We start from the raw sequence: 72089 nt of genomic DNA on the forward strand, positions 1-72089 counted from the left end.
TCTTGATTTAATTTTGATAAGTGGTACTTATTGAGAAAAAATATTTCTTTTAGATTTTCTAATTTGGTGGAATATAGGTTTTTAAAGTATATACATAGTATTTCTGGATTTCTTCAGTGTCTCCTGTTATGTTCCTCCTCCTTTTGTTTCTGATTTTATTAATTTGGATATTCTCTCCATCATTTAGTTAATGTGGATAAGAGTTTCTATCTTGTTAATTTTTCTCAAAAAACAACTCTTTGTTTCATTGATTCTTTGTATTGTTCTCTTTGTTTCTAATTTATTGATTTCAGTCCTCAGTTTGATTATTTCCTGTCATATACTCTTCTTGAATGTATTTACTTCTTTTTGTTCTAGACATTGCAGGTGTACTGTTAAGTTGCTAGTGTGGCATCTAATTTCTTTATAAAGGCATTTAGTGCTATGAAATTTCCTCTTAGCAATGCTTTCATTGTGCCCTGTAAGTTTGGGTATGTTGTCCCCTCATTTCATTGAATTCTAGAAAGTCTTTAATTTCTTTATTTCTGTTGTGAACCATTTTTCATTGAATAGGGAGTTGCCCTTGTGTTTGGGGATAGCTGGCATCTATGGTCTTTTGGAGTCTGAAGCACATCTGTTGTAGAGGTAACTCTGACCTTTAGAGTCTCCATTGAGAAGCCAGGTGTAATTCTAATAGGTCTGCCTTTCTATGTTACTTCTTGCAGCTTTAAATATGTTTTTGTTCTGTTCATTTACTGTTTTAATTATTATGTGGAAGGGGGGACTTTCTCTTCTGGTGTAATCTATTTGGTGTTCTATATACTTTCTCTGCCTTTATAGGTATCTCCTTCTTTAAGATAGGAAAATTTTTTTTCTATGATTTTGTTGAAAACATTTTCTGGGCAAATTTCTGGCTTTCTTCTCTTTTCTTTATTCCTAATTTTTAGGTTGGGTCTCTTCATAGTGTCCAAGATTTTCTGGATGATTTGTGTAAGGAAATTTTTTAGACTTAACATATTCTTTGACCAATGTATCCATTTCTTCTATAGTATCTTCAATGCATGAAATTCTTCCTTCTCTTGTATTCTATTGCTGATGCTTGCATCTGTAGTTTTTGTTCACATTCCTAAATGTTTCCTTTCTATAATTCCTTCAGTTTGCATTTCTTTATTGCTCCTATTCCCTTTTTAAATAAATGAGCAAAAAACAAGAAAACTGTCTTGAACAGCTTTGTTTACATCCTTCACCGGTTTGTGTTTTCCTACCTTTCTTTGAGGGATTTATTTATTTCCTCCTATTGATGGTTTGTGTTTTACTGGATTTCTTTAGAGGATTTATACGTTTCCTCTTTATGGACCTCTATCATCTTTATACAGATAGTTTTAAGGTCTTTTTTGTGCTTCAGCTATATTGGAATATTCAGGGCCTGCTATGGTAGGATAGGTGGGTTCTGGCAATGACATGTTGCCCTGGCTATTATGGACTGTTAGACCCTGTGGAGAGGACTGAGATGCATGAGAAAATAAGGAGGCACAGCAAGTCAAAAAGTCTGATCAAGCTGGCAAATTTTTTATTGTTCACACAGATTATATACTCTAAAAACAGGATATGGGGAGGGATAGGAAAGGAAAGAGGGCTTTGCAGGTGGAAGAAGCTAGCTGCAACTATGGGGTCTAACTAAGTTATTCTCACAAAGCCTTTCTGTTACCAGGGGTTCTAAAAACATCTATCTAGCAGGATGTTGTATGAATTTAGAGATCAGAAGGAAGGGTTACTAAGGAGGGTTGCTATGAGGCCCTGTTTGACATTCTGAGAACTGACAAGTGAATCATGGAAGGTAAGCAGAAAGAAGAATAGTAGATAGGAGAGCCAAGGGTGAGTGTTTGCCAAGAGTAAGGCCTTGCCATGGCTTCCCACACCTATCCAGTCACTTCTTTTTCTCCCAACTTCCCATTATGATGACCAAATAAAGAAAAATTATCCAAAAAATAATTGTCATCCATGGGAAATGTGGAGGGTGACATGTTGGATAGATTACAAAATGGCAAATAACAAGTGAGAGCACACATAATATCTTAAGATCAGAACACTTCTAGATAAAACTGGGTAGGGTACAGCAAGAAGAAAGCTAAAACATTTCAGGATGTATGTCAGTATTCATATATGAGACAGAGTGATACAAGCACAAGCCTTAGCTGGGTAACATAAACAAGCTGAGCAGAGATAAGGTTTTTTGTTTTAGCATAATGTTAACAAGGACAGTCTTATGGGTAAGGCAAAAGTCACCATTTGCTTCAATAAACATGGAAGAAAAATACTTGGTCAGGCAGTTTCTTTCTTTGTCCCTGTCTACCTTATTTATAAAACACTCCTATTCCTTCCATGCAAGTAAAACATCTAATAATCAAAATAAAACAATAAATTTTTTTCTCTAGAATATCAGTTCCAGAAATGGTTAAACATAGATACCAGAAATAACAGAGAATTTACTGGTTAGAATAAAAACATAAAGAGAAAAAGAGTGAGAACCAACAGGTTAAAGAATGGAGATGTGCTGAAGATTCAGAACAAAAATACATTAAGACACCTCTTTTAAAAAGTAAAGAACAAGAAACTGGAGAAATGGCTCAACAATTAAGAGTATATGTACTTCTTCCAAAGGATTTGAGTTCAGTTCCCAGAACCTATATTGGGCAGCTCAAAACAGCCTATAAGCCAAGATCCAGGTGACCCAGCATCCTCTTTTGGCCTCCACAGGCATATGAACGCATATGGCATATATTCACACAGATACACACATACATATTACATACATACATACATACATACATATACCAAATTAATAATAATAATTTAAATCATAAAAATGAGAAACAATATAAAGTATAAAATTTAAATTTTTTTACATGTGAAATACTTTTTTTTTCCTAAGACAAAGGTACCTAAAGTCAGAAAAGACTGAGTTCAGATGAGAACTGTACTAGACTTAGATGTGCTCCTGCAGCAAACTACACATTTACAGGCTGGAGAATATTTTTTTCTATTACTCAGAGGAGAAAAATGTAGGAAACACTGAGTATGAATATTACCCAAATGTCACCATGCTCCTTGCATTGAGGTATAATTGGTGGCTTACATTATGCTACTTTTATGACCTGTGCAAGTTCAATGCACTCTGTTCTTCCCACTAGGTATTTATGCTTTCAGAACATCTTCACTCTAATTTCAACATTTTGTCTTTACACAGAACTCAATTCCTTCCCCAGCTCCCATTTGAAAGTTGACTTATTAGCAGGTTAGTATAGTTGAGGTTAGTTAACTTTTACCTTTTCAATGCATTCCTCTATTTTTTCCTACCTGTACTCCCAAGAAGTGTAAGGAAATGAACTGATGTTTAAGCCACTCAGTCTGTGGTATTTGCTATAAAAGCCTTGGAAAACTAATGCCCATCTCAATATACTTTAGGAGGGCCATAATTCAACCCACAATAGTGATTTAGTGACAAAAAAAGCCCTTAAAACAAAGCAGAAGGATAGTAAGAAAGATGGGCAAAAGAATCAAAGGTTCTCTATCTCTAATAACAAAAATTTCTTACACAAAATTATCAAAGGTATGCCATAGAACCTATGGGTGAAGGTGGATTTGCTTTTTTGATGATCAGAAAAGATAATAAGCAAATATTTTCTTTTTCTTCATATATATATATATATATATATATATATATATATATAATATTTTCATTATCCATTTGTCAGTTGGATATTTAGATTGTTTTCACTTCCCAACTATTGCACCAAAGACATGGCTAAGTGCATATCCGTGTAATAGAATGTTTTGTTAAATTGCATGAAGAAGCCAAGTGTGGTAGTGTCTACCTGTAATACCAGTACTAGAGAGGCTAAAGCAGGAGGGCCATAAGTTTGAAGGCCATATGGGCCTCAAGATATCCCATCTCAGAACAACAACAAGAAATAGTCATATGAACAATTAGTAAGCACTCACTGCCAGACATTGACCCAAACTTTAATTATATGACATCTCTTGATCCCTAAAACAACTATGTAACTAATATTTTATTCATTTTACATACAATAGACTTATGAGGACAAAATGCCTAACCTAAATTTAAATAGATAGAGCCTATACCCTCCAGATCCTAAATACATTGCTCATCCACTGTGATACATCACGCTCCACTTTGGTATAGGTTATAAATGAAGACTTGCTGTGTTGAAATGTTCTTGGGGGGTGGGTCAAAATGTCTTTAAATATAAGAGTTTTATATAACTGAAGATCAGATAAATGTATGTATATATGTATGTATATGTGACATGCATATCATACATTTACATAGCTACATATGTAATACATATATTATTTGTCATGGATTTCCTTGTTTTCAAATATAAAGAGGGTCAATGGAAACACCAAGTATGTAATATTTTGAATCTATTTGTTTTATTTATGGAGAATAACCTAATAATCCTTGATTTTTCAATGTATAACCTTCTCCAAAGCTAGTTTCTTTTCAGATGCTTTGTTCTTCTATAAAACAAGTGATCCAAAGACTAGTTTGGATCTAAGTTCTCTTCATGCTCTGAACCATACGGAAAAGACAGACTATCTTAAAAGAAAGCATTTAAATAATCAAATCTATGCCCCTAAAAAATGAGTTTATTAAATAGCATAGACTAAACTAGAAACCCTGAAAATGTAGAGCCCCTGGGAGAAGCAAGGCTGGTTATTAGGGCACTAGTGTGGTGGCCTGGGACAGTTAGGAAACCCAGAAGACCCTGACTTAGCAGGTGTTCCTCAGGAAGCCAAAATGGGATCATACCAGAGTAAACTAGTCACTCCTGAAACCAAACCAAACAACACCATACCTATGACCTGAAAAGTGGTCCAGCTACTGGGAAACGTGAGTCTTAATTAAAGCACAGGAAAAGGAAAACACAGCTGGGGTCCCTCCTGCTGTGAAGTGACAGACCACCAGTCCCAGTCTCAAGCTAAAGACACAAGAGGAGAACCCACCATTCCTAAGCCTTCCCGCTGAGTAACATTTATAGCTGATTCCTTTCTTGCTGTTTGTAGAAAGCCTTTATAGATATCTTGAGAATACACTTGATATAGAAAGAGGCCTGCTGTTTGCCTTTCTTACTGCTAAGCTATTGATATTTTAGGAGAGTAATTGAACTTCTCAGTACTAACTTGTTTTCTCCATGAGCTAAAATTCCCCAAAGATTAGTGAGTTTTCAGGGCATACGCAAAAGTAACTGTAAATCCAGTGCCTAACCAGCATTTGTAGTTTATTAGCCTCTGAGAAAGAAGGAGGCAGCCTAACTGTAAAGTACTCTTCCAGTTTAAATCTCCCCTTCCCTCATCTTACACACAGGTACACCTGTACATCTTGACTTGTTTTTAAAGAATAAGGACCAAAATAATAGGGATTTATTTTTTAATTAACAATTGATATTTCTCCAAGAGAACTACCATGATCTGCTTGCCTACATTGAAAAGTCACTTTCATGCCACACAATCCAGCTGTTTTTCCCAGGTTACTGAAATAATGAGCATTATTAAATAACAGCGTTGAAATGAACCACTGCAGCTCATGACCACATTTGATTCAGTGCAAATTAAGGCCTCATTCAGAAGGTTGGTGTCCCTTTCTACGGCTATCTCCACCCCCCCTGTACCCACAGTGCGCTCCCCTTTAAGCAACAGTAGGTTATTAAAGCAGCTGGGAAAAACATAGGTCAGTGCTCCCTCCTAGCAAGCCCTAACAGTAGAAATGAATCAGAGTCCCAGCTCCCTCATTTCTTCCCTTAATAATACCCCTACACAGTGGCCAATGTTTTGAATTGCATAGGGCTTCTTAGAGACTATATGTTTCATTTAGATAATCACTATTGGGAGTTTTATCATCTCTTTAAGCATTTTACCAGTGATCTTAAAACAGGGAGTTAACTGAATCCTATCATCAACTGTACCTTAAGCACCTATTACGTAGTGGGCCCTGTAGTATAGGTTACATCCCTATTGATTTGCTCCCTCACCTCTTTTTTGTTTTTGTTTTTGGTTTTGGTTTTTCAAGACAGGGTTTCTCTGTGTAATCCTGGCTGTCCTGGAACTCACTCTGTAGACCAGGCTGGCCTTGAACTCAGAAATCCACCTGCCTCTACCTCCCAAGTGCTGGGATTAAAGGCATGTGCCACCACTGCCAGGCACTCCCTCACCTCTTACATCTTACCTTTAGTGGGTGATTGGTGACAAACAATCACAACAACATGGGCTATTCAATGACTATTCAAAAGGTAAGGGTGGCAACAGAAATACATACAGTGTTTTTCCAAACATAGAAAAGGGCTTTTTAGAGGATATAACATCTAAAGTAAGACCTGAAACATGAATGGAAATCATCAGAGTATACTATAGGTGGAAATAATGTCTTAGGTCACAGTTTGGGGATGTGGGACAAACAATAGGTTTCTGTAATGTGCAGTATGTCTGAAGCATGGGGTTAAAAGGAGCAGTGTGTTTAGACTTCCTTAAGCAGCTCATCCCACTTTCTAGAGCATTCACATCCTCAAATTTCAGTGTGTCCTTATCTAAATTCATTTTGTATCCTTATCTTTCTGAAAACAACCTTGGCTAATATTTATAGACAAAATAGACGCTTCCAGTCAAAACTTCTCACCTCTACACTATCAAATGTAGAAACCACCATCCAGTCCTGACCAGCCTGAGTGCTTTTTCTAGCCCACCATTTCACAGCAGACTTATATTTTTTATATATATTCAGTCTCCCCTCACCAAATAAACCAGTCCCATAAACTTCAAACATGTTCAAATTTCTCGCATTTAAAAAAAAAATACCATCCCATATCCTTCAAGTAAACGATGATTACACTAAAATCACCAATGGCAGCCATGTTCCTTCACCAAAAAAGGCAGTTTTCCCTCTTCATCTTCTTTAATGACTCAAAACAATGAACATGGTGAGCCAACCAGTTTCTAACATTCTTTCCTTGGCTTTATACTCACCTCTAGCTTTCTTCTAACCTTTACCTTTGTTCTTTCTAACTCGGATTTTCATAGTAAGTCATTCAATGTCTAAGTTCTTCAGTGGTTGGTTTGGGGTTTTTTCTCAGTGTAAAATCATTACTTCCTATCTAAAACCACATCACTAACTTTGATTACTATTTTAGGTAAATAATGTATGCATTTATACCTTCAATCCAAAGATGTCTCCTATGGCTCTCATTGCAATGTACATACAAATTTTCCAACTTAGCATTTCCTATTTTGTCAGATGGGATTATCAGTCATCCATTTTCTCAAGCCAGCATCTTTTATATTTCCCCTACATTCTTGATTCTAACTTAATCCAGGCTCCCATGAATTCTACCTTGAGCATGCCTCTTACACTCCTGCCGTCTATCTTGTCAAAGCTATCACAACCTCCTACCTAAATTAGTACAGTGATCTAAACATCTTCAGTGTCTCTCCTCTAAGATGTTTGGCACAATAGACTGATCCTTTCAAAACACAAATCAGGACTTCCAGTGCAAGCCAAAATGGAATGAGCCTACTAAAATGTATCCTACCAATTACAACCAAAATAATACTCTAGATACAAAAGACAACTTCACCGGGACTCTGCAAAGACTATAATAGAAGGACAATTTGGAAAAGAAGTTAAAGCTGAAGGAAGCAACCAATATGATAGTAGATTTTTGCATTATTCTCTTCTCACTTCCATCTCTGATATTAGTTATAGAACTGCAGCAAAAGCAGGTTGCAAAACCTTCCAAAGCAGTGTTATAGTTCTAGTTATTATTTGATAACAATATTTCTTACCTCCCATCATCTATAATATTAACCTTAATCCATACACTTAATCCCTTACCCATACCCCTTTCCCTACTCCTACTGATACCCCAAACTTAACCCTAACCCTTACCCTACCCTAACACTAACCCTAACCCTAACTCTGACACTAATCCTAATCTTAACCCTAAGTCTTGCACTAACCCTAACACTAAACTTAATTTAGGGGAAATGTAAAATAGTAATGAGCTCTTCCAAGTGTAAAAATATAGAAAACAGAAAAAAAACTGAAGAAAATATTTTCAGATAGGTGAGATGGGTCAATAGGTAAAGGCACCTGCTACCAAGCCTGAGAATCTGCGATCAATCACCAGAATCCATGTGGTATAAGAGAACAGACTACTATAAGTTGTACATACATAAACATACATACATTAAACGGAAAAAATCTAAAATAAATTTTATTAATCTGTGGGTCATGTACAGTTTTCTGTAGTTTGTGTTTCTACTCTCTTCCATTAAAATCAACAATAAAGAGTTGTCTGAATGTTCCATTACATCAGATAGTGATCATCCCTTGGAAAGACCACACCAGGGAAATCACAACCATCTCTAAGGTCTCTCATGGTCTTTCTGAACAGTAAAAATAAAAAATAAACTTTGACTCTAATGTGAAAAATAATGAGAAGACGATCTATCAGAATTAAAAATTCTAGTGAGCCTATCAGTCCCTAGCAAGATGAGCCCCGTTTACTGTTTTGTCCTGGTTACCACTAAAGACTAGTGAAAGGCATTTAGGAACAGTCAGGTTTAATAGGAAGGTGTGGCAAGACAAGACTACATTTATCTCAGATACAGTCAGACATCTGTTGTTGTCAATTTCTTTCCCAATCTACCAGTTTCATCAATGTTCAAATAAACTTAAAAGCAAGATGCCTAAAATTTTGGCTTCTACCTTAAAAAGCTAGACCACCAGAAATTAATACATATTATCATCACATGAAAATTGTTCTCCTAAGGCATTTTAGAGAAATGGCAATTTTTTACATCCTTATAATATTTCTGCCAACACTGTTACTTACAAAAAACTTCATGGAAGCTTGAATCTATCACATGCCTTTCTTTATAGAAAATGCAAATCTTTCTAACCATTCTGGTTTTTAACATTGTGAAAACATAACATACTGTCTACCATTCTCTAATGCTCTAAGTCACACTGTATGATTGGAATTTTAAAAAGAAATGCCGCCACTTTGCTGATCATTATCATTTTTCTCTCCTGATGGTCCTGGGCAGCCCATCAGATCACACCTGGGATAAACCAAGGCTACTTGCCATTCTTCTAAGAAGATTTCATGATTAGGAGCCGAGGTAACAGACAGCACTGTGACATTGTGGACAATTGAGTTGCTGGATTTGGAGGCAGAATTGAATGTTGATTAGTATCTGTTTCCTTTTGGGGAGAAGAAAGAGGATGTTAAGGTATTCTTTTTCTTGCTTTTCCCAGATAAATGAGAGGAAAGGCAGCGTGTCGTAGCTAACAACTCTCTCTGCTCCATTACTCCTGGCCTAGCATCTGAGAGCAGTAAATGATTTCACTGATTAGAAAATGAATCTTGAAAATTCAAGAGCGTCACAGAATACTGGCCCAGAATTGTACAGGTATTTGAACGAATACTGGAAAATAAATTTATTTAAAATTACCAATATACTATTATAGATATATATTTTGGTGCAATGATTACCATTAGTAATATGGTTGAAGCACTCTCATACTGAATCATTTTGATATTCATGTATGTTTTGAAGATTTTAAATCTATCTATTCATGTTGATTAATAGGAATATAGGGCTTTATTATTGAACTATAGATCCCTCTGAGATTGAGAAAATTTGTATCTCAGGTGGATAAGAAAGTTTAGGAGAAGTCATAGTGATAGTGATGACCATACTTTCATTTTTATGATACATTGGTAATAGTAATATGGAAAATTAGTTGCTCCCTGAGTATAAGGTAGACATTTTGAGAGGTCATTAACTTCCTCAGCCTCCTAGTGCAGCATTTAACAAATTGTATCCCCAGTCAGTTAATAGCACTATAATGGTCAGGAACAAAGCTGGAAAATGAAAAATGCATTATCTACTATATCTACATTATCTACATTATCAAAGTAGTTACATTGCCCCATGAAATCTGGCCAATGATTACATAATACAAAATACTGAGGATTATTAATTTGGAACATAAGTGTGATACACACAGGTGTGTGTGTGTGTGTGTGTGTGTGTGTGTGTGTGTGTGTGTGTGTGCGTGTGTGTGTGAGAGAGAGAGAGAGAGAGAGAGAGAGAGAGAGAGATGAGGCAAATGATTAGACCAAAAATATTCAACAAGAAATGGTCAAAAGTAATAGGTTTTGTTTCTATCTTATCTTTATTAATTGTATCTTTTGGGAAGAAAGATACCTGATCCATTCGTTCATCAAGATCTCTTCATTTACTAGGACTCCCTCCAAAAGAACAAACAATATATAAACATCTCTTGACAAACACAGCCCATGATGAAATTAAAGCACATGCCAAATTATATTTATTTTTTGGTTTACCAATGAGCATTAAATAATATAAAATAAAGGTAAAATAGAGATAAACTGAATTGGAAAGATATAAGGAAATATCAGTAAAAGTGGTAGTTTTGATGGCAAGGTGATATGGTGGTTTAAGAAAAGCCATCCAAATAAGAAGACCAAAGTTAGCAATAGAGCTGTGCAGATCAAACTCTAATGGAAGAGAAGGTTTTAAGAGCTGAGTTTTGAATTCCTATTACTTATCAAATGAGAATACTGAGATCCAGAGGATCAGAAAAACTTGTAAAAAAAAAAATAAAACAGTCACACTTTTGATCAGTTTCAATGAATAAACTATAAGTTCACTGAAACTTTTTTTCTTTAGTATTAAATAATGACAAGTGAAGATACTGTCCTTACCCATGAAGAAGCTAAGCTATTTTCTGATAGTTTGAAATGCTTTGACTCTTTCAAATGTTCCATGTTATACCAGGCAAAGACAAAACTCTGTTACTATAACACATCTCTATTTACTTGTAATTTTACAGTGCAATTCTAATATATTAGTAAATTTCTTAAAATGAACTCAACCCGCTATGCAAAAATTCATTCCAATCCTTCATTGCTGCACTATGTATTTAGCCCAGGAAACAAAGCAATGGTCTTTAAAGAACATAGCTAGCAGATTGTATTATTTAATACTCCTGATAGATGATAGTCATTTTTTACAAGTGGCATCTGGCCTAGATTGCAGGTCTCAAAGAGTATCTCAACTGTGTTCAATCATTGCATCTCCCTCGATTAAAAAGCCATATTGAGATTTCTAGAACCCACAGCAATCAATCTGCTTGATTAATGAGATTTTTTTTAAGCTTTTTGTTTTCCTGGCACTGGCTCTCAAAAAAATGAGATGCTCATTTCCTCCTCCATTTGTGGTTGCTAGGAAAGTGAAAGATTTGACGATAAATATTTATTATCTTCCAATTCCTGTCTCCCTTATGGTGGGGTTATTGCTTTATTCAGTTCCAGAGCTAAGGAAAATGTATGCCATGTCATTAATAATAAACAAAGCTGTAGTGTGTGTGCAATAATGAATTAAGCGCATCCCAGCCCATCTGTGCATCACCATTCACAGGCGTCTTGTCAAGTGAAGATTCTGCAGAATCCACAGGTCCTCCATGCCCTCATTATGTAAGTAATTTGTGGGAGGAGGCGAGGTAAACCATAAAACATTATTATACAAAGTGAGTAACCTCTTTTCCCAAAGAAATGGCTGGCAGTAAAATAAAATTCTAGCTTTTGTTGCTTCAGGTTTAAGGGGGAGAAAGAATAGAAAAATCCACAAGGCTCAATTGATCTTGGGGAATCAACAGAGGAGTCTCCCATATAAATTAAGCAGCTGGGGAAGAGTGTAAATCATTCTGAATTTGTTCACTTTTCCATTTCTTCACTAATTTGGAATGACTTCCTCAGCGTGCTAGCAAGCCTTTTCCAAATACCCCTCTGTAAAAGATTTCAGTCACAGCATTTCTCTTTTGTTATTATTTTTTTCACTTTACATTTCCATCACAGCCACCCTCCCTTCTTTCTTCCCACTCCCAACCCCATAAATCTCTCCCCCATCGCCCCCACCCTCTCTCCTCAGAGAAGGGGAGGCCCTGGGGTACCACACCACACTGGGGCATCCAGTCTCAGCAGGTCTAGGCACATCCTCTCCCACTGAGGACCATCCAGGCAGTCCTAGTATAGGAGAAAGGGGATTCAATGGCAGGAAACAGAGACGGAGGTAGTCCCAGCTCCACTGGTCAGGGGAACCACATGAACACCAAGCTGTACATTTGCTACAGGTGTGTAGGGGGTCTATGTCTAGCTCCTGCATGCTCCCTGGTTGGCAGTCCAGGCTCCCATGGTCCCAGGCCAGTTGCTTCTGTGGGGCCTCTGATGGTGTCCCTGACCCCTCCTTGCTCACCTCTATCCCCAACTCTTCCACAAGATTCCCCTGACTTCTCCAGATGCCTGACCATGAGTCTCCCAACCTGTTTCCATCTGCTGCTGGATAAAGCCTCACAGGAGACAGCCATGCTAGGCTCCTGTCTACAAGCACAGCAGAGTGTCATTAATAGTGTCAGAGGTTGGCTCTCTCAAGTTGGGGTAGTCATTGATTGGGGGTTTCCCCCAGTCTCTATTCGATCTTCATCCCTGCACATATTACAGGCAAGGCAAATTCTGGGTTGAAGGTCTTTTGTGAGTGAATTGGTGTAGTCTTCCCTTCCCTGGAAGTCCTGCCTAGTTATAGCATCTCTATCTCCCTCCATTAATCATTCCCAGGTAAACAGCACTGTAAGGTTCACTGTTATCTTTTACTTAAAGGTCTCCACACTTCCTTGACCTATCCTTATTGTAACACATGCCCAGATCAGTACTTCTGATTCTGATTCAGTTGATCTGAGGTGAGGCCTGCAATTTGCCATTTCTAGCAAGCCCCAAACAATGCCATTGCTAGTTAGCATCTACAGGCTTCCTCCTGAGAAGGAACTTCTTCAGGAAGCCATCTCCCTGACCTGGCAAATTCAATGCATCATGCAAAAAATAATAAATGAAGACATATAAACAAGATAACTATATAAACAGGATAACTTTTTAAAGTATTTTACATAGATGAACTGGATCTTGCCTCTCAGTATTTCATTTTTCCTTATATTACAACAGCCTGTGATCCCCATGGTCAAGGAAGTAGCACAAACTAATGAGTACTGAAGTGCTCTCATTGGTGATAATGTCAAAAGAGGGTTCTTCTAATGTTCATTTTCAGAATGCAATATTTTCACCTAGTTGACAAGATCCCAAAGCAACAAGAATCATGTACTAGTCCCTCACAAGCTGTCAAAAACCAATCCTATCAACATTTCTGAATACCTACTATATGACTGATGCCCTGTTGAGTCTCAGAGATGCTTTAAAAAGTAAGAAAAACTAACATATTCTCAAGGAGTTGAACAGAGAGGGTAATGTTCTCCCTGAATCACTTAAACATAGCATGTTTTAAAAAGCTAAATAAATCCAACACTGGGAAGGCATGATCATTTTGTGATTTAAAGACTAATTTTCAATTCTAGTCCTTTAAGTTCAAATTATTTCCTATGTTCAGACAAGTTTTTAAATTCCTTTGAAACTGAAAAAAATCTTCAAGGACCACAGATCTTTTGTGAATTTAATGCTTCAGTCTGTCTATTCTAGAGAAATAAATGACAGCAAATCAAATGACCACATATAAACAAAGTAGGAAAGTGAAAAGGACAAAAACTGTATTCTTAATTCTTGAGAAGATTTGACGGATGCAATATAGATGAATTCTATACTACTGGAGTGGAAAACTTCATAAACAATCTATCTAGAAATATGTTTTCTTTTACTTGTTACTTAGCAGTCCAGTCAAACAAGGTTAAAAAATATAATTTCCATATTCCTTATCTAAGAGAACACAATCAAGCAAGACTCCTTTCAACCTTTATTTGGACAAGAAGGAACAGATGTTAAAAACATCTGTCCTACTTCAAATTAATAATAATAATAATAATAATAATAATAATAATAATAATAATAAATATCACTGTGGTAGCAAAGGCAGCTCTATAAACTCACTCTATGGGGCTTTAGTCTCAACAGAAAAGTGTTTTAAAGGTAATTGCTGTGGTGAAAATATCAAGAACAATAGAGCCCAACATTTTAATTATCAACCTGAAAAACCTAGCTATTGGTCTTTTATACCCCATCACACTGATATTCCAACTGAAACTTTCTTGATGCCTTTTGGGGAACAGAAAAAAAAAGACTGAATACTTGACATTTTTGGTGCAGCAACAGTGACATCCAGTGGGTACCAAGATTACCCCAAAATTCTTTGTAAACTCAGTAGAGAGTTAGGATATATTCACAACTGTTGCTGGCTACCATGGCCATGCCATAAGAGAATCATACATTTTTAATTTGCTTGAGATAACCATCCATTTTGTTATTACACGAGTTAATAGACAAAAAAAGTTGCATCTTATTGGATTGGCCAAAATGTTGCTATAGTTTCTTCCAGAGTCAATGTCACTTATTCCAACAAATAAATAATAAACTCAGAAAGTTTTTATGTTATAGGCAATATTCTTTAAATATTTGCTTTGTTTCTCAGTGAATTATTAAATTTGTACCATTTGATCACCTGAAATATTTCCAATTACCAAAAGCTTCCTAAAGTTTAAGAAAAGAACCTCCAATGTTCAATGTTAGGTCTTTTAATGTATATTTTTATTATGTATATATGTACAAATATACTGTATGTATAAGCATATATTTGCATGTATATTGCATATTTCTTAAATATATAAAGAGAATGAGAATAAATACATATAGAATAAGTTTTCTCCCCCATCAAAATTCCAACTCAATTCTTTACAGAGTTAGAAAGAGCAATTTGCAAATTCATTTGAAATAACAAAAAACCCGGGATAGCAAAAACTATTCTCAACAATAAAAGAACTTCTGGGGGAACCACCATCCCAGATCTCAAGCTGTACTACAAAGCAATAGTGATAAAAACTTCATTGTATTGGTACAAAGACAGGTAGGAAGGTAAATGGAACCGAATTGAAGACCCAGAAATGAACCCACACACCTATGGTCACTTGATCTTTGACAAAGGTGCTAAAACCATCCAGTCAAAAAAACAGCATTTTAAACAAATGGTCTGAAACTGAATGCTGAACTGGAGGTCAGCATGTAGAAGAATGCAAATTGATTCATTCTTATCTCCTTGTACAAAGCACAAGGCCAAGTGGATCAAGGACCTCCACATAAAACCAGATACGCTGAAACTAATAGAAGAGAAGGTGGGGAAGACCCTTGAATACTTAGGCACAGGGGAAACGTTCCTGAACATAACACCAATGGGTTATGCTGTAAGATTAAGAATTGACAAATGGGACCTCATAAAATTGCAAAGCTTCTGTAAGGCAAAGGACACTGTCAATAAAACAAAACAGCAACCAACAGATTGGGAAAAGATCTCTACCAATCCTACAACCAATAGAGGGCTAGTATCCAATGTATACAAAGAACTCGAGAAATTAAGACACTAGACAATCAAATAACCCTATTAAAAATGGGGTACGCAGCTAAATGAAAAATTCCCAACTGAGGAATCTCCAATGGCCAAGAGGCACCTAAAGAAATGTTCAACAACCTTAGTCATCAGGGAAATGCAAATCAAAACAACTGTGATATTCCACCTCACACCAGTCAGAATGGCTAAGATCAAAAACTCAGGTGATGGCAGATGCTGGCAAGGATATGGAGAAAGGAACATGCTTCCATTGGTGGTGGGATTGTAAGCTAGTACAACCACTCTGGAAATCACTCTGGTGGTTCCTCAGTACTACCTGAGGACCCAGCTATACCACTCCTGGGCATATACCCAAAAGATGTTCCAACATATAACAAGGACACATGCTCCACTATGTTCATAGCAGCCTTATTTATAATTGCCAGAAGCTGGGAAGAACCCAGATGTCCTTCAACAGAGGAATTGATGCAGAAAATGTATATTTATACAGTAGAGTATTACTCAGCTATTAAAACAAAGACTTCATGAAATTCTTAGGCAAATGAATGGAACTAGAAAATATCTTATTGAGTGAGGTAACCCAATCACAAAAGAACACACATGGTATGCACTCACTGACAGTGGATATTAGCCCAAAAGTTTACAATACTTAAGATACAACTCAAAGACCACATAAAGCTCAAAAAGGAAGACCAAAATATGGTGCTTCAGTTTTTCTTAGGAGTAACAAAATACTTATGGGAGCAAGTATGGAGACAAAGTGAGGAGCAGAGACTGGAGGAGGGACCATCTGGAGACTGCTTCACCTGGGGATCCATCCCATGTGCAGTCACCAAAAGTAGACACTGCTGTGGATGCCAGGAAGTACATGCTGACAGGAGCCTGATATAGCTGTCTCCCAAGAGGCTCTGCCAGAGCCTAACATATACAGAGGTAGATGATCACAGCTAACCAGTGAACTGATCATGGGGTTCCCAATGGAGGAGTTAGAGGGAAGACTGAGGGGGTTGTGGCCCCATGGGGAGAGCAACAATACCAAACAACCAGAGCTCCCAGGGTCTAAATGACCAGCCTGGAGGCACATAGGGAGGGACCCATGGCTCCAGTTGTATATGTAGGGGAGGATGGTCTTGTTGGGCATTGATGGGAAGGAAGGCCTTAGTCCTTGGAAGGCTGGATGCCCCAGTTTGGGGTAAATTGAGGGCAGGGAGGCAGGAATAGGTAGATGGGTGGGAGCACACTCTCATGGAAGTAGGAAGAGGGGTAATGGAATAAGAGGTTTAGGGGGAATGGGGGAAGGTGACAACATCTGAAAGGTAAACAAATAAAATATCCAGTAACAATAAACAGATCTGGCTATTGCAGTCAAGCATTTGAGACTTTTTGTCAACAATTTAATATTACTCATATTACTGGGATTCTTTATAATCCTCAAGGACAAGGTATTGTGGAATGGGTCCATGAAACTTTAAAACAATATCTTCATAAAATTAAAAAGGGAGAGGTGTATCCCTATACACTACAAATTTATTTAAATCATGCTCTTTTTATTTCAAATTTTTAAAAATTTGGATGTCAAGAAACTTTTTTCTCTCTTTTTATTGGATATTTTATTTATTTACAATACAGATGTCATCCCCTTCCCCCATTTCTCCTCCCTAGAACCCCCATCCCATCCCTCCTCCTCCTTTATGCTTTTATACCATTTTAATTACATGCAAGTATTAAGGTCAGTTTGAGGTTGAGGAACTTGAAATACAATAGATGCAAATAGTCAAGGAATAAGCAAAACAATAAACACAAATAGTCAAACAAAAAGCAAGGCATTAAACACAATTACGTGAACACTCCCATGATCACTGTTTCTAAGGGCTTATCAGGATGACCAAAGTATCTGAGCCTACTTTCCTGTCCTAGTCCAGGGCATTTTCATGTCTGAAGCCTATTTCTTTGCTCTAACCTAATATTTAGGTTCCTGCCTGAGATTACTTCTTTGTTCTAGCCCAAGATTTAGACTCCTACCTGAAATTACTTCTTTGCTCTAGCCTAAGATTTAGATGCCTACCTGAAATTATTTCTTTGTTCTAGCCTAATGTCAGATTCCTGACTGAAGCCTACTTCCTTGTCCTTGGCCAATGTCAAATTCTTGAAGAGCTGCCCATTTTATGCTCCACTATATTCATAGCAGCCTTATTTATAATAGCCAGAAGCTGGAAAGAAGCCAGTTGTTCTTCAACAGAGGAATGGATACAGAAAATATGATACATTTACACAATGGAGTACTACTCAGCTATTAAAAATAATGAATTCATGAAATTCTTAGGCAAATGGATGGAACTAGAAAATATCATCCTGAGTAAGGTAACCCAATCACAAAAGAACACACATGGTATGCACTCATTGATAAGTGGATATTAGCCCAAAATCTCACAATATCCAAGACATAACTCACAGACCACATGAAGCCCATGAAAAAGAAAGACCAAAGTATGGGTGCTTCGGTCATTTTTAGAAGAGTAACAAAATACACACAGGAGCAAATATTCAACAATGTGTGGGGCAGAAACTGGTGGAGAGACCATCCAAAGACTGCCTCATCTGGAGATCTCTCCCAGATACAACCACTGTATGCAGACACAGTTGTGGATGTCCTGAAGTACATGCTGACAGGAGCCTGATATACCTGTCTCCTGAGAGGCACTACCAGAGCCTGACATACAGAGGTGGATGCTCACAGCTAATCATCAAACTGACCACAGGATTCCCAGTGGAGGAGTTAGAGAGAACACTGGCCAAGGAACTTTTTGCTGAGTGTCTATGGCACATACTTATGCCTAGGTGAAACGGAAATATCCACTTTCTGGCATATGGCATGATCTCTATCAAGTATTTAATATGGGGAAGAGGGCATGTTTGTGTTTTTCTGAAGGATGCTGAAGGAGCTTGGTGGCTGCCAGAGCGACAGGTGAGACATGCTGATGCCAGGAAAAAGAATGATGCTGACCTGTGAGCTTGCTGAGTGCCCTGACAATAGTGAATGGGAAGCTGTATTGGATATATGTTTCTGACCTACCATTGCTTACCTATACCCCTGATGGGACAAGCTGCCTTGCCTCAAGTTTTCAGACCTTGTGAGACAGAGAATCAAAAAGATAAGTTATAATGACTCTTGTATTTTTCTTAAATGTGATCAGTTATTCGGACTCAATCATGGACTGGTCTAGAAAGCAATCCAATATTGGAAATAACAGTCTTCATTTGGAAGGCTAGTTCTGGACATATTCAGAGACTTATTTGGAAGTTAGCTGAAGTTCTCTGTGACGTTATTTTAGCAAGAGATAAAGTTGGGACCGGATCTGGATTTCAAGTGAGTGGTAGTGCATGTGTTAAGGCTCTTTTAATTGTCAAGATAAAATTACTTTTGTTTCTTCTACAGTATTTATTGTAAGTTGCATTGATTGTATACTTTCTAATTGTGTTGGTGTGTTGAAACCTGGCATGTCTGTTATGAGGATCTATCAACAGCTTTTGTCTTATTGCCCTGCGTATTACTTAACCTTGGTTTTCTGGAAAAAGCTTGCAAGTACTGGAAGGAGTGAGTTAGGCTTTAAGCAGAAGCAAGAGGGTAGTGGGCTTGATTATTGCTGGTATAACAGCTTTAATTATATTAATTGCTAGCACCACTGCTTCTGCAGTTGCTTTGACACAAGAAGTTAAGATAGATACTTTTGTTAATCATTTAGCAAAAACTGTTACTAATGTGTTGAATATACAATAAGATTTAGATAGGCATTTGGAACATCAGATTGATGCTCTTTATCCTATTTAAATTATTGGAAAGAAGTTCAGAGTTTAACAGTAAGGAGCCATCTCGAGTGTCATGCCAAATACCAATGGAGTTGTGTTACTTCTAAAATTTACAATGAGAGTGATTATAATTAGAAAAAGTTTAAAGACACTTGCAGGATATTTGGCATAATTCTAACACATCTCTGGGTGTTTAACTTTGCATAGTGAGATTATGAATTTAAAGAATGCTTCTCTGCTGAGCTTTGATGCTGCAGATAATGCTGATAAAATTATCCGTGGCTTGAGGTCAGTATTTCCATTTTGGTCTAGTCAAGAATGGCATATATAGCTTGATCATGCTAGCCCTTTCCGTCCTGGGAATACTTTTATTCCTGCCCATCGTTTGAAAACTTGTCTTTAACAACATCAGCATGTTGTCAGCCAAAGTACATGCCTTGAAACTGAAAATGGATCCCCTGACAGAGTTATTAATTTAACAGGCTGGCAAGCCAAGGATGGGTAAGATTCTACACAGAGCCTAACCAACCTAAGACAGTGATGCATTGCTTCTGATAATGCATATTCCACGATGGGTAAGGAAGGCATTCTTGTCAGAATGACCTAAGACATGTTCAGTCTTGTTTATGAAATTAAAAAGGGGGAGAGGCAGAGAGCTTTTGGGGCTGCTTGTCAGGAATCTGACATTGGTCAAAAACAAGGAAATGGCCTTTAGGCAGGTATCTGACATTAGGCTAGAACAAAGAAGAAATTTCAGGCAGGAATATAAATGTTAGGCTAGAAAAAAAGAAGTAGGCTTCAGGCATGAAAATGACTTTGGGCTAGGGCAGAGAAGTAGGCTCAGATATTTTGGTCTTCCTGATAAGCCCTTAGAAATAGTGATCACAGGAGTGATCACAGAACTTTGTTTATTGCCTTGCTTTTTCTTGTTTATTGTTTTGATTGTTCCTTGACTATTTGCATCTATTGTTTTGCAAGTTCCTCAACCTCCAACTGACCTTAATACTTGCATGTAATTAAAATGGTATAAAAGTGAAAAGGAGGAGGAGGGATTGAATTGGGGATTTATATGGGTGGGGAATGGGGAAAGGAGATAACATCTGAAATGTAAATAAATAAAATATCCAATAAAAAAGAATAAGTTTTCATTTTGCATTGGGTTAGTAGTTAATATAGTTATGTAGAACAGATACAATGTTCATGGATTTTTCAGACCTTCTTTTAGTCATCTGTTTCTATCACTACTTCAAGCTATTGTTCCCATTTCAGTATTAAGCCTCTAAATATACTCAATATAATTTCTAGGAAAATAGAAATTTAATTGCTTTGGAAAAATAATTGTTTCCCATATATGATTTCCTTGGGCTTATTGGGAAGAGGCTGCATAGACCCTGGGAACCTATCAGAAGAGTCATGGATATCACTAAAATTTTTTGGAGGGTAGAATTAGATCTTAAGGTGTTTTGTGGAAGAAACACTATTGCTGTACCCAAAATGTCAAATGTCAAATATCGGGCTTTCATTTTTTCAGTGAGTTCACTTCATTAGCCCAAATGAACAAACATCCTGGTGGGGACCTAAGACTCTGACATAAAATAAGAAATACTCAATAATTTATCTGGATACACGTCAAAAAAGTGATACATCAAATATAAAATCAGATTTCCCATATAGAAAAATTGAACTGTATGTGATTTCAAAATCAGAAAGGTCCAATTTTTTGGGCTCTGCTATTAGTGCAACAGTCATCAAAAGGCATTAGAATAGGTCCATTAAAGTTTTTGTCTAGAGAAACTAAATGGCAGTGTTAAGATACACATGTAATGAAAGGTAAATAAACTAAAAAGTTCATGCAAACATTAAACAAAATGAGAGTCACTCCTAAGATATTTATTCTTCTGAGCTCACCCTTCCCAGTTATGATATCTGCCAACTATGTAGCATAGGAAATATTGTCATTCTAGAGTAATGTCTTTGAAGTGTAAACTATATAGCAGATTTAAGGCAACATTAAAGACTGTAAAATAACTTATTACTAAGTTATACAGTGAAATAAAAACCACATATAACAAGCCTGCAGCTAGAGTTATATTCACTGGGGAAATGATGAAAGCTTGAGCCAAAACTAGGCAAAGATGTCCTGTTCATCATTTCTGTTCAATATAGTATGAGAGATCAAGAGGGGGCAATTATACAAAAGAAAGAAGTGGCATCCAAACTAGAAAGAAAGAAGCAAAACTATCCCTGCATACAGATGACATGGTTTTTATATACAGAAAACCCCTGATGTCCTCACTAAACAAAAATTGCTAAAATTAATAAATCCAATAAGGTAGCAGGGTACTAAAAGGAGTCAGTATTCAATCTATGTACTAACAGTTAACCACATGAAAAAATAAACAACACACATATAAGCAAGCAAAACTCTCTTTTGCCAGGTGGAGTGGTACATGCCTTTAGTCCCAGCACTTAGGAGGCAAAAGCAAAGAAATCTGAGTTCTAGTCTAACCTAGCTATAGAATAAGTTCTGGGAGAGCCAAAGCTACACAGAGAAAGCTCATCTCAATATGCAAAAATTTACATCTCTAGGACATGCCAGATACCCAGGCATGGATGGGGGAGGCTCCAGGGAGTCTATGGGGATGACTCTAGCTGAGACTCCTAGCAGTGGGAAATATGGAGCCTGAAGAGGCCACATTCTGTAGCCACCAGGACTCCCAGTGTAGGGATATAAGGACAGCAACCCATTCATAAACCTTTTGACCCAAAATGTATCCTGCCTACAAGAAATGCAGGGACAAAGATGGAGCAGATCTGAGAGAATGGCCAACCAATAATTGGCCTAACTTGAAACACATCCCATGGGCAAGAAAACACACACCCTTGACACTATTAAATATTCTGTTATGCTTGCAGACAGGAGCCTCTCAGAGGCTATGATAGAAACAGATGCAGAGATCCATAACCAAATATTAGATGGAGCTCTGAGAGTCTTAAGAAAAAGTTGGGGGAATGATTGAGAGCTCTGGATGGGATAGGAACTCTACAAGAAGACCAACAGAGTCAGCTAACTTGGACCCTTGGGGGCTACCAGAGACTGAACCAAAGAGCATATATGGGCTAGACCTAGGCTCTCCACACATATGTAGCATATGTGCAGCTTGGTCTTCATGCAGGTACCCCAACGACTGGAACAGTGATTGTCCCTGACTCTGTTGCCTATGGATCCTGTTCCCCTAACTGTGCTGCTTTGTCGGCTTCCATGAGAGAGTGACTTGATGTGCCAGGGTGGGTTGATAAACAGGGGGTGGGAGGCATACTCACTCTTCTTAGAAGAGAATGTGAGAGGGTAGGGTAGGGGCTGTATGAAGGAGGATTTGGAGGAGGGCCTATGATCAAGATTTAAAACTGAATGATGAATAAATAAATAAATGGAAAAGGTAAAATTTTAAATAACTAGAAAGATGAATAAATAAATAAATCATAAGAAACAATGGGTATAATTCCAAAAAAAAAATCAAACAACTTGGAAATAATCACAAAATAAGGGTCTGTAAGATAGCTCAATGCATAAAGGCATGTGCCACCAACTCCAATGACCTGAGTTTGATATCCAAAGTAGAGAAATGACTCTCACAATTTCTCTCCTGACATGTGCATATGTGTGTGTGTGTAGTATGTGTGTGTGCTCTGTCTATACAAACAATATGTAAAAACTGATTAATTTTAAGTAGAAGATGTATACACTTTAAACTATAAAACACTGAAGAAAATGTCTAGATAGCACTTTCTACCTATTTCCCATCTAATCACAAACATTACATGGCCCTTTTCAGTTCTGTCTCTCACAAATTTCTCCATCCACTTCAGTCTGCCTTGTCCTCCTCCCCAAATCCTCATAGTTTTTATTCATTCAGTTAATGTTTATTGCCTACTTACATTAGAATCAAGATCTGAAATGCCCAGGAAAATGAGACAAGGTGACCATCAGAAGATAGAAAGATTCCCCATGCTAAGGATCAGTAGGATTGATATAATAAAAATGGACATCCTACCAAAAGCAATCTATATATTCAATACAAACTTCATCAAAATTCTAACATAATTCTTCACAAAAATTGAAAGGACAATTTTCAGCTTCATATGGAAACAACACATACATGCGAATGCACACATGCATGTGCATGTACACAAACAGACACACACACACACACACACACAGAGAGAGAGAGAGAGAGAGAGAGAGAGAGAGAGAGAATACCCAAACTTCAATAATAATTGAACTTATGAAGGTAGCACCATCCCCAAATTTAAATTTTACTACAGATTCATAGCAGTAAAAACTACATGCTATTGGCACAGAAACAGACATGTTTATCAATGGAATAAAACTGAAGACCCAGATTTTAAGTCTGCAAACCCATTGTCACCTAATTTTTGATGAATAAGCCACAAATATACACTGGAAAAGAAGATAGTATCTTCAACAAATGGCACTGGTCAAACTGATTTTCTACATATAGAATACAAATGTATCCATACTTGTTACCTTTCACAAAACTCAACTCCAAATAGATCAAAACCCTCAAAGACAAGATATACTGAATTTTACAGAAATTTTAGGAGAGAAAGTTGGAAATAGCCTTGAACTTGTTGGCACAGGAAAAGACTTTCTGAACAGAACACTGTAGCAGAGACACTAAAATCAACAATTGATAAATGGGACCTCATAAAACTGAGAAGCTTCTGCATGGCTAAAGACACTATCATTCAGACAAAGCAGCAAATAAACAGAATGAGAAAAGATTTTTACCAAGTACACATTCTATAGAGTACTAATATCCAAAATATATAAAGAATTTTTAAAAAAAAACTAGATATCAAGAAAACAGAAACTCAATTAAAAATGAGTACAAATCTAAACAGAATTCTCAAAAGAGAAAACTCAACTGGCTGAAATGTTCAACATCTTTAGTTATCAGGGAAATGCAAATCAAAATTATGAGACTTCATTTTACACTCATCAGAATGGCTAAGATTAGCACAACAAATGACAGCTCATGCTGGTGAGGATGTAGAATAAGGGGAGCACTCCATTGCAGGTGGAAGTGCAAATGTGTACAGTCATTGTGTATTTTTTTCAAAAACCTACTTTAATAAGTGTACTTAAATGCTTTACCCTCCCTTCTAGCCCACCACCCACCAGAGGTAGTGAAAAAGAAAGGTTAATAGGGCAAAGGAGAATGTTGACATGTTTAGAAATAGTTCTTTGGAGCGAATCCAATCTGCAGTGTCAGGATATCAGTGATTCAGTTCACAAATTGGCAGCAGTAGCTGAATACACTGGTAAACACCATTCATGAATTGGCAATGGTAGTTCAATCCAGAAGAAACTGCCAATCAGCCTGAGTCCTCAGAAGTGGCAAAAGCTGCTGGGATACCACTAGAAGTTCTTTAGTGCATTTCTCTCAACAAAGTCATGAAAAATGATGATCAGCAAAGAGTGGCAAGGTGAACCAATACCACACAGCATCATCTACTATCTGTGGGGTTGTATTTATATATTTTCCAAATATCACATGTTTACTCAATCATCTGCTCTAGCAAAATATCGCATGCCCTTTATCCAGGCAGCTTCTAGAAAAACACCATATGTCTGCTCTCAGCAAACAATCCTCCCATGTATCTGCTTCAGCAAAAACATCCTCTCATAAGACAGTTTCCAGAAAAACATTACATGATATAACTGAGTCTCCAAAGAAACCAGAAATTTCCACTTCATCTGCCTCAAGATCTATAATTATAATTATATATATAAATATATATATATATTATATAATTATATTATAATATAAGACCTATAATTCTCAGGCAAATACCTAAAGAATACTTCATCCTACTATGTAGACACTCCCCCAATCATATTTATTGCTGCTCTATTTATAACAGCCACAAACTGAAAATAATCTATCTGCCCCTCAATTAAATAATGGATATAGAAATTGTTTATTTACACAATGGAATGTTACCCAGCCATTTTAAAAAAAAAACACAAAATTTGCAGCTAAATGGATAAACTAGACAAAAAAAAAAAACATTATGATTAAGCTACCCCAGATCCAGAAAGATAAATATGGTATGTATTCACTTATATGTGGATATTAGCTGTTGTCAATGATAAGCAAGCTACAATATGTAGAACAAAAAAGAGTGGGTATAGAATAAAGTATTGGGTGGGGTGGGGGACTGATCTTCCTAGAAAGGGAAAATAGAATAGATAGTTATGAATAGACAAAGAGGAGAGATTAGATTGGAGGATCGGACAGGGAAGATAGGAAGAGGAGAATAATGGCGGTAATAAGAGGAGGGACAGCTAAAATCAAGGGGTATTAGAAGGGTGGTGTGGAAACCTAATACAGTAGAAACTTCCTAGAATATGTATGTGAAGGTATTCTAAATGCAATTACCAAGTAACAGGAGAGACAGAACCTTAACTTGACATCTCTCATCACCAAATGATGCTTCCAGAACTGGGAATTGGCTACAACTAGTTGAGGACCTCTTTGACCATGGGAATCCCCAAACAACCTAGGGTGTTGCCAAAGCTATAGGTAGCTTTCCACAGATTGTCACCAAGGCTATTTTGCTGAAGATAACACCTACACAACTCAATAAACAAAGAGAAGTATAGCTGGTGCCTACCTATAGCCTTCATACCTATGGACTAGTGTTTATGACACTGGGAGGCACTCTGCATACTACCAAAGAAGAACAGTAAATTCCAATCTATTTATAAATCCTTCAATTAATAATGATGTCCTGTCTGCAATATCCCGCTAGTGCAGTGATGGCACAAACCTTCTGAAAGTAACCAACCATTATCATCTGGTGCGATATAAGACCTGCTCCACAAGATGGAACACATACCCAAAGCTACTTGAGTGACCAAGAATATGAGACTAAAGAGTCCAGGGACCTAGGTGAATACCAAATACTGCTGATTCTACTAAAGAATGCATAAAATGACTTCTGATAACATTCTGCTGTACTCATAGATTAGTAATTCCCTCACTCATCATCAGAGAAGTTTCCTCCTACAGCAAATGGGAACAAATACAGAGACACCCCTTCCTCCAGCCAGACAATATGCCAAGAGTGAGAGACCTTGGAATACTCAAGACTAAACTGGATGCCTTTCTCAAATCCCTCCTTTGGGCTCAGGGAACTTTGTGGAAGAAGTGGCTGCATATAAGATGAGGGTGGAAAGATGTCTCCATAGTTAAGAGCCCTGAATAATCTTCCAGAGGGTCCAGGTTTGATGCCCACAACCCACATCATGGCTTACAACCATCTATAATTTCAGCTCAAGAGGATCTGATGGCCTCTGTGGGCACTGCATGCAGGTGGTACACAGATGTACATACAGGCAAAACACCCAGACCTATAAAAATAAACAAATAAATAAAAGAGTTTTTTTAAAAAAAAAAAAAAACTCTTTAAAAAGAGTTTTTAAAAAGAGTATAAGAGTCAGGAGGGATAGAAACAAAGGAAGGACTTCTAAACACAACAGGACCAATACACATACGAATTCAACAGTGTGTGACTTCGTGCACAGGTCCTACATGGATCTGCATCAGATGGGGTCCTAAAGCAAAAGAGAAAGTGGTATTATGTCCCCTATCCCTAACCCAGAAGCTATCTTCAGTTGATAACCACTTGCAAATGAAAAATTAGTTTTTTCCAAAGGAGTCTCACTGGGAAAACAAACTATTCCTAAGAGTAGGCCTCATGCCGAAAATTAACTCAATGGCATCTTTGGAAGTTCTTCCTCTTAATAATGTTGTGTCAAAGCTTTTGTTTTTAACTTTACATACAGGTCCTTTGCATATCATGGCTTCCAGTGTTGTATTTTTATGGGATTCCTATGTGTGCAAGCATGGATATCTCTGTGTCTATGAGTGTTTCCTGTGCTTTCCTTCAGCTCTTTTCCTTCTGCTTCTTTGTTTTTCCCTATTCAGAATCATTTACTTTTGTTTTATCTAATTTTATTTTATTATTATCTCTTAGATGCTTGTTTGTTTTCTAATGAGAGTCAGAAAAGGGGTAGGATGGATCTGAATGGGAGGAAGACGGAGAGAAACTGGGAGTCAGGGAGGGAAAAACATAATTATATATTGTACAGAAAAGTCTATTTTCAGTAAAATAATTTTTTGAAAAAATGTCATCATAAAAATGAGTGTCATGAGATATAACCCAGGGAACTCGAAGATTCACGTAGTCACCTGCTTGTGCTTTTCAAACTACTAAGTATGTCCTTCATGCCATTAATAACCACTCAAGCATCAATCACACTACTAAGCTTGTAATGAGGCTTTAACTGCTGGTTGAAAAAATAAATATAAGTAATATTTTTTGGTTATTTTGATCCCATCTTTCTCTCATATTCTCTACCACTTTGGCCTCCCAAGAACTAACTTTTGCCCTTTATTATTATATGGAATAGAAAAAAATTATTTATAGGTGTAAGCTATACAAACCTATTGTGATACTTAGTGTTAATTCTCAACTTCAATGGCTCTAGAATCAATCACCTAGAAGACATGCTTCTAGGTCAGGGTAGCCTCTGGGCATGATTATGGGGCTTTAATTGTGCTGGAGACTCACCAAATATGAGTAGAATAATTCTCTAGCTGAGATCCTGGTCTATGTAAGTGGAGCAAAGGAACTATGGAGCAGCATGCATTCATCCCTCTCTGCTTCTTGATTGTGAGTGTAATATGAACAGTTGCTTCAAGTTCCTGCTGCCTTTATTTGCCCACAATGATAGACTATATTCTTTTTTTTTAATTTTTATTGAAAATAAAGTTATTTTTATACAATATATTTTGATCAATGTTTTCCTCCCTCATCTTCTCCTAGATCCTCCCCTCTCATTTCACTCTACAACTTCTCCCTGCCCCCTCCTCAAACAGGCAAACAGAAATCAAGCCAAAATAAAACAAAAAAAAGAAAGAAAAAGCATGGAAAATGCACATATATACAAACAAACATAAATTAATGTTGCACATATGAACTCACAAGGAGTCTTTAATTATGAGCTGAAATAAACTCTCCACTGAGTAGTTGCTTTTGGGGGATACTTTATCAAAGGAGAAGAAACTAAAACACCTATCAACCACATAGTTATGAAGCAGAGTCATGCATGAACTGACTCAAAGATCTTCAATTCTTTAGGACTTAGCAACTGTCTCCAATGTGTTCAGACCTGTTATAAAAAAGCAAATGTAGTTCAAAAGCACAAATATAGTCATTATTGACATTTTCATATAGACTTTTCTATCTTTCTCTCTTTCTCTCTTTTTCTCTCTCTCACACACATGTGCACACACACACATACACATTTTGTTTTCTAAAATAAGGTCATAAAAAATTTATGACTAGAAGCTGGAGAGATAGCTCAACAATTAAGAGCATGAGCTGCTCTTCCAGAGAATCCAGGTTTGACTCCCAGCACTAGTATGACAACTCACAACCATATCCCCAATTCCAAGGGATCTGATTCCCTCACCTGGCAAGATACCCACATATATAAGCATTCAGGCAAAATACCCACACATATAAAATAATCAAAAGACCCCACAAGTCTGACAGCCTCCCAGGAGATCTGCTCTAACCTGAGACACATAGGTGAGACCACTCACTCCCAACCCCCTGCCCCAATTCCCCTACCTGCTAGGACCCTATAAAATTCAGTAGTCCAGAGCCCTGCCTCTCACTGTCTTTGACTGATGTATTAATGTCTTCTACTGACATCATCCTTTGGGGTGGCACTGACACCTGTAGTCCAGGATCAGCATACTGAGACCCATGCCATCCATATCTCAGCCTTCCAGGAGGTCTGCTCCAACCCAGGACATCAGGCCATCCAACTCCAGAGACAACCATATAGTGAAAGGCAAGCACAAGAACATAATCAACAGAAGCCTATACAATGTGGTACCATCAGAAGCCATCTCTCCTACTACAGCAAACCCTAGATATCCTAACACACCAGAAGACCAAGACTGTGACCTTAAATCTCATCTCATGAAGATGATAGAGTTCTTTAAAGAGGATATAAATAATTCCCTTAAAGAAATACAGGAAAACACAATCAAATAGGTAGAAGCCCTTAAAGACAAAAGAAATCCCTTCAAGAAGTACAGGAAAATACAATCAAACAGGTGAAGGAAATGAATAAGATGAACCAAAACCTAAAAGTGGTAGAAGCAATAAAGAAAACACAAATGGAAGCAACCCCAGAGACTGAAAACCTAGGAAAGAGAACAGGAACTATAGATGTAAGCATCACCAACAGAATACAAGAGATGAAAGAGACAGTAGAAAACATTGATACATCAGTCAAAGAAAATGCCAAATGTAAAATGTTCCTAACTCAAAACTTTCAGAAAATTTGGGACATTATGAAAGGACCACAAACCTAAGAATAATAGGAATAGAACAGGGTAAAGATTCCCAGTACAAAAACATCTTCAACAAAATCATGCAAGAAAACTCCCCTAACCTAAAGAAAGAGATAGCCAACAGTGTCAACTAACCCAGACCCCTGGGAGCTCCCAGAAACTGAGCCACCAACTAAAATACATATGTAGCAGAGGGCTGCCACATCTATCCTCAGTGGGAGAGGTTGTACCCAATCCTGCAGAAATTTGATGGGGGTAGGGGAAAGGGAAAATGCCAGGGGGAGGACTTCTGCCCTCTCAGAAGCAAGAGAAAGGGGAAATTGGGGGGAAACTCTGGGAGGGGAGACTGGGAAGGGGGCACTGTTTGAGATGTAATTAAATTAATGCATTTTTAAAAACTAGAAAGAAAGAGATGGCTATAAATGTACAAGAAGCTTACTGAACATCAAATAGATTAGACCAGACAAGAAAATCCTCCATCCACATAATAATGAAAACTCTAAATGTACAGAGCAAAGAATGAATGTTAAAAGCTGTAAAGGAAAAAGGCCAAGTAACATATAAAGGCAAACCTATCAGAATTACACCTGACTTCTCAATCCTAAAAGCCAGAAGATCCTGGGCAGATGTCTTGAAGATCCAAAGAAACCACAGATGCCAGCCCAGACTACTATACCCAACAAAACTCACAATCACCATAGATGGAGAAAACAAGATATTCCATGACAAAACCAAATTTAAGAAATATCTTTCTACTAATCCAGCCCTACAGAAGATACTAGAAGGGAAACTCCAACACAAGGGAAGGGAGATAACTATACCCAACAAAATACAAGAAATTAATCATCTCAAAACAAAAGAAAAATCATACACACATAATGCCACCTCTAACAACAATAATAACAGGAACTAACAATCATTGGTCATTAATATCTCTCAACATCAATGGACTCAATTTGCCAATAAAAAGACACAGGCTAACAGAGTGGATATGTTAACAGGAGCCATCGTTCGGCTGCACACAAGAAACACACATCAGCCATAAAGATAGACATTATCTCAGAGTAAAGGGCTAGAAAAAAATATTCCCCAAGCAAATAGACCCAAGAAGCAAGCTGGAGTAGCCATTCTAATATTTAATAAAATAGATGTTCAACCAAAATTAATCAAAAGAAATGAGAGGATGGACACTTCATACTCAAAGAAAAATCCACCAAGATGATGTCTCAGTTTTGAACATCTATACCTCAAATACATGGGTACCCACATTCATAAAAGAAACAATACTGAAATTTAAATCACACATCTAGCCCCAAACATTAATAGTGGGATAATTCAATACCCTACTCTCACCAATGGACAGGTCATCAAGACAGAAACTAAACATAGAAATAATAAAACTAACAGAGATTATGAACCAAATGGACCTAACATATCTACAGAACATTTCACCCAAATGCATAATATACATTCTTCTTAGCATCTGACAGAGCATTCTCCAAAATTGGGACTATATTGTGACCACATAATTGGTCACAAAGCAATTCTCAACAGATACAGGAAAATTGAAATAACTTCTTGTATCTTATCAAATCACCATGCATTAAATCTGGACTTCAACAACAAAAACAATACAAAGCCTGCAAACTCGTGGAAACTGAACAACTCTCTATTGGATGACCATCAGGTCAGGGAAAAAATAATAAAGAAATTAAAGATTTTCTAGAAGTTACTGAAAATGAAGGCAAAACATACCCAAACTTATGGAACACAATGAAAGCAGTACTAAGAGGAAAATTCATAGCAGTAAGTGCCTCCATAAAAAAAAAGTTGGAGAGATCTCATACTAGCAACTTAAAACCACACCTGAAAGCTCTAGAACAAAAAGAAGCAAAAAATACCTGAGAGGAGTACACAGCAGTAAATAATCATAGTCAGGACTGGAATCAATCAATTAGAAACAAAGAGAGCAATACAAAGAATCAATGAACCCAATCCCAATCCTTTGAGAAAATCAACAAGATAGATAAATCCTTAGCCAAACAGAGAGATAGTATCCAAGTCAACAAAATCAGAAATGAAAAGGGAGACATAACAACAGAAACTGGGCAAAAGGAAAAAATCAATAGGTTTTACTTCAAAATTCTGTAATCTAAAATTGGAAAACCTAAATGAAATGAATGATTTTCTTGATACACACCACTTACCAAAGTTAAATCAAGATCAGGTAAACTATTTAAAGAGTCCAATAATCTCTCTGAAAATAGAAGCAGTTATTAAAAGTGTCCTAACCAAAACAACAACAAAAAAAAGCCAAGGGTCAGGTGGTTTTAGCACAGAATTCTACCAGACTTTCAAAGAAGAGCTAATACCAACACTCATCAAACTAGTCAACAAAATAGAAACAGAAGGAACATTGCCAAACTTGTTCTATGAGGACATAGTCACCCTGATACCCAAACAACACAAAGACTCAACAAAAAAGAAAATTTTAAGCCAATTTCCCTTCTGAACATAGATACAAAGATACTCAAAATACTCAAAAACTGAACCAAAGAACAAATAAAAACATCATCTACCATGATCAAGTAGGCTTCATCCCAGGGATGCAGGGATGGCTCAATATACAAAAACCATCAATTTAATCCATCATATAAACAAACTGAAAGAAAAAACATATAATGATCTCATTAGCTGCCAAAAAAGCCTTTGACAAAATTCAACAAATTTTCATGATAAAAGTCTTGGAGAGATCATGGATACAAGGTGTGTACCTAAACATAATAAAGGCAATATACAGCAAGCCAATAGCCAACATCAAATTAAATAGAGAGAAACTTAAAGCAATCCCACTAAAATCAGGGATAAGACAAGACTACCCACTCTGTATCTATTCAACATAGTACTTGAAGTTCTAGCTAGAGAAGTAAGACAAACTAAAGGAAAAGAAGAAGTCAGGGTTATGCTATTTCCAGATGATATGATAGTATACATACAAGACCCCATAATTCTACCAGAGAAATTCTATAGCTGATAAGCACCTTCAGAGAAGTAGCTGGTTATAAAATTAACTCAAAAAAGCAGTGGCCCTCCTTTGTACAAATGATAAGCAAACAGAGAAAAAAGTTAGGGAAACAATATCCTTTATGATAGACACAAATGATATAAAATAGCTTGGTGTTACTCTAACCAGACAAGTGAAACACCTGTATGACAAAAACATCATGTATCTGAAGAAAGAAATTGAGGAAGATACCAGGAGATGGACAAAACTTCTATGCTCATGATGGATCAATAGGATTAATATGGTAAAAATGACCATTTTACCAAAAACGATCTACAGATTCAATACAATTCCCATCAAAATTCCAGCACAATTTTTACAGATGTGAAAAAAATTAATTCTCAATTTCACATGGAAAAACAAAAACCCAGAATAGCCAAAACAATCCTGAACAATAAAAGAACTTCTGGACATATCATCATCTCTGATTCAAGCTATACTACAAAGACATAGTAAATACAAACCACATGGTATTGGCTTAAAAACAGACATGTTGATCAATGGAATAGAATCAAAGACCTAGAAATAAACCCATAAACCTATGGCTCTTGATTTTTTGAAAAAAATAAGAGCCAAAACCATAACATAGAATAGGAAAGAAAGAAAGAAAGAAAGAAAGAAAGAAAGAAAGAAAGAAAGAAAGAAAGAAAGAAAGAAAGAAAGAAAGAAAGAAAGAAGCATCTTCAACAAATGGTGCTGGTCTAACTTAATGCCTACATGTAGAAGAATGCAAATAGATCTATATTTATCACCCTGCACAAAACTCAAGTACAAGTGGATCAAAGACCTCAACCTAAAACTGAACACACTAAATCTTATAGCAGAGAACATGGGAACTGCCTTGAACACGTTGGTACAGGAGACAACTTCCTGAACAGATCACCAGTAACCCAGGCACTAAGATCAACAATTAATAAATGGGACCTCATAAAACAAAAAGCTTCTGTAAGACTAAGGGCATTATTAATAGGATAAAACAGCAGCCTGCAGAATGGAAAATGATCTTCACCAACCCTACATCCAACAGAAGACTAATAGAAATTAGACACCCACAAACCAATAACCCATTTTTTAAATGGAGTACAGAGCTAAACAGAGAATTCTTTTTTATTGGATATTTTCTTTATTTACATTTCAATTGTTTTCCCCTTTCCAGGTCTCCCCTCCTCTGGAAACCCTCTATCCCATCCTCCTCCTCCTGCCTCTATGTGGGTGCTCCCCCACCCACCCACCCATTCCCATCTTCCTAGACCTGGCATTCCCCTGTACTGGGGCACTGAATGCCCTCAGGCCCAAGGGCCACTCCTCCCATTGATGTCTAACAAAGCCATCCTCTGCCACATCTGTAGTGGCAGGACTCATGGGTCCCTCCATATGTACTCTTTGGTTGGTGGTCCAGTCCCCAGGAGCTCCAGGAGGGTCTGGCCAGTTGACACTGTTGCTCCCCCCACGGGGCTGCAAACTCCCTCAGCTCCTTCAGTTCCTTCTCTAACTCCTCCATCAAGGACCCTGCGCTCTGTTGGCTGCGAGCATTTGCCTCCTAAACAGAGAATTCTAAACAGAGAAATCTTAATGGCTGAGAAGCACTTAAATAAATGCCCTTAGTCATCAGGTAAATGCAAATCAAAATGACTTTGTGATTCCATCTTACACCCGTCAGAATTGCTAAGATCAAAAGCTCAAATGACAGGACATGCTGGTGAGGATGTGGAGCAAGGTGAACACTCGTCTGTTGCTAGTGGGAGTGCAAACTTGTACAACCACTTTGGAAACCAATTTTGTGGTTTCTCAGAAAAATGGGGAATAGTTATACCCCAAGACCCAGCTATACCACTCCTGGGCACATACCCCAAAGAAGCTCTACCATACCACAAGAACGCATGCTCAACTATGTTCACAGAAGCTTTATTTATAATAGCTGAAAACTGGAGACAACCTAGATGTTCCTCAACTAAAGAAATGGATAAAGAAAATGTGGTACATCTACACAATGGAATACTATTCAAGTATTAAAAACAAAGACATCATGAAATTTGCAGGCAAATGGGCAGAACTAGAAATTTTCATCCTGAGTGAGGTGACCCAGACCCAGAAAGACTCAAAGTATGTACTTAACTTATAAATGGATATTGCCCATAAAGTATAGGATAGCTATAGCTATTCTATAATCCACAAGCCTAAAGAAATTAAGTAATAAAGTGAGCCCAAGGGAGGATACTTGACTCTCACTCAGAAGGGGACATCAAAATAGATAAATAAACATAAAATAGACATCAGTAGTGGATGAAAGGAGGGAACTGGGTGGGAGACCGGGTGAGGTGGGGAACAGGGATTAGAATCAGGTTGGGAGGGGGCAGGAAAGGAATCAGAGAGAGAGAAATAATGAAAATCAATGGGGGTACCTCTGAGATCTCAACTGGGGAAGGTTCCTGGGAGTCTATAAGAGTGACCCTAGCTAAGACTCCTAGTAGCTGGGAATATAGAGACTGAAGTGGCCACCTCCTGTAGCCAGGCAGGACTTCCAGTGGAAGGGAGGAGGATATCCACCCATAAAATTGTAGACCCACATTTTTACCTGCCTACAAAATGTGCAGGGGATAAAGATGGAGCAGAGATTGAGGGAACTGCTAACTAATGACTGGCCAAACTTGAGACCAACCCCATGGCAGAGAGCAAAACCCCTGACACTATTAATGATATTCTGCTGTGAGTGCAGACAGGAGCATACCATAACTGTTTTCTAAGAAGCTTGTGGAAACAGATGCACAAACCCACAGCCAAAGATTAGACAGATCTTGGGGAATCTTATAGAAGAGTTAAGAATAGGAATGAGGATAGCTGAAGGGGTTAAGGACACCTCAAGAAGACCTACAGAGTAAACTAATCTGGGCCCATGGGGGTTCACAGAGGCTGAATCACCACTACTCCCTACTTACTTGTAGCACCTGTGCAGCTTGGCCTTCATGTCAGTTCCCTAACAATTGGATCAAAGTCTGTTTCTGACTCTGTTGCATGTCACTGGATTTCCCCTTTCCCTAGCTGGGCTGCCTGGTTGGGCCTCAATGGGAGAGGATGCACTAGCCCTGCTGTGACTTGATGACCAAGGGTGAGGTGGTATCCATGGGGTCTTCCCCTTCTAGTACAAGTGACACTATACAGACCAAATAGGGTATATTTAGAAATATATCTCCATATATGCACACATATATCCATGTAACAACAATAAATGAATAAAGAGGCCATGACTTTGAAAGAGAGCAAGAAGGGGTATATGGGAAGGTTTGAGATAAGGTGAGAAATGATGTAATTCCACTATAATCCCAAAAATAAATGGAAAAATGGACAGAAAGTAGAAGGTGGTCTAGTTTGGGAAGATTAGCAGCAGTGGAGGGGAAAAAGGAAGGGTTAAGGAGTAGAGAGATGATAAATATGATTAAAATATTATGTACATGTATGAAAATAGCACAATGAAACCCATTATTCTCTATATAAATCATGTTAATAAAATATATTGAAAAATCTTAACCAATATTCAAGACTGTATTTAAGAAATTTAGTCCTTTAATGTAATTTTACACATTAATGGCCCCTCCACATACACAGATGTGGGGCTGACCACTTGGGCCTTGGCAACCTAACAAGGGGTTCACCCTTGAAGAAAACTAACTATACCTTGTCAGCTGTTGACTGCTTGTAGCTATTCAACCTGGGGGTGGAGTCCTTGTGAAGCCTTCATCCATCCATGCTAGAATGTTGATTGGTGTGGTCTTGCAGATCTTATGAAAGCAATATTTTTTAGAGTTCATAGGTACAAAAGCCTTGTCATTTCCAAAAGATACCATTTTGTTGGCAGTCCTTGCAGTGCTTCCAGTCTTCTGGCTCTTAAAACATTTCTACCTCTCCCTCCCATAATGTTTTATCAGTCTGGGGTGTAGGAATTATGTTACAGACATCCTATATGGGGCTGGCCACTCCACAGTTGTTTATTCTTTGCACTTTGACCAGTTGTGATTCTCAGTAATAGCCTCTATGTTGTAAAAGAAAACGTTGGGGAGAGATCTTCACTCATCTCTGGGTATAGGGATAAATATTTAGAAGACAGTTGATCTCTCCAACATGGGTCCTTGGCTAGATTTACAGTGCTAGGCATGAGATCCCTCCTATTGAGTCGTTCTGAGTATAATCAGACTGCTATTGATTACCCACAAGATATTAGTGCCCCAATTACATTGATGGACAGCTTACATCGCACTATCCAACATTATGAGAGCTAGCCATTATCAGGGAAGCTTTCAGGTCACTCTCAGCTTGATTTCTCCAACTCCTGTAACCAATGTGTGTAGTAGCTTCAGCAATAGCATCTTACTCTCAAGTTCTGGCAGGTAACCAAGAGCAATAACAACAATGTATTGTTGTTTAGGGGAGTTTGTTGGACTTCCCACACCAATGACTTAAAAGAAGATGTCATTTTCCTGGCACTGGGCTTTTTGTTTGATAGACTATGACTTCTGGTGGGTAGCATCATTCCCTTACATGTGGGACGACTCCAATCAAAGTATATTTTTTAAGAAAGCTTATAAAATAGTAGGTTTTCTTGTAGTTTTTAAAAATTGATATAGTAAGTGTAATTGCTTGAAAGACTCTAAATGACTTAGAACACCATTATAGAAGTGTTGATACAACAAGGAAATTCATCATCTCCGCATAATATATTGGTAAATTATCAACTATGCAGAATGACTTGGCAGACTAAAGCCCCATGGTTCTGCACCATTCATTGCCCTGCTCATAGCAGATGCAGCTCTTCCTTTGTTTAGGAGACTGAACATTTCTTACTGCAACTTCTCATGAATTTGAAACAGATTAACAAAATATCTTTTCTTCTTTTGTCAAGACTAGAATTTGTTGGTCATACCCATCCTAAAGAATAAAAGGAAATAAGATACATTTTCTTTTATTTTGTACTCTCTTCAGAAACAGTTTCTTTCAAAGAAAAAGTGGAGAACCACAACTCTTAAGTAATCAAGATGAGCTCTTGAGGAGCAAAAGGTTCCTGGAGTCTAAAAAGCAGTGACTCCAGCACACTGTGAACAACTCCTAAGTGTATTTGATCAATCCTTTGAAAAAGGAGCTGCCCGTGTGTAGCTGATGATGATCACTCCCTGAAAAAGTAAAACCCCTAATAAAGATGTGTCATTTGAAAAAGTATAAAAATCAGCAAAAAAAAAAATCACTGTTGCTTTAAAAATAGTTACCATTTTCTTTTTCTAAAAGATAAAAAGTTTTCTCCTGACCACTTTGGAGGCCTGGAAATGATGGAGTCAAAAAGTTCAACTATAGCAGTTCATCTGGTAAGACTTCAATTCCTTGGACTGTTGCAGGAATACTTAAATCCACTAGTAGTTAACTATACTTATATGTTTGTGTGTGTGTGTGTGTGTGTGTGTGTGTGTGTGTGTGTGTGTGTGTGTTGTGAGTTTGTTTGTACACATAATTGTGCAGTGGATTGGGTCCTGTGATTGATAGCAGATATTTTCCTATATTGCTCTCTGCCTTATTTTTTTATGAGAGATCGTTCCAAGAATGTAATTCTTGCTATTTTGGCTAAACTGTCTGGCCAGTGATCCCCCAAGATCTTCCTGTTTCCACCTCTCTAACTCTGATGTTACAGGTTTATCTACCACACCTCACTTTTATGTGGGTTCTCAGGACCTGAACTCAGGTCATCACAGTTGGTCAGCAAGTACTTAGCCATCTCTCTATCCCAAGACTTAAATGTTCTTCAGAAATAATACTACCAGATAGCCATTGCCATGATACTGCTCCAAAAGAATCACCTATGTGAATTCATAGACACGCAACCATATTATTTCTAACTCTGATATCTACAGGGCAGCCATATTTTACTAATAGACGCTAGGTTTAAATCCCTAATTCATGACTTTAAACTGGGTCCAACTCTGTTTCCACATGGCTCTGCCCTTCCTGCCTGAAACACATTCTTCTCAGGGTGAAAAATAGAATTCAAAGCAGGCAAAACACACACACACACACACGAGTGGGAAACATCCTCTACCCTGTTTTGTTCAATGTTAGAGACTGCAAACTAAACTGATAATAGACAGGTAAGCATGAAAAAAAGTATACAAATTTTGTTAATTTTTAAGTACACAGGGCTTCATAGAAAATAAGTGAAAACCAAAAAAAAAAAAAAAAAAAAAAAAAGCAGTTGGATGTAGAGGCTCATATAGCAGTTTAATAAAAAGGCAATGAATTATAGAGAAGAGATAGGGGAAGAGGAATTGGGCTCTGGTAAATTGTCAAAGGATGACTAGGAAATATATGAGGGAAATAAATAGAAACAATAAAGTTTGAACAGACTCTTGTCAGCACTGGCTCTCCATGTCCAGTGGCAAGAATGATATAGATATTCCACTGTAACTTATTCTCTGTACCTTGACCAGCTGCGGTTCTCTGTCATAGCCTCCTTCTGCTCCATTGAAGAAGTATGATATAAGAAGGGACCTGGATTTTACATCACTCTCACAGAGGAAATTTTTACCCCAAATATTATGCAGCAAAAAGGAAGGCAGAAAACTTTTCCTGCAACTATTGATTCTTTTTCTTTTCTTTTTTCCCTTTTTTATTGAAAATAAAAATTTTCATATAATATATTCTGATCACAGTTTACTCTGCCCCCAACTGTTGATTCTTAATTGCCTTCTAGTCAAAATAATTTGATGCCATTGTAAAATATTTTGAGATGAAATATTCTAAACTCGTTTACTTCCTGTTCACATAAGCAAATTCGTGGCCAATTAAAAAACTAAACACTAAAGAACTGTAAATCTCTCAAGGCATGTGAGTGGCCAGGCTTTCCACTGAGGCCCTCTAACTGTCAGGTTCTATTTACAGAACAGTCTAACTGCCCGATGGGTAGGACCCAGGCCCCACCTTACAGAGTAAAAAATCCCAGACTCAGGACTTGAAATCCCACCAATCCCATCTCCACCCTAGAAAGCTCTGCCCCCAAGAAACATACATAGATAAACCTTGTCTTCTGCTCAGTTCTCTGATATTTCTGACCTGAACAGAGACAACCACCCTTTTGGATTTTATCCACCCAATAAATCCTGTATGTAAAGTTTGTTGTCTGGTGTGATTTTCTGGTGTTCTTTAGCTTTCAGCTGCCAATATACCTTTCCCCTCAGAGCTGTAACACTTTGGGGAAGCCTCTCTTCTCAGAGGTATAAAACAAGAACTAAGACTAACCCTAACCCTATCCCTGATTCAATCAACTGAGTCATCCCAGGAATTTTATACCCCCAAATGTGGCATAATCTCTTTGGAATATCTGAATCAAATAAAGCCCTGTTTTTTAAAAGACATTTTGTCCTTCAGAATACCACAAGAGCTGAAAACCTATGCCATTATTAAGACTATTTTACTTAGCAATATGAAATTAGCAAGCCCAACAATTTGATAAACACCATGATGCTATTGTAATATAACCTACATTGTTTTATATTTTTATTTACATGTTTTAAAATTGCTGGTCCAAGTATATTTAATAATCTTCCTAAAAGTATCAATACACTTTTAGTTTCCAATAATCTACCAAGATCCCTACCTATTTGAAAGATCTTTATAATGTTCTTTATTTTGGAGAATTTTTATTGCTAATGAAAACATAATGAGTCACTTCTCCCTTTTATCTCCCTCCAGCTCTTCCTATGTCTACTCCTTTCAAACCCCCCCAATGCCCAGCATTCTCAAATCAATATCCTCTTTTTCATTGATCAGTATTGTTACATATGTATGTACAAATATATAAATACAACCCACCAAGTCCATTTTTGTCACTTGTGTACATATGATTTCAGTGCTGACCATTTTATATTGAATAGCCAATGAGGAAGCTTATCTCTGGAAAAAGCTAATTTTTCCTATCTTAGCTATCATTAGTTTCCTGTAGTTTTTTTTTTCTCTAGGGGGTGAGACCCCATGGGAACTGCCCCCATTCCACATTACTATGTATATTGATACTGTCATTTTCAGGTCTTCTTTAGGTGGCCACTTCTAGGCAACACAGTCTCACATCAGATATCCTAGTACTCTGGCTCTTACAATCCTTCTAGCCTCTCTTGGTGTTCCTTGAACCTTGGGTACAGGAGTTGTGTTGTAATTTACAGGCCAGCTCCCTACAATCCAATTGGTTTCTACAATGTGTCCAGTTGTGGTTTTCTATAATGAAAAGAGAAGCTATAAAGAGAAGGTTCTTTACCCAGTGCCAGATGTGAGAAATCTCCATTTGAATTGTTGGTCAGAGTAGTCCAAGTGACTCCTAAATTGCTTTTTCACTTGGTTACCTTTCAGAAGTTGAAGGTAAATCCCTATTACTGAAGATACCAACCAAACACTTAGGACACAGGACTCAATGATTACAGCTGAATGTAATCTGAAAGCCTTCTTCCTGTGGTCTAAGTTTCCATAGTACCAGAAAGTACTATGCAAGTTGCTAAGTGAGGAAAGTGAAGTAATCAATGGTTCTATCTAGTTGTGATGCCTGTGAAGCACAACCATGACCAGCATGGCAAGATATCCCTAACAGTGCAATAGAGACATATGTTAGTGGTAACCAACAGTTGTCTAATTTGACTTAAGGCCCCAATCAACAGGGGGATATTATGCCTGGTACTAGAAACCTAGCTAACCAGCTGGGGCTAATAAAGTCATGGATCTTAGAGGAAAACCTACTACCAATACTTTACTAGACCAGCAGAATTACTGCCTACATTCTAAAACTTATATCCACACATAAATGTAGCTCTCAGACCTCATCAAAGAAGCTTCACCCACCAAGTCTAATTTGTGATGCCCATATACTCATAGTGTAGGGCCATCCACTAGAGCATGTTTGATCAACATCAAGGGTAATGGCCTTCAACAAAACTGAGTCTCCCTCCCCTAAAAGCCACCAACTGCCCATACTTCGTCAGCTAGTAGTGGAGGCTTGTGAGCTCCTCTGCCATTCATTCTAAAATGTTGGTTGTCTTGGTTTTGTATAGGTCTTGTGGAAGCAACCACAGCTTCTGTGTTCATGAATATAACCAGAATGTCACGTCAAAAAGACACTGTTTTGCTCCAGTTCTTATAACCTTACTTTTTTCAAATCTTATTTTTAATGATGCGTCTTAGACGTTTTAACCTCCCTTGTAACCCACTACTCACTTTTTGTGGAAAAGAAAGGATACAAGGAAGTGGACCTGTTTAGAAAAGTTCTTTGAAGCAACTCCCATCTGTGTTGTCTGAAGATCAGCAGTTCAGTTCACAGGTTAGCAGGCAGCAGCTTGATCCACTAGAAACACTTAATGGATACACCAGCAAGCAGTCCAGTTCAGTAGAGTCAGGTTAGCAACAGTGGTGACATGACCTACCAGAGACAGCCAGGCCTCAGCCTCTGCTCAAGTCAGCAGGAGGGACCAACAGGAATTCCAGGAGAAGTTCTCAACAGCTGCTCTCTCAGGGAAGCAAAGATTATCAAAGACGTGAGACCCCCAAGTGTTGCACAGCTAGCTGTACCAGCAAACCAACTCTGTTTCCATCACTCCATGGAGTCCTATTTATACCCTCCAAATATCAGATGTCCTCTATGTGCTTTGCCTCAGCACATGTCTTATCTCAGCACGTGCATTCAATCATCCTGAGTCTTGGACGTGTCAACAAACTGCAGCACACCACCAGAAGCTTTTTGGTGTGTTTCTTTCTATGGAGCCCCGACAAATGCAGCTCAACTACACAATGTATGGAGGGCCAATACAGATGTGTTGTTAGCAAAGAATCCTTCATCACATGTCCTTTCATGTGCCTGCTTTAGCAGAATGTCCTCTCTCCAGTATCTGCTTCAGGGAATCGTTCCTTCATGAGTCGGCCTTAGCTTTTCACACCTGTGCCCACTTTAATGAAATTTTCTTTCATGTGTTTGCTCCACCAAAACACCATCCAACTGACTTTCCAAAGAACCCTTAAGTTTCCATTTCAAGTTCTCTTTAAGCCCTGGCCCTTACAATCCTTCTACCTTTGTTTTTCTATGATGGTTCCTGAGTCTTGGAGGAAGAAAATATAATATAGATGCTGCAGTTGAAGCTGAGCATTCCGCAATCATTCTCAGCACATTGACCAGGTAGGAGTTCCTGTGTTAAGCACTTACCACTGCAGAAAAAAATTGATAAGGTCTGAGAATTGCACTAACCTATGAATATAGATTTTGTGAATGTAAGGGGCAGTTTGTCCATTTAGTAGGTTCACTCCTGGGGCCTGTTAGGTCCCCCATTGTAGTTTCATGGTCAGATTTGTGGTACCTGGCATGTGTTTCCTCCCATAGAGTGGGCCTTAAACCCATTCAGAGAAGTGTTAGGCTTCCCCTATAGCATTCGTGCTACCATTGTACCCATGGGCATAAAATAGTAGGTTTCTATATAGCTTATTCAAACATCTTTAGTGTAAGTTATCAAGACCCTGTTGTTCTTCACCTTACCCTCCCATCACTGTCTCTACTTAAATTCTTCTTCCTAATATTCCCACTTTTACCTTCACATCCTTTCTGTTCTACTATCTCTCCTCTCTTCAGATCTTTCTCCCTTTTCCCTACCAATGGTCCCTTTCTAGTTTCCTGAAATCTACAGTTACTCAAAAATTTCGATGTTCACCACTAATGTGTGTGTGTGTGTGTGTGTGTGTGTGTGTGTGTGCGATTACATAAGACTTGCTCTTTCTTGGTCTGAGTTACTTCACTCAGCATAATATTTTCCAGTTCCATCTATTTATCTATAGGTTTCATAATTCTGATGTTTCTTTACAGGTGAATAAAACTCCAGTGTGTATAGATTGCATATTTTCACTATCTACCTGTTATTTGATGACTCCTAAGCTCTTGTTCCACTAGCTATGATGAATAGAGCAGCTATGAACATATATCTCTGTAGTAGAAATTAGGATCCTTTGGGTATGTAACCAAAAGTAGTATGGCTGAAGGATTTTAATAACTGGCTTATACAAAAATAGAGACACTTAAATTTATCAGTAATTACTGTAGCCTCTTACTCTTTTTTGTTTTGCTTTGTTTTTCCTTTCCCCCCTTTATTAAAAATAGATTCTTTTCTCATACAATATACACTGATTACAGCTTCCTTTCCCTGTACTCCTCCCAGTTCTTCACCACCATCCCTCCCATCCAAATCACACACCTATCCCCACTGAACACACAGTGGGGGGAGGGGAATGTGAGGGGAATGTGAGCCCCAGGGGGCTGACATTTTTTTTTAAAGATGTAGGTTCTGACGACTTTTTTTTTCTGCTTGTTAAAATTGGTTGTAGTAATTACGTTTCAGATTTTATCCCCTTACCCTACTTCCTCCCACCACCTAGAAACCTCCTATCCCATCCCCCTCCTCATGCTTCTATGAGGCAGTGACCACACCTATCCCCACCCCACTATCTCCTCCCCACCCTCACATCCCCCCCCCAACTCTGTGTTTATTTTTTATGGGACCAAGAAATTCCTCTCCCACCTATGCCTTACAAGGCCATCCTCCCCTACATATACTGCTGGAGTCTTGGGTCCCTCCCTATGTGTTCTCAGGCTGCTGTTTTAGACCCTGGGGGGCTCTGGTTGTTTGGTATTGTTGCTTTCCTCCTGGGGTCACAAACCCTTTCTACTCCTTCAGTCCTCTCTCTAAGTTCTCTATTGGGAAACCCCTGATCAGATCAGTGGTTAACTGTGAGCATCGTCCTCTGTGTGTGTTAGTCTTTGGCAGACCTCTAAGGAGACACCTATATCATGTTCCTGACAGTATGCACTTCCAGCCATCCACAACAGTGTTTAGCTTAGGTGGCTGTACATGGGATGAATACCCAGGTGGAATGGTCTCCTGATGGCCCCTCCTTCAGTTTCTGTCCCATGTTTTGTTTCCATATTTGCTCCCTAGAGCATTTTTGTTACTCGTTCTAAGTAGAACTGAGGCATCCCCTCTTGGTCTTCCTTCTTCATGAGCTTCATGTGGTCTGCGGGTTGAATCTTCACTATTCCAAGCTTTTGGGCTAATATCCACTTAACAGTGAGTAAATACCCTGTGTGTTCTTTTGTGATTGGCTTAACTCAAGATGATAATTTCTAGATCCATCCATTTACCTAAAAAGTTCTCAAATTCATTATTTTTAATAGTTGATTGATACTCCATTGTGTAGATGTACCACATTTTTTGTATCCATTCCTCTGTTGAGGGACATCTTGGTTCTTTCCAGCTTCTGGCTATTATAAATAAGGCTGCTATGAGCATAGTGGAGCATATGTCTTTATTATATGTTGGAGCATCTTCTGGGTATATGCCCAGGAGTGCTATAGCTGGATCCTCAGGTAATGCTTTGTCCACTTTTCTGAGGAACCGCCAGACTGATTTCCAGAGTGGTTGTACCAGCTTGCAATCCCACCAACAATGGAGGAGTGTTCCTCTTTCTCCGCATCCTTGCCAGCATCTACTAGCACCTGAGTTTTTGATCTTATCCATTCTGATTGGTGTGAGGTGGTATCTCAGGGTTGTTTTGATTTGCATTTCCCTGATGACTAAGGATATGGAGCATTTCTTAAGGTGCTTCTCAGCCATTTGAGTTTCCTCTGTTGAGAATTCTTTGTTTAGCTCTGTACCCCCATTTTTAATAGGGTTATATGGTTGTCTGGAGTCTAATTTCTTGAGTTCTTTGTATATCTTGGATATTAGCCCTCTATAGGATGTAGGATTGGTTAGGATCTTTTCCCAATCTGTTGGTTGCCGTTTTGTCTTATTAACAATGTCCTTTGCCTTACAGAAGCTTTGCAATTTGATGAGGTCCCATTTGTCAATTCTTGATCTTAGAGCATAAGCCATTGGTGTTCTGTTCAGGAATTTTCCCCATGTGCCTAGGTATTCGAGGGTCTTTCCCACCTTCTCTTCTATTAGTTTCAGTGTATCTGGTTTAAGTTAAGGTCTTTTATCCACTTGGATTTGAGCTTTGTACAAGGAGATATGAATGCATTGATTTGCATCCTTCTACATGTTGACCTCCAGTTGAACCAGCACCATTTGCTGAAAATGCTGTCCTTTTTCCACTGGATGGTTTTAGCTCTTTTGTCGAAGATCAAGTGACCATAGGTTTGTGGGCTCATTTCTGGATCTTCAATTCTATTCCATTGATCTTCCTGCCTGTCTTCTGTACCAATACCATGCAGTTTTTATTACTATTGCCCTGTAGTATAGGTTGAGGTCAGGGATGGTGATTCCCCCAGAAGTTCTTTTGTTGTTGAGAATAGTTCTTGCTATCCTAGGTTTTTTGTTGTTCCAAATAAATTTGCAAATTGCTCTTTCTATCTCTATGAAGAATTGATTTGGAATTTTGATGGGGATTGCATTGAATCTGTAGATTGCTTTTGACAAGATGGCCATTTTTACTAAATTAATCCTGCCAATCCAGGAGCATGGGAGATCTTTCCATCTTCTGAGATCTTCTTCTATTTCTTTCTTCAGAGACTTGAAGTTCTTGTCATACAGATCTTTCACTTGCTTAGTTAGATTCACTCCAAGATATTTTATATTATTTGTAACTATTGTGAAGGGTGTCATTTCCATAATTTCTTTCTCAGCCTGTTTATCTTTTGAGTACAGGAAGGCTACTGATTTGTTTGAGTTGATTTTATAGCCAGCCACTTTACTGACATTGTTTATCAGGTTTAGGAGTTCTCTGGTGGAAGTTTTAGGGTCACTTAAGTATATTATCATATCATCTTCGAATAGTGAAATTTTGACTTCTTCCTTTCCTATTTGTATCCCTTTGACTTCCTTTTCTAGGAACTTCCTGGCTAGGACTTCCAGTACTATATTGAATAGGTAAGGTGAGAGTGGGCAGCCTTGTCTAGTCCCTGATCTTAGTGGGATTGCTTCAAGTTTCTCTCCATTTAGTTTGATGTTGGCTACTGGCTTGCTGTATATTGCTTTTGCTATGTTTAGGTATGGACCTTGAATTCCTAATCTTTCCAAGACTTTTAACATGAAGGGATGTTGTATTTTGGCAAATGCTTTCTCAGCATCTAGTGAAATGATCATGCAGTTTTTTTCTTTGAGTTTATTTATGTAGTGGATTACATTGATGGATTTCGAATATTGAACCATCCCTGCATTTCTGGGATAAAGCCTACTTGATCGTGACGGATGACTACTTTGATGTGTTGTTGGATTCAGTTTAGGAGAATTTTATTAAGTATTTTTGCATCAATATTCATGAGAGAGATTGGTCTGTAGTTCTCCTTCTTTGCTGGGTCTTTGTGAGGCTTAGGTATGATCGTAATTGTAGCTTCATAGAACGAATTGGGTATTGTTCCTTCTGTTTCTATGTGGAATAGTTTGAAGAGAATTGTTATTAGGTCTTCCTGGAAGGTCTGATAGAATTCTGCACTAAAACCATCTGGCCCCGGACTTTTTTTGGTGGGGAGATTTTTAATGACTGCTTCTATTTCTTTAGGGGTTATGCGATTGTTTAGATGGTTTATCGGCTCCTCGTTTAACTTTGGTACCTGGTATCTATCTAGAAAATTGTCCACTTCATCCAGATTTTCCAATTTTGTTGAGTATAGGCCTTTGTAGTAGGATCTGATGTTTTTTTTTAATTTCCTCTGTTTCTGTTGTTATGTCTCCCTTTTCAGTTCTGATTTTATTAATTTGAGTACTGTCTCTCTGCCCTTTGGTTAGTCTGGCTAAGGGTTTGTCTATCTTGTTGATTTTATCAAAGAACCAGCTCCTGGTTTTGTTGATATTTTGTATAGTTCTTTCTGTTTCTACTTGGTTGATTTCAGCCCTGAGTTTGATTATTTCCTGCCATCTACTCCTCTTGGGTATATTAGCTTCTTTTTGTTCTAACGCTTTCAGGTATGCTGTCAATTTATTAATGTACGTTCTTTCCATTTTCTTTTTGTGGGCACTTAGAGCTATGATTTTTCCTCTTACTACTGCTTTCATGGAGTCCCACAAATTTTGATATGATGTGTCCTCATTTTCATTTAAATCTAAAAAGTCTTTAATTTCTTTCTTTATGTCTTCCTTGACCAAGTTATCATTGAGTAGAGCATTGTTCAGTTTCCAAGTGTATGTGGGCTTTCTGTTGTTTTTGTCCAAGTCAAAGACAAGTCTTAGTCCATGGTGCTCTGATAGGGTACACGGGATTATTTCAATCTTTTTGTATCTGTTGAGGCCTGTTTTGTGACAAATTATATGGTCTATTTTGGAGAAGGTACCATGAGGTGCTGAGAAAAAGGTATATTCTTTTGTTTTAGGATGGAATGTTCTATAGATGTCAGTTAAGTCCAACTTGTTCATAACTTCTGTTAGTTTCATTGTGTCTCAGTTTAGTTTCTGTTTCCATGATCTGTCCATAGCTGAGAGTGGGGTGTTGAAATCTCCCACTATTATTGTGTGAGGTGCAGTGTATGCTTTAAGCTTTAGTAAAGTTTCTTTTATGTATGTGGGTGCCCTTGCATTTGGAGCATAGATGTTCAGAATTGCAAGTTCCTCTTGGTACATTTTTCCTTTGATGAATATGAAGTGTCCTTCTTTATCTTTTTTGATTACTTTTGGTTGAAAAACGATTTTATTTGATACTAGAATTGCTACTCCAGCTTATCTCTTGGGGCCATTTGCTTGGAAGATTGTTTTCCAAACTTTTACTCTGAGGTAGTATCTGTCTTTTTCACAAAGGTGCGTTTCCTGTATTCAGCAAAATGTTGGGTCCTGTTTATGTATTCAGTCTGATAGTCTATGTCTTTCTATTGGAGAATTGAGTCCATTGATATTAAGAGATATTAAGGAAAAATGAATGTTGTTTCCTGTTATTTTTGTTATTGGCAGTGGAGTCATGTTTGTATAGCTACCTTCTTTTAGGGTTGTTGGAAGATTACTTTCTTGCTTTTTCTAGGTTGTAGTTTCCCTCCTTGTGCTGGAGTTTTCCACCAATTATCTTTTGAAGTGCTGGATTTGTGGTAAGATATTGTGTAAATTTGGGTTTGTCATGGAATATTTTGGTTTCTCCATCAATATTGATTGAGAGTTTTGCTGGGTATAGTAGTCTGGGCTGGCATTTGTGTTCTCTTAGGGCTTGTATGATATCAGTCCAGGATCTTCTGGCTTTTATAGTCTCTGGTGAGAAATCTGGTGTAATTCTTATAGGTCTGCCTTTATATGTTACTTTGCCTTTTTCTCTTACTGCTTTTAGTATCTTCTCTTTGTTCTGTATATTTGATGTTTTGATTATTATGTGACGGGAGGTGTTTCTTTTTTGGTCTAGTCTATTTGAGGTTCTGTAGGCTTCTTGTATATTTAAGGACATCTCTTTCTTTAGGTTAGGGAAGTTTTCCTCTATAATTTTGTTGAAGATATTTACTGGCCCTTTAAGTTGGGAGTCTTCACCTTCATCTATACCTATTATCCTTAGGTTTGGTCTTCTCATTGTGTCCTGGATTTCCTGGATGTTTTGTGTTAGGACTTTCTTACATTTCATATTTTCTTTGACCATTGTGTCTATGTTTTCCATGGTATCTTCTGCGCATGAAATTTTCTCTTCTATCTCTTGTATTCTGTTGCTGATGCTTGCGTCTATGACTCCTGATCTTTTTCCTAGGTTTTCTATCTCCAGTGTAGTCTCCCTTTGCAATTTCTTTATTGTTTCTACTTCAATTTTTAGATCCTGGATGGTTCTCTGTAATTCCTTCACCTGTTTGGTTGTGTTTTCTTGCAGTTCTTTAAGGGCTTCTATCTGTTTACCTGTGTTCTCCTCAAATTCTTTGAGAGTGTTGTTTATGTCCTTTTTAAAGTCCTCCATCATCATCATGAGTAGTGATTTTAATTCTGAGTCCTGCTTTTCTGGTGTGATGTGGTGTTCAGGACTTATTATGGTGGGGGAACTGGGTTCTGGTGATGCCAAGTAACTTTGGTTTCTGTTGTTTACATTCTTACACTTGCCTTTCGCCATTTGGTTAGCTGTAATTCTACTCGCACTCTCTGGTTCTGACTGGAGTCTGCCTTTCCAGTTATCTTGGTTATATCAGAACTCCTCGGGGTATGCATGACTCTATGATCCTGAGCTCCAGCTGCTCTGGGTTCAGTGGCTCCTCCAGGATATTTCAGGGTATGGAGTCTCCACAGTGGTAGACCAGCTAGGTGTTTGCTATTCTGAATGTAGTTGCTCCTCTAGGATGCTTCGGGATATGGTGTCCCCGGCTCTGCTACTCTGTGGGTCGTGTCCTCTCTAGGATGCCTGCAGCTCTAGGGTCCTTGACCTCTCTTGGGTGCCTCTGCAGCTCTGTGATCTGTGCCCTCCCTAGGGTGCCTCTGGACTCAGTTTCCAGAGGGGAGCAGATCAGCTGGGAGACTGCTCAAGCTGGAAGGGGAGTGGTTCTCCACAGGGACACGGTCTGGCTGCCAGGTGCCCTGGGGGGGGGCTCTCTACTGCCAGTTGTGCTTCTAAGGCCTAGGGCTGTGGGCAGGTTCTCCTACCTTCTGCTCTGTGATCTGTGCCCTCCCTAGGGTGCCTCCAGACTCAGTTTCCAGAGGGGAGCAGATCGGCTGGGAGACTGTTCGAGCCACTGGTATCTGGGCCAGAGGCGGAAGGGGAGTGGTCTACAGCCTTATTTATAACCACATAATATGCCACATATTTTTCACTTCTTTATTTTGTATATGGTATATTTCTCCTCTCTTCCTGTTAGAATAGAAACACTATGCGGGTGAGAATGTTACCTATTTTGCTCACCGCTATATCACTAAGGGTATAAGTATGCCTCACATATAACAGGCATTAAGTCATTATTTTTCCAAATAATGAAATCAATCTCCAAGCAAGAGTCAAATAGTTAAAATGCTCTTAATTTGGCTACATTTTTGTTATGTATTCAATTCCTCCTTTTAACCGCAACTAATAAACATGGCTTTATTTTTGTCTTCCTCAAAGGAAACATTGTAACAGGAAAATATGCTCCTTTGCCAGTTCCCCAATCATGAACTGCAGGAACAATTAGTTCCCCCATAAGAAAACTCCCAAGAGAGTCAATTATTTCAATAATGATCTCAGCCTGCAATATTCCTGGGAGGGAATTTATTTTAAATGAACTCCAAAGTTTCAAGGCAAATTTGGGAATGCATGGACTCTGAAGCCACATTGAATTTGGTTAGTGGAATGATAACTGATAGCAATTTAAAATGACTATATCATAGGTTCTTCCCATAAAATGAAGGGGTTATTTCTTCCTTCACGGGGTGCTGTACTTTAAAATGGACGCATATGAAGCTCCAAAAATTATGTGTGCTGATGCTAAAAATTGGAACACAAATCTAAATAATGTCCCATGGAAGGGAAAAGAGTTCTGGCAAGACAAAATAAATGCCAACAATAGGTTTCTGAAAGTTCACCATGTGATTTCTGATTTTACCTAAAACTGTCATAAGCAAAATCATGGAGGCTGTTTGCTTCAGAAGTTAGAGTGAAGTTGAGGGTTTTTTTTCTCATCTCTAGAGACTGCATAGAGATTATTCTATGTTGAATGATGGCATTAGTTGAAGCAGTATTTAGCAGTTCAACACATGGTTGGGTAAAGCATGGGAGAGAATTAGATGATAGCATTTCAAGGGGAAATTGACAATGAACAAAAATAGCAGGCAGGCAGTGCAGCCCAGAGTTTATCTGTAGTATTTTTTTTAGAGGCAAAGCCAGACAATCCTGTTGTTTCCAGTAAGTATTCTCCTGAGAGCCAGCTTTTTACCTCTAACCAGTGTTGTAACAGCTGAAGTCTTTAGCCTTTGAGAGTCAAGAATTTGATAAAAAGGCAGATTGAACTAACAAATACTTAATTCTATATTTGTCATTTCTTTCACCCAGATTCTGTGGTGCAAATCCTGTCTGCTGCCAGAACAAGGGATTATATTGAGTTACATTTACAGGTATTTATTGCCACAGAGATTCCAAGAGGAAATGACCTGTAGACCATAAACTTCTCCTTTTGTCACAATGAAAATGAATCCTATAAACTGACAATGATATGAGTGATAATTATCCAATCAGATGGTGATCCAAGTCCCCCCACTGCTCACATCTGACATTTTAACAATTTTATAAGGCTTCATAGAGGTTATGCAGTGGCCAAAACTATGAATACATTCTGGTACTTATTAACAGCTCCAAAGACATATTAATAGAGGTTATTTCTTGAATTCTTCTTTGCTCCATTTATGAATTGAGATGTGACTGTTATCACCAGAAGTCAGATACAGCAATTTTGCATATGACTTCCCCTTGACCCTAGCTGTTGGAAATAGTTTTAGGATTAACCATTAAAGAAGCTTAGCTATCACCAGCAGTATAAAATTAATAAATAGCTTAATATTTGTATCATTACATCACAAGAAAACCCACAGAATCAACTAACCTGGGCTCATAGGGGCTCACAGAGATTGAACAGACAATCAAAGAGCCTGTAGGGGTCTGGCCTAGGCCCTCTGTATATATGTTATAGTTTTATAGCTTGTTCTTCTTGTGAGACTCCTAATGGTAGGATCAGGGATGATGCTTTTGCCTGCTTTGGGGACCCTTATCCTCCTACTGATGTGCCTTGTTCAGCCTTAAAATGAGGGGAGGTGCCTAATCTTATTGCAACTTCATATGCCAAGTTTGGTTGATATCCTTAGGAGGCCTACCCTTCTCTAAAAGGAAACGGAGGAGGAGTAGATGAGGCAGGAGGAGGGGGAATGGGAGAAAGGAGAACAGAGGGAGAGAGGGGAAATTATGGTCAGGATATAATATATGAGAGAATAAATTATTTTTTAAAAAATATATTGATGTCTTCAGTTTTCTATCCCTCTAGAGCCTCGTTTTAAAAAAATATAGCCTATGTAGTAACTATAGCATTGGGGTGCCACCTACCAAGTACCATATTAACCCTAATTATATTCATGAGTACATTTTGTTGTGTTCTTCCTAAGCTTAACATCTAATATAGCTGTGAACGTCTAGCCCTTTTTGTTACACTACCTAGAAGGGTCTACTGTCAAGACCACCACTTTCTTAGCTATAATCTTGTTTCATGTGTCGTTTAAATACAACCTGGTGAATCTCAGATCAGCCTACTGCACCCCACTCCACAGCTTTATCTGCCTCCCAGAAGGCCAACTCTACCCAGAGACACACAGGTGAAACCATAGTCCCAATTTACCCCCTGCCTGCTGGGACCCCAGAGAGCCCAGTAGCAGAGGGCTCTGCCCTGCCCTATCTGAGCTTCATTTTCCTTCCTGTCTGCACTTACACCTGCAGTGGCAGATTAGTGTGCCACCACCACCCTCTCTCATGCCACAGCTTAGCCTGCCTCCCAAGAGGCCTGCTGTAATAAGGCCTGCTCCAACCCAGGACACTCTGCCAGCCAACTCCAGAGACAACCATATGATGAAAGGCAAGCACAAGAACATAATCAACAGAAGCCTATACAATGTGGTACCATCAGAAGCCATCTCTCCTACTACAGCAAACCCTGGATATCCTAACACACCAGAAGACCAAGACTGTGACCTTAAATCTCATCTCATGAAGATGATAGAGTTCTTTAAAGAGGATATAAATAATTCCCTTAAAGAAATACAGGAAAACACAATCAAATAGGTAGAAGCCCTTAAAGACAAAAGAAATCCCTTCAAGAAGTACAGGAAAATGCAATCAAACAGGTGAAGGAAATGAATAAGATGGACCAAAACCTAAAAGTGGAAATAGAAGCAATAAAGAAAACACAAATGGAAGCAACCCCAGAGACTGAAAACCTGGGAAAGAGAACAGGATGCAAGCATCACCAACAGAATACAAGAGATGGAAGAGAGAATCTTAAGAGTAGAAGATACGGTAGAAGAAATTGATAGATCAGGCAAATAAAATGCCAAATGCAAAAAGTTCCTAACTCAAAACATTCAGGAAATTTGGGACATTATGAAAGGACCAAACCTAAGAATAATAGGAATAGAACAGGGTGAAGAATCCCAGTACAAAGGGCCAGAAAACATCTTCAGCAAAATCATACAAGGAAAAATCAAATTTCCCTAACCTAAAGAAAGCCGACAGTGTCAACTAACCTGGACCCCTGGGAGCTCCCAGAGACTGAGCCACCAACCAAAATGCATACACACTGGCTGGTCCTAGGACACGTGTGTGTGTGTGTGTGTGTGTGTGTGTGTGTGTGTGTGTGTGTTTAACAGAGGGCTCCCACACATCTGGCTTAGGTATGAGAGGATGAGCCTAATCCTACAGAAAATTGATACACCATGCTGAAAGGATGGGGATGCAGCCCTCTCACAGGCAAAGGGGGGAGGAATGGGAGAACTACAAGGGAGGGAAGCAACATTTGGGATGTAAATAAATAAATTTTTAAAAAGAAAGAGATGGCTATAAATGTACAAGAAGCTTACAGAACACCAAACAGATTGGACCAAATAAAATCTTCCACCACATAATAATAAAAATACTAAATATATAGAGCAAAGAATATTAAAAGCTTCAAGGAAAAAAGGCCAAGTAACATATAAAGGCAGATCTATCAGAATTACACCTGACTTCTCAACAGAGACTCTAAAAGCCAGAAGATCCTGGACAGATGCCATGCAGATCCTAAGAGACCACAGATGCCAGCCCAGGCTACTATACCCAGAAAACCTCTCAATTACCATAGATGGAGAAACCAAGATATTCTATGACAAAACCAAATTTAAGCAATATCTTCCTATTAATCCAGCCCTACAGAGGATATTAGAAGGGAAACTCCAACACAAGGAGGGTAACTACACCCAAACACCTCCACCATCAAAATAACAAGAACTAACAACCATGGGTCATTAATATCTCTCAACAACAATGAACTCGATTCACCAATAAAAAGATACAAGCAAGCAGACTAAATATATAAACAGTATTTATCATTCTGCTGCATATAAGAAACATGCCTCAGAAACAAAGATAAACTACCTCAGAGTAAAGGGCTGGAAAAGTATTTTCAAAGTAAACAAGCCAAAGAAACAAACTGGAGTAGCCATTATAATATCTTATAAAATAGTCTTTCAACTAAAGTTATCAATAGAAATGGGGAAGGACACTTCACATGCATCAAAGGAAAAATCTACCAAGATGACGTCTCAATTATGAATATCTGTGCCCCAAATGCAATGGCACCCACATTCAAAAGAAACTTTACTAAAGTTCAAAACACACACTGAACCCCACACAATAATAGTGGGGGACTTCAACACCCCATTCTCACTAATGAAAAATCATTGAAACAGAAATTAAACAGAAACTATACAATGAACTTAAGAGATGAAATGAACCAAATGGATTTAACAGATATCTATAGAACCTTTAACCCAATACACACACACACACACACACACACACACACACATATATATATATATATATATATATATATATATATACCACAAGGAACTCTCTCCAAAACTGATCATATAATCAGCACAAAGCAAGCCTCAACATATACAAGAAACTTGAAATAACTCCATGCATTCTATCAGATTACCATGGATTAAAACTGGACTCCAAACAAAAACAGAATAACAGAAAGCCCACATACACATGTAAACTAAAGAACACTCTATTCAATGATCACTTGGTCAGGGAAGAAATAAAGAAATTAAAGAGTTTCTAGAATTCAATAAAAATGAAGGCACAGCATATCTAAACTTATGGAACACAATGAAAACGGTGCTAAGAGGAAAGTTCGTAGCACTAAGTGCCTTTATAAAAAATTGGAGAGATCCTATACTAGCAATTTAACAGCACACCTGAAAGCTCTAGAACAAAGCAAACACACCCAAGAGGAGTAGACAGCAGGACATAATTAAATTCAGGGCTGGAATCAATCAATTAGAAACAAAGAGAACTGTACAAAGAATCAACAAAACTAAGAGCTGGTTCTTTGAAAAGAATCAACAAGATAGACAAAGTGTTAGCTAAACTAAATAAAAGGCATGGAGTCAGTGCCAGATTACCAAAATCAGAAATGAAAAGGGAGACATAATAACAGAAACTGAGGAAATTCAAAAAACCATTAGGCTTTTACCTCAAAAGCCTATACTGAACAAAATTAGAAAATCTAAAGAAAATGGACAATTTTCTAGACAGATACTACTTACCAAAGTTAAATCAAGATTAGGTAAACTATCTAAACAGTCCCATAACCCCTGAGGAGATAGAATCAGTCATTAAAGTCTCCCAACCAAAAAATGCCAAGTGCCAAATGGACAAGGGACAAGACAAGGCTGCCAACTCTCTCCCTATCTATTCAATATAGTACTTGAAATTCTAGCTAGAACAATAAGACAATAAAAGGAGATCAAGGGGATGCAAATTGGAAAGGAAGAAGTCAAGGTATCGCTATTTGCAGATGATATGATAGTATACATAATCCCCAAAGTTCTACCAGAGAACTCCTGCAGCTGATAAACACTTTCAGCAAAAGTGGCTGGATATAAAATTAACTCAAAGAAATCAGTATCCCTCCTTTATATAAATAACAAATGGGCTGAGAAAGAAATTAAGGAAACAGCACCCTTCACAATAGCAACAATTAATATAAAATATCTTGGTGTGAATCTAACCAAGCAAGTGAAAAACCTGTATAACAAGAACTTCAAGTCGCAGAATAAAGAAATTGAAGAAGATATCAGAAGACAGAAACATCTCCCAGGTCATGGATCTGTAGAATTAACACAGTAAAAATGACCATTTTACCAAAAGCAATCTACAGATTCAATCCAATCTCCCATCAAAATTCCAACACAATTTTTAGAGACCTCAAAAGAGCAATTCTCAACTTCATATGGAAAACAAAACAAAACAAAAAAAACCAAACCAAACCAACAACAACAAATAGGATAGCTAAAACAATTCCAAACAGTAAAAGAACCTCTGTAGGAATCACCATCCCTGACCTCAAGCTATACTATAGAGCAATAGTGATAAAAACTGCATGATATTGGTAAAGAGACAGGCAGGTAGATCAATGGAACAGAATTGAAGACCAGAAATAAACCCACACACCTATGGTCACTTGATTTTTGACAAGAAGTCAAAACTATACAATGGAGAAGGAAAATGTCTTCAACAAATGGTGCTGATCTAACTTGATGTCTACATATATAGAAGAATGTAAATAGATCCATATTAATCACAGTATAGGAAACTCAAGTCCAAATGGATCAAGAACCTCCTCAACATAAAACTGGATACACTAAATCTCATAGAAGAGAAAATGGGAAATACCCTTGAAGGCATTGGTGACAGAAAAAAAATGTCCTGAAAAGAACACCAATGACTCACAGGCTCTTAGATCAACAATTGATAAATGGAACCTCATGAAACGGAAAAGCTTCTGTAAGGCAAAGGACACTGTCAATAGGACAAAAAATGGCAGCCTACAGACTGGGAAAAGATCTTCACAAACTCTACATCTGACAGAGGGTTAATATCTAAAAATATAAAGAACTTAAAAAGTTAGACTCCAACTAACAAAATAACCCAATTAAAAATAGGGCACAGAGCTAAACAGACAATTCTCAACTGAGGAAACTTGAATGGCCAAGAAGCACCTAAAGAAATGCTCAGCATCCTTAGTCATCAGGGAAATGCAAATCAAAATAACCCTGAGATTCTACCTCACACCAGTCAGAATGGCTAAGATCAAAAACTCAAGTGACAGCACATGGTGGCAAGGATGTGGAGAAAGGGGAATACTCCTCCTTTGCTGGTGGGATTCCAAACTTGTATAACCACTCAGAAATTGATCTGGCTGTTCCTCAGATAACTGGAAATAGTTCTACCTGAAGACCCAGCTATACTGCTCCTGGGCACATACCCAAAAGATGTTCTACCATACGACAAGAACACATGTTCCACTGTGTTCATAGCAGTCTTATTCATAAGAAACCATGAACAACGCAGATGACCCTCATCTGAAGAATGGATGCAGAAAATGTGGTTTGTTTACATAATGGAATACTATTCAGCTATTAAAAACAAGGACATCATGAAATTTTCCTGCAAATGGATGGATCTTGAGAATATCATCCTGGGTAAGGTAACCCAGACCCAAAAGTGCATGCATAGTATGTACTCACTGATAAGTGGATAGTATTAGTCATAAAATACAGGATACCCATACTTTACTCCATAGACCCAAAGAAGCTAAACAAGAAGGAAGGCTCAAGCAAGGATGCTTGAATCACACTTTGAAGAGGGAACAAAATAGTTAATGGAGATAGAGGGAGAGGAGGAAGTGAGTGGGAGATGAGAAGGGTAAGGGAATGGGAGGGCAGGATCAGGTTTAGAGAGATTCAAGGGAGAAACCCAGATTTCCAGGAGAATGAATTGAAATCTATAACTGATGGAGGTGGGGTATAGGGGGAAATCTCTAGGAAGTCCCAGAAGCCTGGAATGGGAGAAGCTCCCAGGAGACAATGCATGTGACCTTAGCCAAGATGCCTAACAGTGGGGACATGGAACCTGAAGAGGCCACCTCCTGTAGCCAGGAAGGACTTCCAGTGGAGGGATAAGGACACCAACCCACCCACAAAACTTTTAACCCAAAAGTGGTCCTGTCTAAAAGAAATACAGGGACAAAGTCAAAGCACAGACTGAAGGATTAGCCAACCAATAACCAGCCCAATTTGAAACCCATCCAATGGGCAAGCACCAATCCCTATCAGTATTAATGATACTCTGTTATGTTTTCAAACAGGAGCTTAGCATAACTGTCCTCTGAGAGACTCTACACAGCAACTGACTGAAGCAGATACAAATATTCACAACCAAACATTAGATGGAGGATGGGGATTCTTATGGAAGAGTTGGGGGAAGGGTTGAAAGAACTGAAAGGGATGGGAACATCACAGGAAGACCAAGAGAATCAACTGACCTGGACCCCTGGGAGCTCTCAGAGTCTGAGCTACCAACCAAAGAACATACAAGGGCTGGAGTAAGGCCCCTGGCACATATGTAGCAGACATGCAGCTCAGTCTCCATGTTGGTCTCCCAACAACTGAAGAGGCTTTCCCTAAAGCTATAGCCTGACTGTGGTATCCATTCCCCAACAGGGCTGCCTTGTCTTGCCTGAATAGGGGAGGATGTGCCTAATCTGGCAGAGACTTCATGAGCCAGAGTGGAGGGATAACCTGGGGGACTCCACCTTCTCATAGGAGAAGGGGATGGGGGGGTGGGAGAAGGGACTCTGTGAAGGGCAACCAGAGGGAGGGTCAACATTTGGAATGTTAACTAATTAATTAGTTAATTAAAATAAATAAATACAAATAAATCCAACCTGGTTTATATGTTATTTCTTCTCAAGAACAGGCTCACTGTTCTTTGTCACACCACCAAGCCATCCAATAATTGTATTAGGCATCCACAGAGAAATATCACCAATAGTATGTATGTAAATATCTAAAGTAAAACTTACAGGAATTGTTTTGTGATTCTTAGAGTTCAAACAGTCCCCTGAATTCTGAATAACAATCATCCGTATGCTGAATAACAAGAAATAGTGGTAGAAGTACCACAGTCTGAAACAATGAGGACCACAGACTTTAACATCCAAAGGTAGATCAAGTCAAATGTTCCATACAAGAAGAGAAAGACAATTTTCTATTCCTTTGTCTTGTTCTTCTGTCTGTACCCTCAAATTAGATACTGCCCATGCATACTAATGAGTCTAGATCTTCTTTACTGGATCTACTGATTCAAGTGCTAGTTTGTTATGGATGTACCTTCACAGACACAAGAAACTACAGTGTTTTGCCAGCTATCTGGGCATCCCTTACCTCCTTAAAGTTAGCACATAAAGTTATTCATCAAATAAATTAATTTGTGTTAAGTTGGAAAAAATAATGTCTGGAAGATAGTAGTAAAAGACAGTATTGACACAATTCAGTAAAGTTAATGTGCCTAGTAAACAAGAGTTTCTTTGAACATATGGGAAAGGGAACTGAGAAGAAATTGAATTAATAAAACTTACCAAGATGTAAAGAATTATATATAGTATTGTCTTGAAAATTAAATATATATTTACTGAGTATAATAACCAATATGCTTATGCTCAAAGCGAATTCAAATATTAGTTTCCAGTGATGCAGATCAAGGCATCATTTAGAAAAAGAATTTTTACAACTAGATAAAATTGTTTTAATCACCTTAAATGCATCAAATAGCTAAACTCTAATACTGAGGTATGAATGAGAGACTATCCAGAGAGTAAAATGGAAATGTAGTGCAAAAGCTATTTCTGCCCAAAGGACATTTGCTCAAATCACTCTATACACTTAGGCCTTGGTTCAGAAGAGACAGATATGTAGACCTAGGGTCAGCCAAGTGTAGGCAGCATTATATGAAAATATAATATAAGAACAATAGGAAAAGACAAATTTCTAAAAGGATTGGGATCAGAATAGCATAACCTTTTATAACAAGGAATTCTGGAAGACGATGAAGCAATGTCTTTAAAATGCAAGGGGAAAATTATTTTTTAATTAACAGCATGAAAGAGAATTCTAAATACAGTCAAATTAAAAGTCAACTGCATATTTAGAATTATGTCATTTTAGTCATTTATTTATTTCTTATGTTCCTTTTCTTAGAAAGTTACAGGGGAAATATATATATTCTTTATACTCTAATTCATCTCCATCTCTCTAAATGTCCCCTAATCCATCCTCATACTCCTTAACCACCTGAATTTAGGTGTTTCTTTTTTATCCTATGGAGTATAATTTGTGCTGCCCAAATTTCATTCATATATATATATATATATATATATATATATATATATATTCATTCCATAAAACAATATATGAAACACAGAAATGTAGGGAAAGAAGACTCTGATCAACTGTGCAAGGGGCCTAAAACTTCACCAACAAAACAAGATGATGGTCTTCAGAAGGAAATATCCACAGCAGGTATATCAATAACAGATATTTCTGTTTAAATTATAATCTTTTTTTTTGATTTGATGGGTTTTTTCCATTTTTTATTAGATATTTTATTTACACTTCAGATGCCATCCCCTTTCCCCATTCCCCCCCTTAGAAAACCCCTATCCCATGCCCCCTTTTCCTTTTTGCATTTATACATTTTTTTAAAAAATGTTAATCGTAGGCTTTATAAGTTTGGTATTGCTCAATCAGAGGTGTAACCCACTGACCGACCTAGATATAACAACTATCTTTGACTGGTGGAGATACATGAACATCTGCCTCCCTGTCTCCCCCCTCTTTTTCTCTTTCATCACCTAGCTTCTCCTCTCCTTCTTCTTCTCCTCTTGTTACTCCTTTTCTTCCTCTCAGTACTCCTCCCACCTTAGCTCCTCCTACACATCACCCTTCCTGTTAAAATGAAACTTTTCTCTCAAAATACAATTAGAGCATAATTATGCCAATTTGTACCAGTGAGGTACAAGATAGTCCTAATATCCAGTCCATCCTTTTGTTGACTAACCAGAACCTCTGTCATCTCTCCTAACTAAAACATTTAGTTCTGAACCTGGCTTTAGGATGAATGTCAGCTGACGACCATCCACTCAAATCTTTTCTCTTACGGTAAATAGCTATAAGTTTTCAACCCCGTCAGAAATCCAGAATGACTGAGTTAACTATAATTGTGGGAAGCACAAAGCATAGCTTCTAAAACTTAGCCAATTTATAGAGACCTCTGAACACCTGGACACTCACTCTACTTCAAAATGTTGGAGCATCTGTTCTTCTGCCTTCTGGCCCAGGATCATCTGACAGACCTTAGTGCTGCAGAATTATTAAGGGCTGATTACTCTGTCTAGGCAGATATAATCAGTCGACTATTCTGCAAGTGTGTCCTTTTCTGGACAGTAATTTGTCTATAGAAGGAAAGTGGCAATTCTTGCCTAGTGGCTGTCTCACCACAACTGGAGTAACTCCAAGGATGCTCAATTTCTTCTTAGAATTCAATATAGGAAGCTGTCCAGAGCAGACGGGTCTCTAATGAAAATGAACATTAATACAGGAATGTTTGTCATGTCAATTCTAAGGATTTCTGATGTTTTGAAAACCAACTATCCGCGTGTAAGGTAATCTGGACTGTTGCCTGTTAACTCCACTCAGCTATTTCTAAATAAAACATAGAGTAGTGATATAAGAGTGAGGTGAATATTGCTACTCTCATAGGCATTGCACCAGTATAACACATTTAGGAACACAAAGCTTAGACCCAGTCCTTCTTTAACTTTTTTTAACTGATTTGAGAAGGTCAGCCTGTGAGTTAAGGGACTATAGCAAATTCATGGCTTTGAGTTTATTATAAGGGTGTACTCTATGTTTTATTTAGAAATAGCTGAGTGGAGTTAAATTATAATCTTAACATGTATATAACAGATCTAATAGGGCATACAAAAAACAGTTTAAAGGTAACAAAAGAGGTCAATTGTAACTTCAAGAGAATATAAAGAAAGCCATATAATGAAAGACAATGACAGACACATTTTGGCTAGTTGTAAACAATATTGAAATAATCAAAATAATGTAAATGCTCCTGGGTTATAAAAATAGTAGCAAAAGTATATGCAAATGAAGGAAGGTAGAGTACATAGAATATATGCATGTCTAAGTTATGTGGATGATAAGGCAAAATTCTCATTTATCATAGAAAGAAATCAACAGACACATAAAAAGCAACTTAAATGCATTAAAATGCAGACCTTCTGATCATCTGAGATACAATTTCAAGTCATTAGTTATTTTTAAAATAGAAATTAAAGCCTCAATGCAATAGTACATCATTTTGACATACCAATAGAATCCCTACAATAACAATTGTCGAAAGGACAGAGAGAATCAAGAACTTTCAAACACTGATGCTGAAGTAAACTGACTTAACCACCATTTTGGGAAGCAGTGCTGCATAATTTCATGCAGGAATATATGTTTCTTTAATCAGAAATACACATACACACATACACACTAATAGATATACATGAACAGACATAAAAAATGTTCATTGGTTATAACTGCCCAAAACTAGAAATAATCTCAACAATAGAACAAATAAACTTTGATACTATCATTCAATGAAATGTTATATGCCACTGAAAACTTCTGAATTTAGAGCTAAACAAGACTATATGAGTCATAGCAACATATTGTGGAACAGAGAAAGTACAACCAATACAGACAGTATAATTTTATTATTAAAATAAGGCTCTGAACAGTCAAAACTACCATTCTATAAAGATTCAAGCATAGTTAATGATGTGCCACTGGCTTATGATGCATCAAAGCCTCTGTTCATTTCCATATTCTATTACCCTCCCTGTATTACCATCCCTCTTTCTTTAAGGCCTCTTCTTTATATCAGTGGTCCGTTCCTAGTTTCCTGCCACAAAACATATACCTACATTAAATACAAGTGTATTAAGAATTAAAGGTATGATCCACATATGAAAGAGAACATACAGTATTTGTCTTTCAGAGCCTGTGTTACCTCGCATTTAAAACTTTTTTCCTAATATGACCAAGGAATTAGAGGCTGACATCTTTAGGGCTACCATTCAGTACTACCACAGTATCCAAATATAAACCCCCTCATGCCCAGTGGCACTGTCCTGTTGCATACCATGCCAAGAATTCACCGACATCCTTGCAGTGTATCTATGAATCACCTACAATGTACCCATAAACCATTTTTTTTTTTTTTGGATTTCTACATCAGCAGCGGTCTCCACATATCCTAAATGTTAATGTCTTTCATTCTCAATGCAGTATGTTCATCCTGCAACGTGTCACTGCATTGTTACAGTATTGTGTGTACAAAAATAAGAAGTTTTATTTTAATTAAAATGTTTCATATAATACATTTTGATCATACTCTTTTTCTCTCCCACAACTTCTCTCAGATCCTCCCTACCTCAGTACCCAGCCAACTTCATGCTCTTTCTGTCTCTCTCAAGAAAAAAAAAAAAAACCAAAAGCAATTTTTTAAAGATAAGAGGAAAATAAATATAAATAGCATCAGTAACTCTTCCAACACCCAAATGAATCACTGCTGGGGTATGCACATCCCACTACTGAAAATCTTCTTGCTCTCTGTATTTCTGCTCCCTAGAATGCCAAGGAGGAACTTCAAAGACTGTTGCTTAGGCTAGGAAAGTTGAATGGGTCCCAGACTTTCCACTGTAACATCATTTGTAGCAAGTCAGACTGCATCTTTCTGATGTATTTGAGGTGGCAGGGGGATTAGGAATGATCTCAATAAGGAAAATGTTGCTCTGCAGAAAAAATACAAAAAATAATAATGGGTTTGAAACCCACTTGTCTGAAGCACTCTCTTTTGGTGTGAGCCTCTGGGCGGCCTTTCAAGCAGGTGGCACATGACATCACTCGGCCCCAGCTGTTCCTTATTAACTCAGCTTCTCTGTAAAAGATACAGTCTTTTACAACTTGACTTTTTTTTTTAAGGAGACAGCCCATTTTGCAAATCAACCAAAAACATTAAACACAGTTAGATTGCAACATTCCATAAATACAAATTTGACAAATAAATCCTCTGTTTTCCCAGCCTCCACTAAGACAACGAACAATGTGAAGGTCTGAAGGACACCAGGCTTCACGAAAAAGCATCTCTGTTTTAACAGCATAAGGGAAATGCCTGCCAAGCAGACTGCTACAGACTGCTTCTAGTGGGTCAAATCACAAGAATCGCCCAGGAGCCCTAACCCTCACAGAGACCTCTAAACCGTCTCCCACATGAGCTGACATTGTAAGTATGTTCTTTGCCTGCTCGTAACGCCTAATTAGGCCCTGACCATGAGGCTAAGAGGTGGGAAAGAAAAGCCAGGATGACTGCAGGCTGCCACTTGAGTACACAGCAAAATAAAAATCAGCATGTGTGATCCAAGGGGAAGAATCTGACAGTCACACTTCAATCTTTCAGCGACATTTTTTTAAACATGGGGAGGTTGTGGCATCAATAGTGTCATCTTCTAATAGAAAGGACAACTGCATATAATGCATAATTGCTGGTCTAAATGACTTGTTATTTTGACTGCTATTCTAAAATGTCTGTAATTGCTTCCAATGAGACTTTGAATAAATGATAAGTCAGCACGGGCAATCACTAGTGGAGACATAGCAAGGCTTTGGAAAACTTAGTACAAATTATTTTGTCATGTGTCAGTTTCACCAATTCCTGATTATGATCCGTAGACATTTGTACTGCTTTGTTGACTATATCTCCTAACTGTGTCCCACTTAAGGCAGCAGAAAGAGTACCACACGTAGGTGTATAAATGAGAAGGCTGTTTATTTTCAAGGGCAATGAACAGACACTGGCAGAGCCTGATAAATTACTTTTATAGAGTTTTAGCTTGTGCCAAATTCTGGCCCTTTCTATAAAGCAGAACAAAGTAAGGGAAAAGCACACCTCGCTGAGAGTTATTGCCATCTCTCCAAATAAAGTCCCCCACCCCATCCCGTATGCTTGTTTGCCAAGTCTTAAAATAACAAATCACTTTTTTATAACAAAATTGTCTCCCTGGAATAATAGGCTTCAGTGTGAATTCTGATAGAGCAATAGCTCCTCTAAATGACAGCAAAGGCTTGCAGCAGGGATGCGAGGCACATCTATTTCAGGGCTTCCCATTAGTGCGAAAGCAGTTCGGTAAGAAATGAAGTCATTTCCTGACTCATTGGGATGCCATGTTTAAACTGCAGTTTTCAGCCTAAGGATACAAAGGTTGAGGAGATGTGGGCTGAGCCTAAAAGAAGTGAATCATCCCATAAAGATGCAGGAAACCAACTCTTTTCAGGTCCTTCACACATGACTAGAAGATATTAGATAGGAAGGAGAAGCGGATTAAGAGCTCCCATCTATTCTTTACATGATAAGAAGGCTCTCCACCCTATACCTTCCACTAAAATCTGTTCCATAAAGAATCTACTTGTAAGTGTGGGAGTAAAATAAACAGCTCAACATTTAAGAATTTGAAACATCAGGTTACAAGATAAAGATGGACTTGAATTCTGTTAATTGTGTGTGTGAACCTAAGTCATACAGGAGCTAAAGAGTTGGCTGAGCAGTTAAGAATACTTGCTGCTCTTGTAGAGGACCCAGCTTCAGTTCCCAACACCACTGTGCTCACACCCTCCTGTAATGCCAATTCCAGGGGATCTAACACAGTCTTCTGGCCTCAGTGGGCACCAGGCCTTCATGTAGTACACAGATATAAATGCAGGCAAAACACTCATACTCCTTTTGAAATTTTATTTTTAGAAATTTAGAAAGAATACGTTTATTGGACTTTAGTATTATATAGATGTCGAAAACTTCATTACATACTTCAAACATACAATGGTATAGAATATAGTAAACAAATACTAGACTAAATCAAGACTGAAATTCAGCAGGACAAACCCCAAAACCTATAACTCTATGTCTGATGTCAACGGGATTCCACCCAGCTTTGTTGACTGCAACACACTTCTCTATCTTGGGAAGGTTGATTCCACTTGCCCTCTGAAGCTTTCCTTGGCAGATAGCTCTGTCCATCTCCAACATCCTGGAATCTACAATTCAATCCAGGCTTCACATTTACAGCTTCACCCAATGACCTCTCAGGCCTCCATGCATGGACTCCCCTGACACATATTTGGTATCAGTGGTTCTCCTTAATCTTGAAGGACGATTCCACAATCCCTTCACCCCTGTATCCTTCATGACTCTAAAAACACATGACCAACTCTGCCAAGTTCTGTTGCTCACTTGAGTGGGCACCTTGCCCTCCCCTTAAATTACATTTGCATAAGTTCAATGTTTTTGAGCTTTTTAGAAACAGATAATACCATTGGCCTTTTCTTCTCACAGGACTAGGTGGGTGGGCGTTGCCCTGAGGGCACCACTCCCTTTATTCTGTTTTTTCCTATTTCTCTCTTCAAACTGTACATTTTGTCATTGCAGTGTGGGGAGGGGGGCAGCTTGTTCCTTTTCATTGTAGATTTCTGCATTAAGAGTGACCACTAATTACCACATGGCACAGTAGGTTGTCTTAACATCTCCTCTGCCAATGAAATTAGTACAAAATTCTTCAACTAAGCTTCAGGAAGATTCTTGGACGAGCAAAAAGCCACATTCTTTGTGAAAATATTATAAGAATGGTCTCTAGCCCAGCTGCTAATATTATTTACCTCTGAAAATTCTTGAGCTGGACCTTCATAGTCCACACTGGCTCTCAGTACTACTGTCTTCCAAGACCCTACTAGAATGTCCTATCAAGCCTCACTTACAATGTTCACTCACTTTCCTAATCCAAAGTCCCAAAGCCATCTACATTCTTCTACAAAACAGCATATTCAGGCCTGTCACAGCAATAGCCCACTCCCTGGTACCAACTGTTTTAGTTACTTTTTCCTATTACTGTGATGCAACACCATGACCAAGGCAACTTATTAAAAATGCATTTAATTTAGGGACTCATGATTCTCCAGCATTGGAGTCCAAGACAACCATGGCAGGAAGCATGGCAACAAGCAGGAAGACATGGTATTGAAACATTCATAGGCAGAGAGAGAAATAACCAAGAAATGGCCTGAGCTTTTGAAGCCTCAAGCCCAGTCCCAATAACACACCTCCTCCAACAAAGCTACCTCTCCTAATCCTTCCCAAGCAGTTCATCAACTGGGGACCAAGTGTTCATATATATGAGACCTATTCTCATTCAAGGCACTGCAGCTGAATTTTTACATAATATTAAAAATGAAAGTGTGGGAGGAGTATCAGGAAAAGATCATATAGAACCAGAGACCAAATCCAAAGAAAAGGGCAAATTTTTGAAGAAGAAATAGCCAAGAAATGTAGTAATAAAAAAGAAAGAAAAGAAATGGACAGTAGTCCGTCATGGCTTCCTCAAATTTATTGAAGTATAAAGTGCACAAGTATTCTATTTTTAAATGAAGTTAATATGTCAAAGCACAATTCTAGAAAGTTACATTCCCCAACAACTAAGACTTACTTTTTCCACATGTCTGTTAGTAGTAAATGAGTAAATGCACATTCTAAGATATTTGCCTTGACTATAAATGCTTACATTTGCCTTATAGGATAAGTACTTCTACTGGGCCATCTGAACAGAACAAAGTGAGGCTGAGTAGTTAAGTAGCTCTTGCAGTTCTTTGTTGTTGTTGTTGCTGCTGCTGCTGCTGCTGCTGCTGTTTTGGGGTTTTTATTAGAAATTTTCTTTATTTACATTTCAAATGTTATCCCCTTTCCAAGTTTCCCCAGAAATCCCCTATCCCATCCTCCCTCCCCCTGCTTCTATGAGGGTACTCCCCTACCCATCCACCCACTCCCTCCTCCTCACACTGGCATTCCCCTACACTGGGGCATCAAGCCTGCACAGGACCAAGAACCTCTCCTCCCATTGATGCCCAACAAGGCCATCCTCTGCTACATATGCGGTTGGAGACATGAGTCCCTCCACAATTCTAAGGAAGAAGATCAATGATATGCTCCTGTGAGCTAGTCTCAGGCCTTTATCACTATATCTCCATTTATTCAAGACAGTGTGGTTCTGTCCTCTAAAGTCCTACAGTTCCATCATCTATGCATCTTTGATATTGAACCCTTACAATTCTTCATGTTTGCTACATTTTGGTGCACAACATATCTTCCCAACTAGACTACAAAACATTGCATACAGTACTGTAAATAATACTTCTCTGTAATCCCCACAATACTTACCACTATTTCTTACTCATTATATAAGATTTAACTGGAACTTCAACAAAGAGATAACTTTCAAAACAACTATCCCAATAATTTTGCAATCAAACGAACTCTACCAACATGACTCTAAGCAGCAGTCATCTTTTGAGATTGCTGGAAATTTAAGTTAAGAAAAGAGATGTTAATGCTTTTATCTCATTCTATTCCTTTTGACTGATGAAACCCAAAATAATTACTTTGCATCTCCAAAGTGTTCCACCCCCGTGAAAGCAGGGGGAGAGTGAGCCATCACTAGCGCACAAATGTGTTCTGCTGAAAGCAATCAAATAAATCAAGCAACCCCCAAAATATAGTTAAAGCCAAGTGACTCAGAAACAGCTCATGTTTTTAGTCACTTAGAATCCAAAGTTACTCTGAAACATGAATATTTTTTAAAGCATTACTCATTTTGCTTTCTCTGATAAAACTAAAATAATCCAATACAATTATCTGAATGGTTATAATTTAAAGATTTAAAATGCACGCTCAAAACCTAACATTTCAAATTAGTGCCACTCTTCGGGACAAATTCTAACTAATAATAATGATCTGGTATAAAAGTATCCTGGAGAAACTAATTTGCTACCATTTTCTTTTTATTAAGCTAATCTGAAAAAAAAGAGCATCCATGTGGCTGTCCTGAAGAATGCACAACACTGTACAGAGCAAGAACCTAAAAACTCATTACTCAAAATTGAAAGCTACTTTCCTTTCTCACCTACAAAAGCATTTATTCTCATGCTGAAAAATTAAATATGGTTCAAGACCTTTACTTAAATATAATTGAGTTTCACAAAATCAATAAACTCATACAATTTCCAAGTGACCTTATCAGTAGCTCAAAGATGACAAATAGGTTTAATCATATACCCCCAACTCCAGCTGGTTGGTAATAGAGATGAGGATGCTGTGTTGAGAAAGATTCTAAGGCCACATCCAAGAGAAAACATGTTCAGACCAATCAGCAGGATCAACAATGTGTGTACAAAAGGAACTATTAGTACCAAAAATTTTCGTCAACTGCTGTAATTTCTTAAAGGTGAAATTCAAGACTGCAATCCAGATATGAGTCATGGATTTCAAAGGTGCCACTTGATTGATTCGCTCATTTCAGTAGAAAATTCATTAGTAAGAAGTAAGCTAGATGTATGGAGCTACAGTTGAATATGAGTAAAGGAATAGGAAAGGAGCTGAACATTTTTGTTAGCTTACTATATGACAAGCACTGAATATATTGGCCTTACCTTATCCATATGCTTCCATGGCCATATCAAAGACTTTTATCATTATCATAATACTGTTCCTCTGTCATCTTAATTTCACTCTAACTCTTTAACCACCATACCATGTCATATTGTTTTGGCTTACTCCACAAAATGTCCATCCTTCCAGTAACCTATCTTCCTTACTAATATATCCAATCCATTGAGTCTTTCCACTGTCTGTCATCTTTATACCTTGGCATCTCTCCTACCGTCTTGCCACTGACTTGTCAATCACTCCCTTGTATCCACTGTGGGTTCTATTAAGCCTTTCCTTATTTATCATAATTGCCTAGCAATTATAAATCCAGTTCTCTGTTCACCCCAGGCCTGCATTCATGTGATATAGACATGGCCTTAGAACTGATTACTCATATTCACAAGTGATTATCTCAATCAGGTATTTAGAAAGGTTGGCAGCCCTTCTATAGTCCCTTTATCTACTTAGTCTTCCAGAAGACATTTCTCTTATTCCTTCTTCTGCCTTCAAATCTCCATATTTCTTCTTTCTTACTTCCTCTCCACTGATGGTCCTTATTAATAAGAAATACAGAAACAACCAGAAAGGATTTCACTCCAGATTATCCCTCTCCATCTACTTTTATGCCACCCTGTCCCCCCACCTGACACTTTGATCACTTTCTGTATGTTCTACCTTTGTTTATGATACAAGGGATGGTTTGTTCATTCTGTTTTCAAAAGTCAAGTTCTTTCTTCATTAATCAAAAACAACCCCCTAGAAATCATGTCCTCTCTTTTATCTCCAATTATCTCTTTCTACTAAGTCATTCCCACTAGCATTCAGACAACTGTATTCAATTGCCAAGTCAGTAACTCCACTTGCAATATGTTTTCAAACAAGTATCTCAAACTTCTCAGGTCCAAAACAAAATTTCTTATGTTTCTCCAAATCCCAAGAACTCCATATTATTCTCCATCCCAATAAGTAGCAGCCTCTATAAATATAACTGCTCATTAAAAATGATTTGGCATCATCTTTGAATCTTTTACTCTCTAACCTTTCATTCCCAATCCACCTCTTCATTTAACATCTAAATCCAACCACTACAAAAATGACTACTCATTATCAATTCATAGTCCTAGATGCACTTACCTCTTATCAGGATTTTTTTATCTAACCTTATCTCCACCACCCTATTATTTTGACACAGTGGCCAGGGACATCTTTTGGAAACGTCATTCTTCTGCTTGAGAACCTATACTGCAGTGGTTCCCAACCTATGGATTGCAACACCTTTGGGGTAGATGACCCTTTCACAGGGGTTGTCTAAGACCATTGGAAAACACAGATATTTACATTACAACTCATAACAGTAGCAAAATTACAGTTATGAAGTAGAAACAAACATAATTTTATGGATGGGGGCCACCACAACATGAGGAACTGTATTAAAGGGTCACAACATTAAGGAAGTTGAGAAACACTGCTCTAGTGGCTTCCTATCTCATTTAAAGTAAAAGTTAAAAGTCTTCCCAAGTCTCTTTAATACTCTCCCTATAGATGCCTCTCTAACTTCAGCTCTTTTTGTCTTCCCTTTATACCTCCAGTTGAATCACATTAGCTTCCTTTTTCTTTATTTATTTCTTTTTTCTGTCTTCCTTTTTCTTTCCTCCTTTCTTCCTTTCTTCTTTCCTTTCTTTTTTTTTTCTTGATACAAGGTCTCACAATGTAACCCTGGCTGGCCTGGAGCTTACTATATCAACCAGGTTGGCCTCTTACAATGATCTGCTTTTCACTGCCTCTGTGTGCTGCAATTAAAAGATATGAGCCGCCATGTCCAGTATTCTTTTCTTTAACTATGGCCTTCATGCTTCTGCCTCAAAGCCTTTTCATTTGATATTTCCTCTTCCTGGAGTTCTCTTTACCCAGATTTACTCTGTCCGTTCTTTCATACTTTTAAGATCTTGACTCAAATGTCATCTTCCCAGTAAAATCTTCCTTGAATAGGCCATTTTAATTCTTTTAAAAGTAATAATCAAATAATCTCACATTGTCTTCATCTAATTCTACTACAAGACAAATATTATATTTGTTTTATTGATTCAGAAAGTAATACTTAAATGGTTTATATAACTTGCTCACTATCAAATCTAGGG

Source organism: Arvicanthis niloticus, chromosome X, assembly GCF_011762505.2.
Source record: "Arvicanthis niloticus isolate mArvNil1 chromosome X, mArvNil1.pat.X, whole genome shotgun sequence".
Taxonomy (NCBI): Eukaryota; Metazoa; Chordata; class Mammalia; order Rodentia; family Muridae; genus Arvicanthis; species Arvicanthis niloticus.